Genomic DNA, 70,888 nt, shown 5'->3' with positions numbered 1-70,888 from the left:
TTAAAGTGATCCAGGTACTGATAAGGGATGCGAAAGTCATTTATGCATCTGCAGTGTGATAGCTGTATCAGGCATCTGTCCTGAAAAATAGGCAACGTTCCTTTTGGCTCTCCAAGAACAGGGAACATACATACAGCTGTGTTTTGCAGAAAGACCAAAATGGAGAAAAGAACCAAAAGCAGACCACAGTCGAGTGACATTTCCGTTGCTATACAATTTTGCGCGACGCTCAGTTGTTACTAAGTTGAACAATGCGTAAGCACTTGCAGATTCCAGGTAACCTTTCTACCTGCCAGCTTCCACACATCTCTCTGTTTGTCCGACAAAACTCTTCAAACCAGCAGTTTTCTTTAAATTCAAACCTCTGTGAAATGTAGTCTTAGCAGCTGATTGCTGTGCAGTAAAGAATCTTTCCAAGCTCTGCATTTCCATTTATGCAGATGATCCTTTATTATGTGGACATGGATCTCCTCCAAGACAAGTCTGGCATAGATTATGGCAAAGCCTTTACTTTTATTGTCGGGCATTGGCCTCAAACTCTTGCTTAACAGTAAGACAAAATTTCTCAAGTGCTATAAGATTTAAACTCAAGCAGTCAGGAGTGACTGACTCATCCTCTTTGCTCGAACTTTTATATAACTACAGATTAGATCGAGAAATGAATATGCACATTGGTATTGTAAAGTGGAAAATAGGCAGCCAAATTAGCCCGCGTGGCTTAATGATCCTGGAAAACAAAGACAAAAGTGAGTCAAGGACTGGGGTCGAGAGCAGGCCTCGCACAGTGTTGTGTAAAACAGAACTTATGGGTTATTCTATTTTTTAAGACGTATCTTTTGATTCTCAGTAAATGGACTGGTTCTTATAGAGCTCTACTCTATTATACATATTTAGACTTCATTAGCAACCAAGGAGACTTTAGCATGCAGGCTGGAGCAGCCAGGGATCAAACCATCAACCTTCTGATTAATAGAGGATGTGCACTAGCTCCATGCTCTTCTTTAGAAAAGTAACATTTCCAGCCTCTGTGGTAGACCACAACAACCCAACACATCTGTCAAACAACTGCTTTGACGGACACTACCTGAGACTAAATGCATATTGCATGAGCAATTAACAAGGAAGTGAGAAAGATGAGTGTTCCTGTGCACATACTCTCTCTTACAATTGAAACTTTACTCAGAACTGACTCAGTGAGGATTTTCTCAAGAAGGTATCCAAGTCTGGGAGGATATGTACTGTGTTACTCAGACACTAACTGTGGTGATTAATCAGTGGACAAGTATGTAATAAAAATACTACGCTTATTTCTGATAACTATCACAATATGAAATTGTATAACTGATGCTTATGATATGTTGCTGTTAATAAAACCACTTATCAAAATGAAAAGCTACATGCACTGACTTTCTGATTATCAATACTGTGTATTTGATAGTCTTTTCACTCAAAATGCCACGTCACACCTTACACTCGCTGAGCTTTGTTTTTCTAAGGTGTACAGTAGCAGGACTCCTGTACTGAGGCTGTGGCGCTGGCTGGGAAACATGAGAGCCCCTCAGGAGGAAAAGGGGATTCAAATAAATCCTTCAGCTGAGGGAGAGGGAGCTCTATAAAAACTGCCCTCCATTTAAAACACTCAGCTGTCACGGCTTGTCTTTGTGCTCGGCACTATGACTGATTGCACTCTCAGCCTCTATACTGTTGGTGCCATTCTGAGAGCAGAAACGAATGAGGGGATTTTAAATGTCTGTTTGTTTGGGCACTTTGCTTTGGCATAGAGGGCTGTTATATAATTCTGTGTGATAGAGTTTTGGAAATTGGGTTTACATTCTTCTCATATATAGTAAAACCTTTTTTACATGTTGGAATTTGCAGCCACAAAGAAGTTATATAAGCATTAATATTTGCATAGAAGCCCAGCAGAAAATAACCATTCTCAAACAGACGAGCAAAGTCTAATCATGCAAGAAGTCACACAGCAACAACTCGTTATGGAACGTACAAAAGCACAAATGCTCTGTCCAGCCCAGAAATCAGTAATCAGAAAAAGAATATCAATAAATTAAATGAAATAAACAAATATCATAAATAAATAAATAATATGAGAAGAAAACACAAAAATTAGGATAGATAAAATAAAGACATTAAAGATAATTGCTGACAGTTAGTAACTGAGACAATATCCAGGATAAATAAGGATGTTTATGCATGTTTTTGTGTATTAGAGCAGCGGTCCCCAACCTTTTTTGAGCCACGGACCGGTTTATATCCGACAATATTTTCACAGCCCGGCCTTTAAGGTGTCGCGGATAAATACACCCAGGGAAACCGAGTTAATGATAAAAACAATTTAAAAAATAACGATAAAACCCCTGAAAACCATCAATTTCACACCCAAACCTCAACTCTTGTGCCCCGGTATACCAAACGACTCACAGACCAGTACCACTGTATTAGAGCCCCGACTTCAGTTAAAGCTTTATGCAAGGAGGAAAAGGATGAAAATTTATTAAAATGTAGTTTTTTCCTTTATGTTTTCGCTTCTTTGGTAAAGGGAACCCCTTTTCTGATGATAAAACATAGCCACGAGTTTCTGAGGTGCAAATTTAAATGTCCCTCCATGACAAGCGAACGCCTATAACTATTATCTTCTCCTCGCCTTTGGTGTACTACGTATGTGGCTGGTCCCTAGCCATTAGTAGAAAGAGGGTCCTTCCTGAGCACTGTAGTCAAATATGGTGGGGGGGCATTAAGTGACCCAGACGACCCCTTGATTATTCAGCAGTAAGCTTTCTTCTGCTGGGGATCTGGAAGAAGGCTTTTCCTGTTAAAAGTAAGTTTTTCCTTCCCACTGTTGCCAGCTGCTTGCTCAGTTGTGTATTGTCTTTACCTTACAGTATGTGCAGCAGACAAATATGGGATGTGCATGTGCAACTATGTGATGCTTTCATGTCAATATGACCCAAAAATCGGAGGAACATTTCCAGAACTTTGTTGAATCTATGCCAAGACGAATTAAGCAGGATCTGAAAGCTCGAGGATCCAACCAAAGGTGTACTGAATAAAGTGGTCGCTGAGTGTGTTTCACTCAAATTGTCTGTTTATTTTGCTGAAACATCATCCAAGATAGCAAAATGAAGTAAAATATTCCGAGTAGGAATATCACGAGTGACTTATGGAAAACTCCTTTTGTTTTCATTATTAGAATTACTCTTCTTAAGGGGCTAATTTGTCATAATATGTCTACCCCTTGATATCTGCATTAACTTGGTCAGAGATGTTGTGATTCAGGCCCCAGAGGAGAGGCCTTTTGACTTGGCTGACTAATTAATTAACTTGCAGTTATTTTCAGCAGTTGCACGGCATCATTTTGCCTGTTTCCACTTATTACATTTACATCATTTTCATCAGGACAGAATCTCAGTCCTGTTTTGTGTCAGTTGTGTGTGTGACACTCACTGAGGGATTTAACATTTTAAAACATAATTACAGTCTTTAAAAGACAAGATTTTTCATGCTTTTTACACCTGGATACGACAGATAGTTATTTCAAAAAAAATCATGGAACACAAATAACAGCTTTTTTTCCTACAGTGAATCTTAGGCGTGCTAGCAGCTTTTCTTGGCCCTGTTTCTGCCTCCTAGTGAAGTCTGGAAAACATATATCACTGCAGGAGGCTCCAGTAGATGCTGCTGCACACTGGTTTGGCCCAGCAGGCAGCACACCACTGTATTATGTCTCCCAATGGGAGCACCACCGGAAAGTGTCAGTCACAAGTATTTGGCACGTGCAACCCGAGGGAAGCAAAACTCTAAGCTTCTGTTTCTCCACTTTTCCTGACACAGCATATTACCAAAGGCTCTTGCACAACTTCGCAAGACCTCCAATGGAGTGTCACACAAAATGCTGTAGGGAAGAGATGGGGGGGGGGAGCTAGACATGAATACCGGCAAGCTTGCGTCTGGCTCCTTTGGAGAAACTGCTCTGCTGTACGTCGTTTCATGTTTAAAGTCTCATCCATCAGCGGCCTCGGTTGGCTTGTGCTAAATCTCTTTTCAGCAGATGACAAAATATCCTAAAAGGGCCAACGCTCATAGACCCCACCATCTCCAAACACACATTGCATGATTGGATTGTCAGTTTAATCGACTTGTTGTGACACACAGAGCTTGGTACTGCATATCTCTTATCCTGGAGTCGCAATTTTGATGCTGGTGTGCACATTGGAAAGATCTTAGTGTAAATATCAAAATTAAACCAAAATGTTAGAGGAAACATCCTCAATAAATGACAGGAGGTGGAATGGAGGGGGTTAGATATTTCCTGGCGCGCTTGTCATCCAATCAGCAGTGTCTGAGGAAAGTTGTCAGGGAAAACAAAAGGACTTCAGTGCAGGGGTGCTTCTTGGTGCACTCTCTCTAATTGAACTGCCAGTTCGTCTTCATGAGCATTTCAAGTTTGTTGAAAGAGATTTTGACCTTTCTGTTGCTTTGGAACATTACTCATCCCTCGGCATGTCTTAAAGCTCTAGATGGAAGTTTTTCTTCCTCTCATATATCTGGAATAGTTAGTGAAAGAAATCCCGAGTTAGCTTTCAGAATTGGATTTGGTCAGTGAAGCTGCACTAATAACCTGTGCAACAGAGTAAAACTTGCTGACACAAAAACACATTATTCATGATTTCTTTATCTAGCAAATTAAAACCTTATACCTTATGTAAGCTGGTGTATACTGCAGCTTAAGAAACACAAATAAATGAAAGAAACCTCTTTTTAGAACCAGCTGGAAGCAATGGAGCAGATGCAGGAATGCATCTGAACATGTGTTTTTGTTTAGTAGCTTTATCTGTTACCTCTCCCCAGAGAGGATCACACCGATTCCTAATGTGTTACACATCTATGTCCACTGTCATCTTGCTTCAAGATCTAATAGCGTAAATGCAACTCTTTAGATCTGTTCACCGACTTTCAAGCAGATTCCCGTTTATACTGTCCAACTTGCCAACGCTCCCAAAGTGGAAAATGTTGCCTGCAGCTGTGTGGCGACATGGTTGCGAGTGTTCCTCGTGTGCAGAACAAATCACAAGGCGAAATAAAGTCCCTGACATTTGTTTCTGGCAGCTGATCAGACATTATGTGATTGCCTATATGAACTGCAGAAGTGCAACATGATATTGTTGCTGATAGTGTCATAAGGAACATGTGCGTATTTCCATTTCACGCTTGAAATACTTGGTTGCACACCGTAAAGAAGCTCTAACATTCAATGATCTGTATTTTACTCGTGGTGTGGTATGCAAAGTAATTATTTGCAGCTGAAACAACACTACATTCCTCCTAACTCGGTGAATAAACCTCCTTTTTTTTCATTGGGGGAAACCGTTTTGTCCAACCTGACATCCACCCTCACCTCTCTTCAGAAGTGCCGGCCAAAAAATGCAGCCTCTCCATTTGGTCCCCTGAGACATAACTTGAGCATAGTTCAGCTTTTACCGTGAATGCTCAGACATGACAGCAAGAGTTACAACTCCACCAGTGGAGGGAACCACCGATGTGGGGCATGGAAAGAAAATGTACAAAAGGAAGGGGGCAGGATGGGGTTCCCGTTACTCTCCAAGGGTGACGTCCCAATATTTTATGCCCTTTTCAGAGAAATCACCTCTTTTTGTGAGTTGGGGAGGTGGGGAAGTCCTAAAAACGTGTGGAAAATGTTGGAATCTTTGTTTGGCGATCAGCATGTTCTAATAATTTCTTCTCTTTTATATATGTTTGAAAAAAATGAAATAAAAACCCTCACCACGCAAATAAAATCGAATCTAAAAAACAAATATTTACTGACCGATATTTTGCGAAATAAACCTCACATGTGGCACACACATTGAGCAAGAATTGCTCACCTTTAAACCTGTACACACATAAAATTACTCTTGATGTTGTTGTTGTGTTTTTTTAATCAGCCAATACTCTTAATAAATAAATGTAGTTGTGATTATGGGAGAAAGTTTTGGCAACAATGAATCTGTGCTGACAGCGTTCCAGTCGGCCTGATGTGATGTACATGAGACACATAAATTTAAGCCCCGGGTCTTCGAGTGAACATCTGCGTGTTCTGGCGTGTCCCACATTGCGAGTGACTGGAAGTGATGCACGCTCCCTCTGAGACCTGCTAAAACTTTTTGGAATTAATCTTTTTTCACAACATGCGTGTTACCCAGAATTTAGCCAGTACACAAGTCATCGGTTTGGCTCGATAAAGCACAATAACATAGTAGTAATGCGCTTTTAAGGACATTGGCTCAGTGTTAGTCAGACAATAGCAATGTACCATGAAGTTTAATTGGGATATGTAACACAAAGTCCTGGTCAAAGGTAGCACCTGCTATTCCTGTTAGTGGTGTGAAATCCCCACTAACTTCCATTAATCCCAAAAAATGGAAAATAACAAACATTAGAAATAATTTTTTGCTAGTGCGAGTCGGGAATGGAAATGACTTCAAAGAAGGAAAATACATGTATTATATTCTCCACATGTCTGAAAGTGAAGCCAGGGCAGAAAACATGAAGAGGCTCATCATTCTATGTGTTATTTTCATCTTAACAGGACTGATTACCCAGCAGCCATGTTCAGCTCTGTACTTATCGCACGGCCGTATTTCAGACGCTGTTGTGGCGGTTCACTGATGTTGAACCGTGGGGAAAACAATCAGTCACGGTTTGTTTTAGCGCCCTCCAGAGCAACCAGGGCAACACAAAAGTAAGCTCAGACCCCAGGCTGCTGCTGCTGAATACAGCTCAAGTTTAGACAAGTTATTGTATGTGACCTCTTAAACCTGGCATTACAATAAATCACCTGTTATTGACTTCATAATAATGCTATATGTTTCATTGTAATGGAGGTGTATGAGGGCCTCCGTTTGAATCATATATTTAATCGTTTGCTTGCAAAGGATTCCTTTTTCATCACTGTTGTTCAGTAAAACAAGTTAAATCACATTGGGCTTACAATACCAGAACCCCTTGTTGTAAGTCACTGTTGCACATACTTGATGCCTACTGGTGGGAACTTCCAGTTCTCAGAGACCCTTTGCAAAAGTGGCTGAAGGAATAACACCAGTGAGGAATTGCATTGATGGCTTTTCAAGATGCAGGGACTCCAAACAGTAGTCCGCTATTCTTCCTTTAAGTGCTCTCCAAGCTGTAAAGAGGCGCTCGCAGGCCTCGTGGTAACAGATTCAGTTAGTGTTGAAAACAAAAAAATAAAAAAATCCAAGACGATAGCTGTATTTGGGTACATTCTTCGGCAGCATTCCCAGACACCGACAGTGGCTTCAGTGAAGTCAGAGACACTGGTGAGTTTGCCAAGTTTAGCTAAAATACAGGAACAACTGACAGATTGTCCACGTTGGTGAATGATGGAAAGATTGGAAAGTAAATGGAATGAGATGGTAAGCACGGTAACCGAATCAAGGGGGAAAAAAAGATAGCACGGATCTGTATACAGTATATTGAATACTTTTGCAAATGGTTTTTTTGGGTGTAAAGGTGTCTCAGTGGTACTTTGCCTGTTTGGCAGACGCAGTTTCTGCTGACTGGAAGAATCATCACAAGCAGTCATAAATTTAAAAGGGCCCTTGTCTCTATCAAGCACAAAGAACATAATAAACAGAAGCTGCTGTTATTAATTAGTTTCTTCACTGTGGACCTGACAGAAACCGTTCATCCGTTTCCAGGAGAAGAGCGGTGGAATGGCCTCAGATGGCATACGCCCCAGAACACGGTGGACACTTACCTTACTTAGCCAACCGTTTTGAATCAGCAGTAAATACTCCATGGTACATTTACAGACCCTAAAAGTGGCACCAAATGGAGAAAAAGAAAACTCTCAAAGGAAAGTGGGCAGAATTGTAAGAGTGCGTGCCATCAGTCTTCACATGCAAATCTCTGCATAAGGACAGCATGCAAATATGGAAGGGTAATATTTTTCCAACGTATCCCCAAAAACCCCCAAACATACATGAGGTGTCAAAGATTTGCATATAGATGTTAAGTCATGTGAGAGATAAACTTATCATGTTGAGTCTGAGCCAGAGATTCCTGAACAAATGGAGCACGAACTGATGATCTATAGCTTAAGGAGAATCTGTGCAATGAAGCGTTTTGAAAATATGAAAACTGCACCTGGTTCTTCTCAGCAAAAACATGTGTAAGAATGTAAGGAATAGGATGACTTTTGCCTGACACCCCAGGCTTTTACATCATTAAAAAACAGCAACAAAAAAATTTAATTTAAATCAGCGTACTTGCTAGCATAGCATGCTAGCAACATGCTAACATACATGGACAATGCACCCTGGAAATTTGGGAGGAGCAGCATTACACTTTCAGTTTATTTATTTTGATCAGTATCAAGAAGGTTACAGCATCTAGAACACCGTGCTGTAGTGGATTTGTTGTTGTCTTCAAAGTAGGTCGGCCAGGTGCCATGACTTGCTAAAGGATAATGAATGTCCCTGTGCACTGGTGGGTAAAGGGATTGATGCCTAGCTTCTCCCTCTTGGCTCAATCCTCTCTGATAGTCTCACCTACATAATAAAGAATGTTTATCCCACACATGACCCATGCTTTCCAAGTGTGCATACAACTTGGTTTCCACACCCTCTTATCTCAAAGCACACACGTGATTAAGTCTCCACATGGGTCTGCAACAGGTCTGTGTAAAGCAATTCCACAAACAGACACGTGATCCAGGGATGCATGCATGTGTAACTTTGTTTTCTTGAACTTTCTGCTAGTATATTGAATTTGGAAGTGATATTTTAACCCTTATAAATGAGAACTGGTCTTTTTTACCCAATAATGCATTACTTTTACAAACATATTTACTTTATTGGCGTCATATTATTTTGGTTTTACAGCCCACAATTTTTGAGTTAAGTGCTGGAAAAAAATTTAAAAATGCAAAATTCTAAATCTTTCTTGCACTGACACAATCCAAGTATACAAAAGGACAAGCAATTATACTGCATGTATTTTCAGTCTGGGTGGGTCAATAATGCTACTGCTTATCAAGTGGACAGAAAGGAAATTCTTCATTGTCAAAGCAAAGTTGAGTGCTTATCAGTTAACCCATCCGCCCATGGTTCGTTTAATTTTCAGGGTCATCGCAGTCTGGGACAGTAACAACAAGGCAGATATAAGCAGACACAACATCCCACGATATAAATGTTAAAAGGAATGAACTGCATTTAAAAACACCCTTTTTCCCTTTTTAAGACTTAAAACATTCAAAGTCAAAAAACTAACCACCGCCAATCTGGCTGCACATGCAAGTGCAGTGTAAAGGCCAGCAAGTATTTTGGCTAAACTTGGTGAAAATATATGGTGGGTGATAATTTACTTTATCTGTACAGCATGATTTAATTAGTCTGTCAAGATTGTATTGACTTAATGCCATGAGAAACTATTCATTCAATCTCTATTTTGGAGTTTAATGCTGTTTAGTTGAGAATTTGGAAGCCTATTTGGACTGACTTGCTGTTTGGGTCTTCCGAGTTGACTTTTTTCCAGATGTTGCAACTGACTGGTGTAACAGGACCGTCTGGGGTGCAAGGTAGCAGGAAGGAGTGAGGCAATGGTGACCAAAGTGTTGTGTATGATACTGTAGGATGTGTTGTAACCCAACACTTCCACAACTTTCCCAACACCTTTATACATGATATTTGGGAATGCAGTTGCTGTATTTTTCCACTCTTATTTACAACCAAATGTCTTAAAGGTCTAAAATTAGCTGGATAAAATCATGCAAAGAGCATTCTCTTTGTTTTGCTTTAAGCTGGACTTGTTATTAGGAAGTATAACTTCTGGTCAAACCATTTCGATACACTTTCCAAAAAGTCATTATCCATTTGTGTGGCCATCAGGAACTCCAGCCTGACGGGCCTCGGGGTCTCTCACAAACCAAACACTCTCTTGTTCTTCTTCCAAAACATCTTTAACATTCCTGGGTACAGTTCTTGCAGCTAAGGGGCTGATGATCTGTCAGCTCATCAGTCAAAGGTTTGCATTCAGCACCGCAGCAGAACAGTCATGGCACAGCAGCAAACATTCACCATCATCACTCACTGAAAGGGCCGCTTGGACAACTAGCGTGCCATGAGCAGCGTGACTGAGTCAATGTCCATCTGTAAACATTAAGAGGTTGTCAGAGCGCCTGTCCAACATAATCAGACTCTGACATCACTTGCCGGAATCATGCAGAGTCACTGAAACCAATTAATTATTTTCTTCCGTGCATACATCCAAGGACAATGTAGCTCAATGCCACAAAAAAGTGGCATCTAAATCTGCCAAAGGTTCTTTGCAGTTTTGGTGTTAAGCATATTAACAAAACTAGTGATCAGTGGTGTGTTGCAATTGATGCAGAAATGCTTAAACATGTAATATTTTCTACACAACAGACAGAACAGGTTCTTATAAATTTCTGTTTCACAGAATATCATTTTTGCCAAGCTCGAAAGCCACCGGTAATATCCACATTTCCTTCTTTCATCCCTCCAAGGCCAAGCATGGATTATGATCAATGATTTACAACAGCCAGCGCATCCAAGTCATTTTCGTCTCCTGTCTTGTTCCAAAGACAAAACAGCTGAAAGAATTAAAACAAATAGTTTAGTTTGGCAACATGCATTCTGTTCTTTTCATAAAGATACTATTGATTCCCAGATTTCCTTGGAAGAGCCTTTAACCACTGTTAGATAAGACTCCTTGTTAAAGCATGTGTCACGCAAAATTCAATATACACCTGACGAGGCAAGAGTTCAGGATGAGTGTTAGTACTGTGAAGATTAATTACACTTTTTATCACGAACTACATTTTCTGACTAGTTGGCACATTTCCTTCTTACTAACACTTTATATTTTATTTATCCAGATTGGACGGGGGGTGTTGAGCGATTTTCATAAGCTTGCACCACCCTGGGCATGTCTTGTGACAGATAAGATGATGACTGATACATCATCCTGCTAATAAATGAGTCTTTCATAAACATCTTTTTTTTCTCATTTAAATAATAGATTTTATTCTGTGTTTAAAAAAATAGCTGCAGGGAACACAGACTATGCCCAGGCTAAAGCTGGTATTTGACACTTGATGAATTAGTCATACAGAGTTTCTAGTGAAAGCCTCAACCTGTCAATACAATACCAGCGATGTGCTACGTCATACATTGCTTAATATCGGTCCCGTAAGCTGCCCGTTGTCAGATGTTAAGCACGCTGTTGCCAATGCGGTTGTAAACACACAGTGGATGGAAAAACCCCAGAGCGGCTTGGAGTTAATAAACAATGGAGGAGAGTTTGTATCCAACTACAAAATAGTTCAGATTTAACATTCAAGGCTTACAAGCATTCAAATTAGAAGTGAACGTCTCAGCGCTTATTTGTTATTTTTTTGTAGTAACTAAAATGGGATTTGCGCCTGTCTCTATTGTAGTGGCACCTCTGTAACACACTATCATGGACCTAGCAGCCAGGAACACACAGGCACAAATTTAATCTTTTATTATACCCCAAAGTCACAAAATGATTACAAAAATTCAAAAACAAACTTTTTTAAGAACCAAGTGAGCCCATAAAAGAGGTTAACTTAACAAAACTCAACTCAACAAACTGACTATATGCCAAAGGTGAAAAGTACAGAGATAACCAATAACCATCATTCAAGAAGAACCCCATTCGCCCCGACATTATCACAACAGATGGTTCAGTCCATTTTATTGGCTTCTGCATTTAAACCAGCTTCACCCTCAGCCTGCTCTTTCACCCAAACTAGGAAGGACTGGAGCGGCAGCCAGGTAACTCAAAAAGAACAGAAATCTAATTAACATAACATATACCCTTATAAAATAACAAACAAGGCAAAAAAGAGTCTATGCCAGCATTTGGACTATAGCTTAGTCATACATTACAGGTAAACTCAAAATATTAAATTGGCTAACTTGTGATCACAGAAGCTTTAGAGCACAATGAGAGAAAACGATAAAATGAATATTACCCAAGTATTTCAATTGTGGGGTTGCATGCAGCCATCACACACCCAAAGGTTCATTTAGCAATTCCATTCAATTCAATTCAGTTTTATTTATACAGCGCCAAATCACAACAACAGTTGCTTCAAGGTGCTTTATAATGTAAGACCCTACAATAATACATATAGAGAAAAACCCAACAATCATATGACCCCCTATGAACAAGCACTTTGGCGACAGTGGGAAGGAAAAACTCCCTTTTAACAGGAAGAAACCTCCAGCAGAACCAGGCTCAGGGAGGGGCGGGGCCATCTGCTGCGACCGGTTGGGGTGAGAGAAGGAAGACAGGATAAAGACATGCTGTGGAAGAGAGACAGAGGTTAATAACAAGTATTCATTCACTTTCTAAACCATGAATCAAACCTGTTGCAGCTGGGTGACAGACACAACTGCACCGCCACAATCTAGTTTTAGAATCACTCGTTAACTTAACATGCATACCTTTTGGATGTGTAAACCAGAACAGTGCTGTGGTTTTTGTACTTTTATAATAATACTTGCAGTTTTCCCCCAAGCTCCAAAGCTCAGCCAGGTAAGCTAGCTGAGAAGGCCTTTTATACAAGACAATGGACTGGAAGCAGGGGACGTCACACTGGGATATGGGGACTATCTGGAATTTGTTGACTGTAGTCCTGGTAGGGAATCAGGGTTTATGTATTATTGTTTGTGTAACACTACTATCTTGTATCTGGCAGGCTGCCCTATGTCTAGATATGCCCTTTTGTGTTAATTGCCAGGGAAGGCCAGTTATGTTCATGTAACTATAGTGTTTTTTGCTAATCTTTTAGTTGACCTCATTTTGAGTTTAGCTACTATTTGATCCTTTATATCATTTTGGATGTGAATACTGTTATTTAACTTTCTGCTTGTGCTTTCCAACTAAAACCACCTTTTGCAATAAAGCATATCTTATCTTTGTTTTATAATTTCTGTTACTTTTTCTTTAATTTTGTTACTCTTCACAAGGTGTGTTACTGTGCAGCGCGTGTGTCATCACTTCTCCTTTGTATATATAAAGCGCAGCTCTCGCTGTAGTTTTACAAGATTGACTGCGTTGCCATAGTGCTCTTCCTACCTTTGTATTCTGCTTTTCTGCGTCATTAGTTTTGATTTGTTTGACTGTTGGACTGACTGTTGCCAGTGCAAGGCCTACAGTAACTACAGAGTAAGAATTTTCTGTTACATGGGTCTCTCTGCCTCATGTCTTTTTGAAACTTTGATTCATGCACGTTATGGAAACAGTGCTTGATCATTGATCATGATGAATTGATCTGATCTGAACTGATCATCGGCCTCCATGATCAACATTTGACACTTATATTTGTGGCAATCTGAGCATGACATGATCAGAGCACTAGTGCTAAGGGAAATGATTTGTCCTTCCGTGGTATATCTATGAAATTCACACATGACAGGGTAACTGCTGCTGCTCATGCTAACTTTATTATAAACAAACCTGGAGTGTGTTAGGTGGTTTTCTCAGTGTTAAATATAAACTCATATCTGTAAAATAAAATAAAAACTTCCTAGTGTTTTAAACAATAAATGCAGAAGTTATTTGGAACTCAGCTTGATTTGGTGCACAAAAACAGATATATTTATCCAGTAAGGCAGAGATAAACTCAACAAAATGAGGTAGTTTTATCCATGTGGAAAAAGAGCAGATTAAACACAAACGAACACCCACCCACGGACACTGCTTCTTAGCACCCCCAGTTTATAGAAACTGGCTTGGGAATACACTCGGAGTAAACACTTGCTATCTATGGACCGTTTCCGTTTTGGCTCAGCTTACTGGGTATTCATCGGTACTTGCCCCGCGCTATGAGCTCACAGTGAAATGTGTCCAGTCACACCTACATACGATATCTCCCAAATTCTTTTCCATGAAACCAGAGTCTCTTGTCCCACCTTAATCCCATTTCACATCCCCGAAGCCTTTTTCCACTTCAATAACAGTTTGACCTTTTAAAATCCACTGCTGCCTCATCACCTCCTGCAGACTTATGTTTCACTAAGGTGAGTAGTACACGCTGTAAATCCTGTATGTCACAGAAATGCCAGGGGGTTATAAAACTGTTGCATTCCTGCGGTATGTACACACTGGCCACAGAACAGGTATCCAGATGCGTCTCATCTCAATTAGAACTCCATAACCTATTTCTAGTCATCTGCTCTATTTTAGAATCAAAGTCTTCGCAGCATGCAAGACGCCTCAGCTCCCTCGTTTTTCCAGAAGCCTTTAATCTCTGCCATACTCTCGCTCTCTCTCCTCAACTTTCCTGTCGGCAAGAGTCTGCAAGAGTTAGCAGACAGTCATTTTTAGTGAAAAACGCCAAATGCAGCAAACTTTGAACAAGTCTCTGTGAAGAGGACTGTCTTTACTTGGTGGTGGCGTGGGAAAGACAAGGGAGACACAGAACATGAGGCCACAGGCACAGAGCTTTAACCTTTAACATGGTGGACAGAGATGTTGTCTTAACAAACACTATTTTCATGATTTCACTTAATTTTTTTCTATTAGTATTAATCACATTGTTGACCCTACAATATTAGAAAGAAACCCTAACAATCACACACGCTCTATGAGCAAGCACTTGGTGACAGTAGGAAGGAAAAACTCCCTTTAAACAGGAAGAAACTTGCTGCAGAACCAGACTCAGGGACTGGCAGACATCTATGGTGACCGGCTGGAGGTGAGGAGAGGGAGGCAGGACAGAAGACACGATGTGGAAGAGAGCCAGAGATTAAATGCAAAATGGTGTACAAACGCATACATCATATTTTATATGAATGCACTGGTAAATGCACCTAAATAATGGACAAAGGCGTTCAGCCACTTCTATAGACTAAAATCTGTCCAAACAAACATAATACTAATGACACATGTCATAAAATACAGCATTTAAAACAAAATAAAATGTGTTTTAGGGATTTTCTTCATGTAACGTTAACAGATAGTTGCACATCCCTTTAAACCACAGTAAATATTTGCTTCTATTTTCTCCTAGAGAAAATATTCTGTCCTCGGTATCCTCAGCATTTACATTTTCCACTTTTTGTGCGTAGATCACAAATTTATTGTATATTTAGTAATAAACTCTTTCCAAAAGTAAAACCAAGCTTTTTCCTGGACACCCCTTTAAATATTTTGTTTTCCACACATCACTGGTACAAAGAAATTTAGACAAGATTCTTCCAACGTATCTCTCACTCCCCCAGACCAGTACACCGTGTTCGTTACTCAATGAGTCCCCTGGTGGCCACCAGAGTAATAACAAAAGAATAAGCAGGGAGACTTTTTTTTTTTTTTTTTTAGCAGTAATGATGCCCTGCGCGTGAGGAATAAGTATAGGCTCGCATTAATAGGTGAGTGCAGGGTATGAAATATAATTTAATGTTTTATATGGCTTTTAAATCCATTCATAGCTGGTTTTGTATTACCAGTCTAGAAAGATTATTGCCCTTTGAATCATATTCAGTCAAATTAATATATACTTTTCCCGCCCGAAATGGTATTTAAATGAAATTAAGACTATTTGATAATTACTTTTATTCGACCGGAAGCGGCCAAGTCTTGGCTTGAGCGCGTGGATGAAATACTTGTCCGATGATGGAAATTCTGCTCAGGAATGCATTTTTCCCTCCTCCGTGTGTGTGTGTGTGTGTGTCGGATATTCCTCTGACTGGCTGTGAGGTAACAAAATAAGTCCGTCCCTCTCTCTTCCGATTGGTCCAGAGTGGATTCAGGAATGTGCTTAAACTGGTTAAATAGCGCTTATATCCACTGGATAGGTCAGTAGAATAAGTGGAAGCATCAAAATAAACGGGAGCTCAAAGAGATTTTACTATCTGCTGAGCTTCTGTTAGAGCTGAACGAGGAGAACAGGATAAATAAAGGACTTTTTTTCTTCCTCTTTATCCAGCTTCCAGCGGTATTTTTTCTTTTTTAAGGTTTGTAAATCATTTTTAGACGATTATTTGATATTTTATTAATGCACAGGATCTTGTCCGGATGTGTTCAGTAACTGTTTGTTATTCTTTGGTTGCGATAGGGTTCACTTGAGGTTTCGAGATGATGCTGTGTGGCATCTCTTTGCTCTTGATGCTTTGGAGTTGTGAGGGCGCACGGCTGGCAGGTGAGAATGGAAAAACTTCCTGTTGTTAAGTTTTTAAACCTTTTGTTTCATATTAAAACTGCAGGGAAATTGAAAGTGGTTTTCAGCTAATTCATTAAAGATAAAATTGATGCATTTACGTGTTTTTTGGTTGTTGTTTTTACACGTAACGTTATCGTGTTATAGCCTGTTTCTTTTGTGGTTTTCTTTGTTTTCTGTGAGCTGTTATGAGACACAACGAGGAGAAAAAAAAAGTAAATGCTGCTTTTCTTTTCTTTGACCGCAGAGAGTCGGGATGATAACAGTGTGTATGACTTATTTGATTTGGCCCGGGTAAATAAGAGACACCATGGCGTGAGTACGGTCAAAGGCCAAGACCCAAACAGCCTAGCGTACAAGGTCCTGAACGCGAGCCTGATCCCCCCCGTCCCCGACAGCTCCTTCAGGGACCTCCTCGACTCCATCCAAACAGAGCGAGGCTTCCTTCTCCTGGTCAACCTGAAGCAGTTCAAAAAAACCAGAGGCAGCCTTTTAACTGTTGAAAAAACCGACGGATCCGGGCCCATCTTCGAGATTATTTCCAACGGGAAGGCGAACACGCTGGATTTGGTGTACTCCACCGTTGACCAGCAGCAGGTCGTATCTATCGATGAGGTCGATTTGGCCACCGGGCAATGGAAGAACATCACCCTGTTCGTTCAGGATGACCAGGCGCAACTTTTCGTCGGCTGTGAAGGGTTCAAACACTCAGAGTTGGAAGTGCCAATCCAGAAAGTGCTCTCCCAGGAGGTGGCAGACACAGCCAGACTCAGGATCGGGAAGGGAGCTCTAAAGGACAAATTTTACGTAAGATGTGCTTTATTTTGGAAGAACCCAGTAACAGTAATGATAAACCAAAATACCATTTAATGCACTATATTGTGTCTTTAAATATTTATGATTTCTTATTTCAGGGAGTACTCCAGAATGTGCGCTTTGTCTTTGGTACAACTCTGGATGCTATACTGAGAAATAAAGGATGCCAAACTGGAGGTAAGTCTTAAAACTGCATAAATAAAACATCAGTATAGTGTGCATACGATTAGACTTAGACTTCTCCCCTCTTCTCTCCTGAAGCTGCTATAACTGATGTCATGACCTTGGATATCCCAGTCAATGGCTCAAGCCCTGCCATTAGGACCGATTACACTGGTCACAAAGCCAAAGGTAACACCTGTCTTCTGTAATAAATCAAATCTTGTACATTTAAAAGTGGAGATAATTCAATGAACTCCTCCTTCCGACATCCAGATCTGCAGTCCGTCTGCGGCTTCTCCTGTGAAGACATTGCCAACATGTTTAACGAGCTCAATGGACTCAATAAGGTTGTTAGACAGCTGTCAAATAACCTCCAAAGACTGGTAAGTGCAAAAGGCAATTAGGATCTTCTCTTTGTCATAATTCACTCCCTCTTTTCCCTCTCCGCTCCCTCTCCTCCTCTGCTTCCACTTAATGCATTCCCAGTGCGTAACCACTTGTCGCTGTAATGGCTTGTCCCCAGCCAAGTCCTTAATGAGACCCATGTGAATACACAAATATGTTTGGCTGTCAGCGGCATTTGCACTGCTTCGCTAAATTCAAGCGATGTCTTAATCACGGCATTGGTCAGTGATTCATTTGTACTGGAACCTTGGCAAAGTGAAAGTTTTCCATCCTTAGTAATTAACCCCCTTTCTGTACCTCCTTCCCTCCAGGAAAGCGAATCCAGAAGAATTTATATGGATTTGCACAAAGGAGTTTGCATCCACAACGGCATCAAGTACCAGGACAGAGATGAATGGACCGTCGATAGCTGCACCGAGTGCACATGCCAGGTAGGCATCATCACACCTGCTGGAATGCAGGATTGGTCGGGGGAAAGCCATAGCCGAGCTTCCTCTGTCCCCGCTGCAGTAAAGTCATAATCCGGTTTACATTATCACCTGCCTTTATAATCACCGTGCTCCTGCCTGAAGGCTATCAACACTTTGTCTGAAAGCATCAAGAGAGCAGCATGGGGCAGCATTGTGCTCGTGTTGTGTAATGAGTTGGGTGTTCAGTGAGGATTATGTCTTGTAGCAACACAGTAGTAGTGTCATGTCGCTGATAAGTTCACTCCGTCGTGAAATATATCAATTAGGCTTGGAATAGCACCAGCAAAGCCTCGTTTTTTTCTCCCCTTCCTGCTAACTCATTATACTTGTACTAATTAATGTTTTCCTTTGTCCAGAAATCTGTGACCGTGTGTCGCAAAATCACCTGCCCTCTGATCCCATGCGCTAATGCCACCGTGCCCGACGGAGAGTGCTGCCCTCGCTGTGGAACACGTAGGTTTTTAATTTTTTCTGACTTTAATCAGATTTTCTTCCTCGATGACTTTCCAACAAAGAAACAAGCCCCCATGCCCAATCATTTATGCCTCCTCTCCCTTTACAGCAAGCGACTACGCAGAAGACGGCTGGTCCGCCTGGTCTGAGTGGACCCAGTGTTCTGTGACTTGCGGCCGTGGCATCCAGCAGCGCGGCCGCTCCTGCGACCGCATCAACAGCAAGTGTGAGGGCACCTCTGTGCAGACCCGTGACTGCTACCCACAAGAATGTGACAAACGCTGTAAGTCGCCAAACATTCTTAACGCTGACGTTGTTACAGTACGTTTTCCCAGAACATGATGAATTAATGGCGTACACGTCCATTCACAGTCAAGCAGGATGGAGCCTGGAGCCACTGGTCACCCTGGTCTTCCTGCTCTGTGACCTGCGGTGAGGGGGTCATGACTCAAATTCGCCTTTGTAACTCCCCCACGCCCCAGATGGGCGGCAAGGACTGCGAGGGAGAGGGACGTCACACCAAAGTCTGCAGGAAGTCGCCCTGTCCTAGTAAGTCAAATGCCACCATTGAATTCTAAAGTGCATAATTATACAGGGCACAAAAAAACTAATTTCTTTTGTACGCCTTAGTCAATGGAGGCTGGGGACCTTGGTCACCTTGGGACATCTGCTCTGTTACCTGCGGAGGAGGCGTTCAGACCCGTAAACGTCTCTGTTCCGACCCTGCCCCCAAATATGGTGGAAAGGACTGTATCGGCGATGCTTCTGAATCTCAAATTTGCAACAAACAGGAGTGTCCTATTGGTGAGCATCTGAGCCTATTAGCCTAACGTAAACTTGCAGCACAATTTATAGCCTCATTCTTAAGTTAGGAAATCTTTGTCTTTGCAGATGGCTGTCTCTCCAGCCCCTGCTTCCCAGGCACAAAGTGCACCAGCTTCCGAGACGGCTCATTCAAGTGTGGCAGGTGTCCATCCGGCTACACAGGGAACGGCATCACCTGCAAAGACATCGACGAATGCAAAGAGGTCCCCGATGCTTGCCATATTCATAACGGAGTCCACCGTTGCGAAAACACGGAGCCGGGTTACAACTGTCTTCCCTGTCCCCCGCGTTTCTCTGGTCCTCAGCCGTTTGGAAGAGGTGTGGCAGAGGCAACTGCTAAAAAACAGGTTTGGATTATTACTTAAATCTGTTTTGTTTCTGTTGTTGTTGTTGCCTGGTTCACTAGCAGCTTGCATGTTTTTTAATCATCTGTAATTTTCCTTAGGTTTGCGTTCCTCGCAACCCTTGCAAGGACGGAAGCCACAACTGCCATAAAAATGCAAACTGCATCTACTTGGGTGTCTTCTCCGAGTCTATGTTCCGCTGTGAGTGCAAGCCAGGATATGCCGGGAATGGACGCATTTGCGGAGAGGACAGCGACCTGGATGGATGGCCCAACACTGACCTGCCGTGTGTGGAAAATGCCACTTATCACTGCAAGAAGGTACGCCAGACCCCACATGGACAAAAATACACAAAGGCCGTTATTATCCATGTGCGCTCTATTATTGTGATGATTGCCTCCTGAACCTCTCCTTTTGTCTCTTTACAGGATAACTGCCCCAACCTTCCCAACTCCGGCCAAGAAGATCATGACAAAGACGGCCTGGGTGATGAATGTGACCACGATGATGACAATGATGGGATCCCCGATGATAGGGTGAGTAATCACGGCAGTTTCTTTTTTAGCCACGCTTTCCTCGGAGACCAGACATAGTAATCAGCTGTAGCCATCCTTCCTCTGGGCGGTAGAAATGCAAAGTGTTTATGTGCTTTCACCATAGAATCAAAGTGGAAAGTAAGTAAGCAGAGGAGTAGCGTAATATAATTTCTGCAAAAAAAAAACAGAATTGAGGACAACGTGGCTTGTTGCCCGTAATTCTTAGTGTGGATTCGGAAAGTTGGGCAAGAAATATGCAGTGGTAAAAAAAAAAATCACCAGTGGAATATCACATTCCAGCTTAAGCAAGAAAAAAGTCTGGAAGAGCAAAGTTTTATTCCTATAAATATGACTTCTCTGAGTCGTGACCCATTTTAGTAATTAAGCTGTGATCTCTCCATTAATTTAGGACAACTGCCCAAGAGTGTACAACCCCTCCCAGGATGATGCAGACAGGGATGAAGTTGGTGATAACTGTGACAACTGTGTATATGTAGCCAACACTGACCAAACAGACACTGACAACAACGGAGAGGGTGATGCCTGCGCTGTTGACATTGATGGTGATGGTAAGTTATTTCTCCATATTCTTGCTTTAATCTTGAAACAAAAAAAGCATTCAGTTTCTGAAGGCTAAAAATTAAATCAAAATTGCTCAACAGGCATCCTGAATGAGAATGACAACTGCCCATATGTCTACAACGTGGACCAGAGAGATACCGACAGGGACGGCGTTGGAGATCACTGCGATAACTGCCCTCTGGAGCACAATCCTGATCAGGTAACATCATCTTTCACTTCTACTTCACTGCTGTGGGGACTTACAAGGTTAAATCACATCTGCTTTAATCAAGAGAGGAATGTGACAGCTCTAAAGAGAACGAGCACAGTGCTCCCTCTTCTCTTTTCTCTTCCTTTGTCTGGAGGGACATTGCTTGCATACCTGAAAACAAGGGTCTCCTTTTTAAAATTGCAACCAGGGCAGCACCTCTCATACTGAGGCCGATGAAAAACAGAGGAGGGAATTATGTGAAGCGAGTGCGAGGGTCTCATCAAAAAGGAATTTTGCTCTTTTGCAGATCGACTCTGACTCGGATCGCGTGGGAGACAAGTGCGACAGCAACCAGGACATTGACGAGGACGGTCACCAGAACAACTTGGATAACTGCCCCTACATTCCGAATGCGAACCAGGCAGACCACGACAAGGATGGCAAGGGTGATGCCTGCGACCACGATGATGACAATGACGGCATTCCAGATGACAAAGACAACTGCAGACTGGCCTTTAACCCTGATCAGCTGGACTCTGATGGTAAGTCCATCTCTCGGTTAACAGTCCTGTAAAACGCTGGTGCCTTGATTTTCTAAATCTTTGTTGTAGAGCATTTTTTTTGATTTCCAATGTATTTACTTTCCTCTCAGGTGATGGACGTGGTGATGTGTGCAAAGATGATTTTGATCAAGATAATGTTTTGGACATCTATGATGTATGCCCGGAAAACTTTGCCATCAGTGAAACCGACTTCCGCAGATTCCAGATGGTTCCTCTGGACCCCAAAGGTACCTCCCAGATCGACCCCAACTGGGTTGTCCGGCATCAGGGCAAGGAGCTGGTCCAGACTGTCAACTGCGACCCTGGCATTGCTGTCGGTATGTAATATACGGACAGACGTTTTTTCTGCAATGAACACAAACTGGTAGCAAATTGATACTAACCCATCTTTTTTTAAAATTCAGGTTATGATGAGTTCAGCGCGGTGGACTTCAGTGGAACATTCTTCATCAACACGGACAGAGACGATGACTACGCTGGTTTCGTGTTTGGCTACCAATCCAGCTCGCGCTTCTACACAGTGATGTGGAAACAGATCACCCAGACGTACTGGTCCAACACACCCACAAGAGCTCAGGGCTACTCCGGCTTGTCAATCAAAGTGGTCAACTCCACCACAGGGCCCGGTGAGCACCTGAGGAACGCCCTGTGGCACACCGGAGACACCCCAGGACAGGTGAGCACAGCTGAACTGACTCAGAGTTTGAGGCGTAATTGAGGAAAACGTTTGAGACTTTTCTCATTGTAACTTTTGCTAATTGTAACTTTTAGGTGCGCACTTTGTGGCACGACCGCAAGAATATTGGCTGGAAAGACTTCACTGCCTACAGATGGCATCTGACCCACAGACCCAAGACTGGACTTATCAGGTGAGACCAAAACCCCAGAAGAAGAAGAAAAAAAGCTCTTTCATTCAGTTGCATAGTTTAAAACTTCTCCACTGCTCCACTGACTGTATTTTATTTTGTAGAGTGGTCATGTATGAAGGCAAGAGAATCATGGCTGACTCCGGAAACATCTACGACAAAACCTACGCCGGTGGGCGGCTAGGCTTGTATGTCTTCTCTCAGGAGATGGTTTACTTCTCAGACCTCAAATACGAATGCAGAGGTAAGTACACATTTGAAGGTTAGATGCATTTGAAACCACTTACCTGAAACTTTATTCCTAACATCTTTCTATCTGCGACTCCTTTCAGATACATAATCGGAGCACAGAGGCTTTTAGAAGAATGTATCAGTGTGAAACGAGACCTGGATCGACTTATTTAACTCCCTTCCTTTGAGAAATACGCGTTGGAAGTATGAAGAGCAAGCGAGCTAACGTGAGGTGACCTCAGGAGTCTAAGCCAAATGAAAGTAAATTCTGCACCACAGCACCAAACTCAAATTTTGAGCACGGCTCTGCTCAGAAGACGATTGGCTCTCTCACTCTGTTTGCTCTGATCTGCGTTGAAAGAGGGCCACATTTTCTTGCTTTGCACACCTGAACTGTTGTCGGTATTCCTCTGTGGATGAGGGACCAAAGGGAAGAGTGTTTCTGTTCGTTTTTGTTTTTTTAAGAAAAGATATTTTTGTGTATTAATATGCATCTGCTGTGGACTCAGATATACTTGTTTCAGTATGAAGAAAACAGTAGGAGAACTTTGTTAAGTTTGGAGGGTGAGATTACCCTTTGAAGGAACTCTTGAGGGACAATGGACAGTATGGACTGACTGTTACTATCAAAGAGAGTGAATGCTATGTGTGTTTGGGCATTTGTTCCACCTGATGAGCGCAATTATTGAGATAACCGAGTCGAAATTTGATTTTAATTCCCTGTGACAGCCCCCTTTTTAAAGGCACGTGCGTGTATCCAAGGCGCAGGGCTGGCCCGAAATATTCGTTTTCTCAGGAAAAGAGCACTAGAAGAAACAAGGAGAGCACAATATTAAGGACAGCACAGGGCCCCAAGGCAGGCACGCTGCTTTGGAACAGTAATTATGAGCAAATATAACGTGGATAACTAATATGTGAGGGGCCAGTCTGTTTCCTAAGATTATTGTAAGTGTAACTGTTTATAGCTTTAATTGTTGCTCATTTTTCCACCTTTAAATGTCAGCAGCAACCCGTGAAATCGGGATCCTCTAAAGATTAAGAGTTATTAACCTCAGACCAAAACCACAAAACAAAAAACATCAACAACACCATCTCTAAATATTCCACTTCTGCAGTGTGCGTGGCTGGTGTGCCTGAGCTTGTGTGTACAATTTCTGACAATGGAAAACAAAAAGGAAACCCTTTATGTACAAATATTACCTCATTAGTTCTTTTTGTGCTGAGACCAGCAATACACGAGAATCCCTTGTCTTATCAACAGAGTATAAATTGGTTGGCTTCTATTTTTTCTCTTTTTTTCTTTAAAGCAAGACTTTTACTATCATTTATATGCTGTATATAAGATATTTTTGTAGCAAAAGAAGCCCAAACGGGAACGTAAAGGATTAAAGAAATGTTGCCTTGACTGTGTTTTGCGATATGTATTTGTGGCGTCTTGATAAATTATTCTGTTTGTTTTATGTTGAGGGTATTTCATTTTGTGTAGATGTATGCTATTTAAATAATTTATCTAGAAGCGTAGCCTCATATGGAAGCGTTTCTGTCTGTATAAACTTATTTGCACACTGACACGAGGATGTCTTTGTCATTTTGGTTTTTGTATGTCTTTTTTTTAATATTAGTGAAGCTTTTCTATAAACATTTGTCCCATAGTTTTTACCCAAAGTGCTGTTTTTTACTCCTACTTGTTATTTTACTATGTAAAGTGAACATTAAACTCTCTAGAAAAAAGTTCCAAAGGTTCTTGGTGTCTTTTTGGGAAAACAAACAGTTAAATACTTGATAACCCAAGCGTCTGTCGCTGTGATTTTTGACATTCATATCTAATTCAACTAAGGTCTTCTTAGAAAAGCAAAGAGAGCCAAGTCACGCTGTGTCAAACAACTGGAATCCATTAGCTGGGTCTTGTGAATCCTCTGAGAAAGGGAGTATCCTTGGGAGTCAACAGCAGCAAAACTCAACATGAAATATAACCTTGTTAAGCAGCACATCGACACAGATATGGCCACACATCGCATTGCTTCACTACCACTGGACAGGTAGACATAAGGAATTTAGCCCTGCAGAGTAATAAAGGTGCTAACTTTAAGGAATATGGAGCTAAGTTATGGCTGTGTGCCACTTTTGCCATTAAGAACTTGCAATGAAATTCCATACTTTTCATAAAAAACATCTAAATATAACCTGTCAAAAGTCAAGATGACTTCCTATCCACAGACCAGCTCTATAGCTTGCTAGCTGCTGTGCTGTAAGACACCGCAGCAGTATATAACTGCAAACTGAAATATGACTGCTAATTTAAATCTTTCTTGGGGTCAGAAAGAGCTGGAATGTGCGCCAGTGAGGGTCCCGCCAGAAAACCCAGACTTTCTCAGTGTGCCGCAGGTCTCTTTACATTAGCACTGACCTCATTCTTGCCATAATGAGCTCAGTGTTTTTCCATTACCCTAAATGAGCAGTTTATCTTACTCTTCTGAAAATATACTGTTTCAGTTACGCACACATTATTTGTGTACAGGAGACAAATACGCTACATATGCTGTGATTAATGACATGAGTTGCACATGTATGACAAATAAAAGTTTAAAATAGACAGTTTTAATCTAGTCCCATCAGTTAGAAAAGAAAACAGTGACGCAGAGTTCACCGTGTTTGGAAAGTGTCCTTGGAGGTTCACCTGGCTGATTCCAGTGTAGAGGAATGTGAGATAATTCCTGCCGTTTAGACGAGGTCAGAATGCGGGGGTAAGGTGAAGAGTGAGATGAACAGGCCTATAGGTGTCCAGTGCAAGGGGAGTAAAAAGGCAGGGCCTCTGGGCTGAGGTTGAACCGGGTGTGGATTAGCTCCTAAGATTTTGCATGCACGGAGCAAAAAAGGAACAACGTCAAGGGCTTCCAGAGGTCTCTCAAACAAACCAAAACTCGTCATTCTTAAAGCTGCCAATCTTTTGTCAGGGTGAACCACTTATGTAAATGACAACTGAGCTCGAAAGAGGTCACACAGGGTCCCATTTCAGAGGATCTCGCTAACCCATCCGCTCTGGAGGAGATCACCTACAGAGCCAGGAATGAGCGGAATGCTTGGAGCTGAGCTACAGCCGACTATCACCACCGTAGAGCACACATCCTCCCTTCTCATTAGCAGCAACGCTGGATGTCTGACCACACATTACTAACACAGACGTTCTATATTTTGTCGGAAAAAGCTTTAATGCACGGCAGCGCTCAGAGTTCACCCCCACAGACACGCTGCTATAAGCTGATGTTTATGTGTGCATTAGAACATTCTGCGGCTACAGCACCCGGTTATTAGATTTAATGACAGCAATTTTCTGTTCTGATCTATGATACTTTGGTTAATAGAAAGCATGGCCCTGCTGCTCTGTTTCCTCATGCAGACATATAAACACAAACAGAAGCAGTGTTATAATCGAGCTACATGTTCAAAACATGCAGACCAATTAGGATTAAAAAAACCCAAACAAAAAAAACAAAACAGTTCCCATCCTAAAGTAACCAAATTTGATGACTATAATTTTTCCACTTTTAACACATTGAATATAAAATATCCATCAGTTTATGCTGCTATACACTGATCAGCTGCAATATTAAAACAATGGACAGGAGATGTGGATATCATTGAAGACTTCATTACAAGACAACATTTAAAATCTCTGGATTTTCCATGAAAGGTATCCCACTTTTCGTGGAAACTTGCACTGATGGTCGGCACCACCTTGCGCCAGCAGGACAGTGCACCCTGCAACAATGCAAAACAATGCTCGAGAACACATCAAGGAATATGACCAAGAGCCCAAGGCATTGACCCGATCTTCAAACTCCCTGCACTTAATCCCATCAAGCATCCATGTGTTCTGCTGCAACAAGCCCAAACCTTAGAAGTGTCATTTCAAGACACCCCAGAAGCCCAGCGTCCTCATCCTCACAGGCCAGGGATGTCTTAATATCACAAACAAGCGCACACGACTTCCCCTAGGTAGCTTTAATTTTGTAAGTCTATAAATGAAGAGACTGTTCTATCATCAGAGATCTAATGCCAAAGTCTAACCACATAAAATCATTAATAAGTCCCAGAAATGATCCCGTCTGGTAGCAGTCAAATCATTTTTTCAGGTCTTTATGTTGAGTCATTCATTTCAAGGTCCTGGCTCCAACTTTTTGCCAGCTCACATCCATCCATCAGGCAAAGTAACTGTTCGTCCGTCAGGTCCGGAGACTCATTCTGCAAAAAAAAAAAAAAAACCCACCAACTGATGTAAGATTTCAGTGATGCTTGTGTGAATTTAGAGTTTCAAAATCAATTAAACAGACACAACAATATGTGTGTATTTGCAGATTCGTTCCACATGCAGGCCTACGGTGCGGATGTGTAGATATGTAACTGTTTCCAGGTCACGTCTGCCGAATATTATAAAAAGTGACCAACTGCTGACATCATTCCTGCATTTCTTCCAAACAAATTTTACTGGGTCTAAAGCTTAGTTTCTGACAAGTCCAGACAAAGTGCTGTATTAATACATGACCTCACACAACAGTGGCACTTCATAATAATGTACTGCACCGCTCTGCTTTGTTGGAAGGTGTGTGGGAAAAACACTTCCACTTGGATGCTAGTTTTGTTTTTCTACGCATAAGCCAGACTCCTCACAGGCAGCCTGGGACAGCGAGTGAGTTCAAGGATGAAAGAAAACTAGGTTATGAGGAAAAGGGCTTGAAAGTTAAATAAACATCAAAATCTATTCCTGGGAATGACGCGTCATTTGGCGCTATATGCAAAGTCTGAATTCCTGGCGACCGTAACTAATTTACCTACGCACGTGTGCTCATAGACAAGCGCAAGTTCACGGTGTAAGGACTCTGCACTTTGTTTAAACAGCTGCAACTCAACAGTCAATTTGTTCCAATATTATCGACTCATTACCTTCCGTGACACGAGCACCGTGCCAAGAAAGTGTCAAGAAGAGACAACGTTAAATCTCTGAGTTGAACAGAAATCGCTGTCATCATTCTCTCTGCGCTCGTGTTTTTAGCTGTCAGCCCTAAGTGAAATGAATGTCCCTGGCCTTGAAGTAAGGATGCGATCCAGATATTCTGTCCCTAATCTCAATCACAGTCTTTAGTTAGTATTAACTGATCTTTCCCCCTCCTACTTTTGATCAGCAAAACAATACAACACTGACATTTTAGGGAGTAAGTGAACATGTTGTCCTCAAAGTTAGTGTGCTAGAAGCAGAAAAATGGGCAAGTGTGAGGATTTGAATGACTTTAACATGGACTAAATTGTGATGGTTAGACGGCATCTCCAAAACTGCAGCTCTTTGTAGGGTGGTCCGAGGAAGGAACCGTAGTGTCATGGGTGGCCAAGGCTCACTGATGAAGGCATAAGGTGCTCACATTGCCAAAAATGTAATACAGGCTCTGATAGAAAGAGTCCCAGACACATTACGACTGCCAAAACCCCCAATGCTTTGGACAAAGTCCATCTAGATGTTACTTTAACACGGACTACCTACCTAAGCAGACCATGTACACACTTTCATGGAAACCCTGATAGCTGTGGCCTCTTTCAGCAGGATCATACACCCTGCCACAGGGTGCACAACAATGAGTCTATGGTGTTGATTTGGCCTCCAAATTCCCCAAATCTCAATCCAATTGAGCATCCGTGTGATGGGCTGGTATAAGAAGCGCAATCAATGGAGACCCCACCTTGCAACTTACAGGACTTAAAGTGCTAACATCTTGGTGCCAGATACCACAGCACACCTTCAGGGGTCTAGTGCAGTCCATGCCTCGACAGGTCAGGGCTGTTTTGGCAGCAAAAGGGGGACAAGCACAACATTATACAGGTGGTCATAATGCCTGACTGACGTCCAAAACAATAGATTTTAGAAACCAAAAGCAACAACAGTGACCTAAGAAGATATTAAGCAATGCAATTCTTTTCACCTCTTCCTCACACCGCACAGAGTAATTCCCGTGTCTCATCTACCCCCTTTAGCTAGTACCATTCATATGCTGACCTGACCACCCACTGAAACGCTCCACCCCATTAGAGGTCTGCGCGGGAATGTTTTTTTAGTCCCGCTCCCGCCCGCTCCCGCAAGGTTTTGTACCGCACCCGACCGCTCCCGCTGTATATTCAGTCTTTGTTCACCCGCTGCCCGCTTAGAATAATTTTCTACCCGACCCGACCGTTCCCGCTAAATTTAGATCTGGTTTCCAAAATCTCACATTTAAATGGGGTACCACCAAAAAATAGAGATAACAGATAAAACTGCAGGTTGTGCAATGATTGTATTTATTTTTCTTAAACAAGATGCATTTATCTGTCAACATGCAACATTTATCTTTTAACATGGAAAACGTGTTGCAAAAATAAAATAAATAAAAACGAATACAGCATTGTGGCCTACTGCAAAAAGCACTGATCCATGCGCTCAGTGCGTGTAACAGGCGTGAGCACTGGCTGTACCAGTGCTCAATTAGAATGAGGAAATCACAGATATGCTGTTCCGAAAAAATGTCGGGCACGCTATATTTTCAGACCGCCCGCTCCCGTTCAAATTACACCAGAGTTACCGACCGCTACCGCATTTTATTTGGAAATTTATTCCCGCGCCGCAAGAAATCTGGTCGGGTCCCGCGGCTCCCGCGGGACAGCCGCGGGAATGCAGACCTCTACACCCCATTGTCAGTGGGCTGACAAGACATTACCACACAATCCCGTCCATGTTCAAAGTCCTCCAGAATGTAATCATACCCTTTAGGTCATTGCAGGTTGGGTGGTGTTATTCATCTTTACCCTCACAATTATCCAGACATGTCATCATTTACCAATAGACAGGAGCACACAGGCACCACAGACACAAACGCCCCACAGTGCCCCCCTGGAGCGGTTCATTATCTTGACCCTTCAACATTCATGTAGCTGTGGACTTGACCTCTGCTTCTACATGGCGCAAATGAAACAATAAAAGAGCAAGTTCGAAAAAAACAAACAAACAAAAAACGTAAATAAATATAGAGTATGCACAAAAACATAGAGTTTAAATAAATGTCTATCCATTCTACAGCCGCTTAGCTATTCTTTATAATAATAATAATAATAATGGATACTTTATTGATCCCCATGGGGAAATTACTTGTTTTTTCTCTGCATTTGACCCATTCACTCAGTGAAGCAGTGGGCAGCCCACTAAGCAGGCGCCCGGGGAGCAGTGTGTAGGGACGGTACCTTGCTCAGGGGTACCTCAGGGTAGCCGTTAGGTGGATTCGAACCGCCGACCTTCCGATCATGGGGCGACCACTTTACCTACTGAGCTATCCCTGCCCCACATATATATTATATATATTCTTATGTAACAACTGACACCTCGGCCACAGAAAAAGTTTGTTAAGGAAAGGAGACGTACATTTTTCTGAACGTAAGTGAGTAATTCCTGCAACTTGAGACAAATGGCAGAAGAAAAAAATTACAAGTCAATTAGAGGCTTGTCATTATTTTCTGTGTACATGAATGGGGCAATAAAAAGTGCCCCACTGGCTGGAGTCTTAATGGTCTGAAATGCCTCTAACTGATACCAGCCGTCTTGGAGATGGGAACAGGTTAGACTTTCCAACAGAGAGGAGAGGAAAGGAAAGAAGGAAGAAAGAATGTTCTTTCTACTGCTTTGACAAAATGCTACAACTCTTTAAAAGTGGTTGACCTCCGATGACCTCGGTACTTGAGGAGGCCAGGGGTGTCTGTGGGTGACTGATATGTGCTTTCGTGCTGCTACACAGCCATTTAAGGTCCTTCACACGGGTGTTCACTGTTCGTAGACTTAAATTACACCTTTCTTGGCTGCTAATTCAAAGCACATTGTGCGCTGTCGGTCCTGCGTGCTGCACAACAACATTGAATATTTAGTATTTACTGCTGTTTACACTTAGCTCGATTCTGTAAAGTTATTTATTTCATATTCTGTATAGTTTTTCATATTTATATCCTGTTCATATCCTGTACATAACTTGTACTCACTACAGCCTGTACATACTTATAGTTATAGAATATTCACAACATACTTCATACCGTGTACATTATAACATACCATAATAGACCCATTTCTGTAATATACTCACATATCTATATTATTGCTAATATATATTGTAATATATCTATATCACTAAAGCACTTCTGGATGGATGCAAACTGCATTTCGTTGCCCTGTACCTGTGCATGTGCAATGACAATAAAGTTGAATTCTATTCTATTCTATTCTATTCTATTAATGTGATGGTGTTGTGTTTAATATGTTGCTTTGGTTTTTTTTGCTTGTTTCTCTTCTTTTTCTCTCAACAGCTGATCCAGGAGATTCTCCCCCCCCCTTCTCACTGTCCCTCTCCCCTTCTGTTTTTCCTTTCCTTCCTCTTTCTTTCTCCCTTTCCTATCCCTCACTCATGTCTGTCCCGTCTGTAACATCTGAAAATAAAATAAAATAAATAATAAAAACAAAGGTCGATCAAATGGACCAATACGGCAATGCCACAATGATCCATTTGGCAAAATAAATCCATTGGGTATCCTTGTTGGTCTTCAGACAACAATTCTGACGGCTAATGAACCAAATGGGACAGGCAAAAAAAAAAAAAGGTCCTTCATTTCTTCTTGGTGGAAGGTTTCGGTTTCCTAGCAGCAGGGAACACATGAATTTTGGTAAACAGCACAGAAAACTGCTGGGATTACAGGAAAGCTTTCCAAAGAAAATGTTTGATAAAATTGATTAAGGTGCTTCCAGGGAGCATCTCCTTGTTCCACTGGGTTATCAGTGAGACAGGAACAACAATGCTGGGCTTACATGACAGCTCATGAACGCAGAATTCACTATCAGAGCGATTCTGAAGGGAAGTGAATGAGTAAGCAGGAATAGATAAAAACTTTGTTTCTGGGTGGCTTTGGGTCGCGTACATACAAGCATCTCACATACGCAATCTACAGTGAAGAGAAGAGCTGTGTATGCTGCAAAGCCTTAAGCTGGCAATCCCAACCATGATTCTCTGTAATAAACATGTGAAATCCAAGGTGGAAGTGGAAAATCTTGAGTTTGTCAAGTTACAGGCCTTTGACAGTTTCTGTTTTATTGTCACCGGGGTCATTAAATAGTTTTTATTTTAAAGTGAATCCAGTTCTTCCACCAGCAAACAATGGCAAGGCGAGTGAACTTCTTGACCTGAAAGATCAGAACTCTCCGCCACTCTCAGAGCATGATCAGCTTTCCACAGGGAGATAAATCTGGCAAAGACAGAGATGTGGAGCCCTCCAGCTACATTCTGCAGAGGACTACCACCTCTACCACAGCTCATCCTGCGCTTCGTACACACAGGATGCAAGACCAGGTTTGAGCACAAGTGTGGGCCGCTCAGCTTTCAGGGTCACCGACTTCAGTTGCATACCTGAGCTCTATAGTCCACAGACCCAGATGTTACTCCTCCGGGAGAAAGAAGAACTTAGAATGAATGGGAGTGCAATAACTTAATTATTGCACTCCCATTCTGCTATACAGTAGCATAGCACCAACATTATATGTCATGTCAAATAGCAGATAATATATATTTTAACATTTTTTTTAAATGCATAGTAACTCTCCTAAATACCCAAAGAGCCTCTGCTTCAACTCTAACAGCTATATCAACATAAAATAGTCTTTGGTTTTAACTCTAAGAGCCATGTGTCAATTGTTTTGTTCATCCTAGTCTCCTTTGCAGAGCCTGAACAGAAGCAGAAGAGGTTGCAGCAGCAAAAGGTTCAAATCTGACAGATTTAAAGTTGAGAGCTTTGGATTGCATACTTAACAATGACACTGTGTAATTGGGAAAAAAAGACTCTGGCTTTTCTTTACTGTATACTTCCATAGTTTGAATCACAGGTTAAAGTGCAGCGGTCAGGAGTGCTGACTGCCTGAGACGGCTAACGCTAGCTAGACAATGTTCCTATGTTTAATGTGGGACAAACATCTCTGTGCACATGAGAGCTGCTGCTAAAAGTATCTTTCAGTTTCTGAGCTTGCTAACATATTACATATCCTCCCAAATGACACATGTTGTAAAAGTTCAAAATTACTTAATCACCAATCATAACTTCAATATTTAGGAGGCTAGGCAGGCTCAGACGTGCCCCGTGTCATTAAACCTATATTGCATCCATATTTCAAACAGCGTCTGCCATGGTCTGTCCCGAGGCTTGAAGCTTAGGAGCTGTTTCCGCAAATATATCCAAAAGCGGTGTCACCTCCTAAATTTGAATTTGTATATTTGAAGTTGAGTTATAGAGCATGTACAGGAGATAGGAGAGATCATAGTGACACTGAAAAACCTGAGACCAGTGGGGAAGAGACTTTTCTCAAATTGAGCCCTTTCCAAAGATCATACGGTGACAAAGCAGAGCCGATGAGGGAGATAAGCTAGCAGCTAACAGCCATCAGCTGTGGATGCAGTGAAGCGAGGAAAGTGGTGAAGCATGCATAGAGACAGATAATTGATTTTGAGATTCAGATCCAGATAAGTCAATTTATAAATTTTTTTTTAACCTAGACTGCTGTTCCGATAAATGCTAGAAATAATGAGGTAATAACAAACTGCTGTAAGTGAGGAAGTATGACTGATAGTGTTGGCCTGATTAAAACAAGACCGTTGGGCTGGAACTATCCTGTTTTACAGTAAATGCTGAGATTGTCCTTCCTTTTGCTGTAGATTTAGGAAGGCAGCCAAAACAGGCTGCAGGAAAACGAGCACCAGATCAACTGTCGAGCATCACACAGTTTCTTCAGAAAAATAGGCTTGTTAACCTCGTCAAATCTGCTATTTTAAGATATCTTTGTTTTACCGTATTTCAAGCATGTTTAAATAAATAGCTACGAAAAACCTAATACTTCACCTTCCTAACTTCTCCTTTAATCACACACTTGAATTTGGTCAAACTCAATAACAGGAATGTCACGGTCTGCGGAGGCAGACCGTGCGGAAATGTGTGTGGTGGACCCAGGAGCGAACACAAGCGAGGATGCAGGAGTGGAGTTAAACAAAAGCGAGCCTTTTATTCTGGCTGATGAAAGGAACAAAACAGAGTGAGGGCAGCATAAGAGTAATAGTTAAACAGAAACCTAAACTGGACATAAACTAAGGAAAAGCTATGGCTGGAGATACGGAACACCGGGAGTGGTAACACAGACGACGCGACACAGACTACATGAAACACAGAGACTAAATACACAAGAGGGATGATCAGGGGAAGTGGCCACACATGGGAACACAGCTGACACATATAAACATAACAAGACAAGGCAGGAGTAAACAACACTGACGGGAGACTGTCAAAGTAAAACAGGAAGTACACAGAGGTGCAAACAGGAGGAGAGAGAGAGCACGGGCATAGTGGGCTGGGGAAACATGGAATGAAACACAAGGAGGGGAGATGAGGGCTCACAGATACATAGAGGGGCACACAGGGGATAAAAGTCACAAGGGGAAGTCAAATAAGGAACAACATAACAGGACAACTCAGGAAACATGACCTAAATAAGGAACGAAATACAAAAATACAAGAAACTAAGAATACTGGGCCCACATGGCCCAGGACCATGACAAGGAATTTTTTTTAAAAGTGCTCTTAAGCAGTGGTTCACCAGACTCTCTGAAGTTTTTCTTTTCTTCTCTCATTTTCAGTCCAGTCCTTGTACCATTTTACTTTTTTTACATACATGTTTTTTAAGCCACTTAACACTGACATATGAATCACTCAAGCATAAAAAAGGCACTCGACCCAAGGGATGAACCACTGTTGTGTTTACACATAACAGAGAAACCCATTTGTATCTTTAGGCACTTTGTTACTAGCAACCTGTTGCAAAAGCATATTATTTGTTCTCCTTTCCTTAGTCGAGTCTATGAAAAATGCCAAAGATAACACAGTTCGACAGGCATAAAATAATATTTTTGCACCAACAAGGTAAGAAGCGTAGTGGTTGCCTCACAGCAAGAAGGTCAAAGCCTTTCTGTTTGGATTGCATGCTCTCCCCGTGTCTGTGTGGGCTCTCCCCAGGTTAGAGGAAGAGGTTAGTTGAGGTTAGAGGGTTTAGGTTAACTGGTGATTCCTTTGCTATAAATGTAAATGGTTGTCTGTTTCTGTGCTGGCCCTGTGAGAAATTGGCCACCTGTCCAGGATGTATGGCTGCTGGTTTAGACTCCAGTCTCACCCACAACCCTGAATTGGATAAGCAGAAGAAAACAGATGGATGTATGGATGGATAAATTTCTTCTTATCACACTTTTAATCCAATAGAAAACTACACAGAAACACTGCATAGCTAGCAGACAGTCGGTGTAACTGGAAATACAGCCTTTGGTTCTATGGCTTCAGAATCAGAATCAGAATCAGAATGGGTTTATTGCCAGATGTTGAGGTTTACAACATTAGGAAATTGCTGCGGTGCTTCAGTGCAGACAATAAGAATTAAAGTGCTATGTAGAAAGAAAGATATGTGCATGAGATATACATGAGATATATACATGAGAATAAGAATTATGAGTGCTACGTAGAAAGATATATACATGAGTATACACACAGATCTATTGAAATCATTACAGTGCTCAAGTGAATATTTGTCCCGAAGGCATTCACGGCATTCTGTCTTCACAAGAATGGGATCTTGGGATATATGCATAACATTATCCCTCTGGGGACGGCTGTCACCCAACGTGGAGGCCCAAAAGTCTTGTGAGAGTCTCTGAGTTATGTATGTTATACAAATCAACTTTATGAGTATACTGCAGCTGTGTGAGACTGGTTAAGTATGCCCTCCCAGACAAAATCTGTACAAATAAATCTTTTTCTAGCCACAAAACAAGGCCCGTGGCACTAAAAATATATACACCGTGAGGCTGCTGTTTACATTGAAGTCACTCGCTGGGTTCACTCATTTAGTCACACTATATAAAAATGCAGTGACACATGGTCAAACGCAAAGAGTGTGTTGCAGCACCAGTAGTTAAGGGACTGGTGGATTTGATGTTTTGGAATCACGATGAAAGAACGGTTTTCCTCGAATGGAGCTCGGCTTAATTAGCAACAAAATTCCACTTGTCTCTCCTTAATTAGGCCAGGAATAGGCCTCAGTTGCATGGCGTGATGCCGTGTGATGTAAGGGTGTGGCTGCCGCTCGGTGGTTTTATTACCTCACTATTTGTCAGAGAAATGCCCATCTTTTATGTTTGAATTAGGCATACTGAATATACATCACGCTGTGATTCATCAGTGTGAGAACTGATGAAAAGAATTCCATAAACAGCAGCAGGAGCTTCCCTTTTAACACCAACAAAGTCTAACAAATAAATGTATTAACCCTGATGTTTTCCTTTTATCTAACAGAAAATTTAAAGTCATAAGAGCCAGAGAGAGCAGAAATCAGGCCCGTCCACCTTTGTTCTTGGAACATTCTTGCATTGTGCCTTTAGTGACAGTCCTCTGGTTGTAACTCTGCAGACTCCTAAGATCAGACGGTGCTCAATGGTTTCTAGGGAACACTGTGGAGCGAAGACACTGAATCTTGGCAAAGATCGCGAGAAAGCAATTAAACGTGGAGGAGGACAAAAAGGCTATCAGTGGAGAAAATGACCATCCTGGCCTTCTGATCAAAACCATGCATCAAGAGAAGCAGAGGGCGAACTTTAGCTCATCGGTATAAACCAGACATGAGACTGTAAACTGAAAAGAGAGAGAAGTGAAATGAGGGAAAAAGAGGAAAAATTATGGGTCTGCAGAGACACGAATGTTGCATGTGATTTCATCTTCTCACTCTAAGAATGACGGAGAATGAGCTGTATGCTTGTAATAATTTGTTACACACGTGTCTACAGATGAGCGCTGTGGAGCATTATAATGCACACAACACAGTCATATTGTGTGTATGCAAGTATTTGGGTGCGCATGAGCATGTGTTTTCTCGTGAGTGTGTAGCTGCTTTGAACTCACAGTCATCTCTTGGCTTTGACCCAGGAGCTCCAGCTGCCGTTGGATCTCTTGGAGCCGCCTCTCCTGCCCTCTCCTCTCCTTTATATCCTGCAGGACCTTCTCTCCTGGCTGCGGGTCCCCATCGCACTTCCAACTAACCTCCGAGCCAAGGCCCTGATACACAACAGACACGAGAGGTTCTCACGGGGGGAAGAAACACCTCATCTCCCGTGGGTGCTCTCCTAGAGTTGTGCTCGTGGCTTCTGGCTGTCACTTGGAAGCATTTAAATGGTGATAAAAGCACATAGCAGTTCACCACAATTAATTCCTGTGAAAGCTTTCCATACTCCTACAGACGAGGAGTAAAACCCGGAACTCATTACAAAGACCTGAAAAAGTCCAAACAGGGGTCAAACATAAATCACCCGTTTGTGGCATCCACGTGCACTGACACATGAACCCCACTCTCATCCAAAACAAACCCTGAAAATGGGTCAGGAGGAAATAGGAGTCACGCTTGGAGGATTATCAACAGATAGCTGATAAGTGGGAGGTCTGTCTTTCCCGACCAAAGCGTGCGCCATTCTCTTTGTATCGTGCACAGAGACCGAAAGAGAGCCTCTTTAAAGCCACTGAATATATGTCAGATTCTTTGTAAATCATAAGTCTGTCATCCTACATCAGCATCAGTATTTGAAAAACAGTTGGCACTTAAAAAAAGAAAAAGAAAAGAGACCCTGCCCGCTGGAGAAACTGATCAGGAAGGCTAGCTCTGTGGTCGGCATGAAGCTGGACACTCTGGTGACAGTGGCAGAGAAAAGGACATTAAAGAAACTGCTGGACATTATGAACAATGCTGGGCATCCTCTGCACACGGCCATTAACAACCAGAAGAGTCTGTTCAGTGACAGGTTGCTTCTCCCCAAGACAAGAACTAACAGACTTAAAAACTCCTTTGTCCCACACGCCATCAGACTGTTTAACTCCTCTCTGGAGGGGAGAGGGAGGGGAGACAGGGGGACAAAGGAGGGGAACAACTAAGCTGTAGTGCCTCTTCACCTCACTGTGCAATACCTTGTGCAATACTTTTGTAAATAGTCAACGGTGCAATAGACTCAATACTTGAAATGTGCAATTCACTTGTATTTTTATTTTTTATTCCTATTTATTCTATTTATCCCCTTCGTATATTTTATTTATATTTGTCTCTGTATTTATATATGTGTGTGTGTGTGTGTGTGTGTGTGTGTGTGTGTGTGTGTGTGTGTGTGTGTGTGTGTGTGTGTGTGTGTGTGTGTGTGTATATAACAATTCTGTAACTGTAACTTCGGTCGTTGCTGTGCTTTTTGGAAGTCGAATTTCCCAGAGGAACCCACCCCAGGGATTAATAAAGTTCTATCTTATCTTATCTTATCTTATCTTATCTTATCTTATCTTATCTTATCTTATCTTACGCCTTCATAAGTAATAATGCAAACATGAAAAATGCTGTAGACACTGTCCGGTACGTGACCTCCGCTAGAGTCGCGTTTTAACCTCTAAAAATAAACAGCTTCTCCATAAAAGCATGCAGCTAGGTTTAAAACAAAAATTGTTGGGTCTGTGTGGACGTTGCCAACCGCACGACTGTTTTGCAGTGTTCGTCCAGCGCCGTGTGGTTAAAATCTCTCGGTTAGTCCGGATGGCAGGCGGGCGTGTGTATGATCTAATAACGTTGAAATTGATGGACATTTCATAAAATTGTTGACATCTCAATAGGGACTCGCATACACCGAAATAGTAGGTTGGTGAAGACAGGGAGGCCCAGAAGAAATTATGAACTTAAACACTGAGCTACTAAATCTGTTATGACACATTTATGGTGGGATGTAATCTTAGTTTAAGCCGGGGTAGGAGGGGGTGCTCGCTAAAGCTGAATTAATGCCTCTTCCCTTGTCAATAAGCCAAACAGACATGCCTATTCAGCTAATATTGTGCATTGCATTTACACAGATTTTTTGGAAATTTGTGATATGACTGCACTTTAATACTCAAGACTTGGCAAAAGCGAATATCTCCTGAATGTTCCAAAGTGTGTGTGGCCTCACCTAGCCGTGCCCTCTGTGTCCTTATAAGGAAATAATGACAGCTTCTATCTGAAGTCTCTTTTAAGTGGTTGTCACTAGAGCCCTTCGGTTCAGACTCAGTCATCCTAGACTACAAAAGCGAGGACCACGATGGGATCAGACTCCTGTCACGCACCAGAGTGAGAGATACAGCATTCCAACCAGGAAAAATAAAAATTAAAGTCTAGCTTTACCCTCATCATCACACCACTAAATGCATGTTGCTAAAAAAGCCCAAATCTTTGGGAGAAACAGTTTATTTAATTTGGAAACGACAGCTGTCCTACTTTTTACTATAGGACTGCAAACATGCAGGGCACAGCTGCCATACAGGCTGCAAACTTCAAAACTGTCTGCGAAAGTTTAACAATAAAATAAGCCATTACTGGCCAGTTCAAGTGACTTGCTACAGATTTTCAAACTTAACCAACACCCTCTGACTAAATTAACATCCTATAAAATACTTACTTTGTATTCAAGGCACAGCACAAAGGTTCTGTTTTGTGGAACCTCCTGATCTGCTGTGTCCTTTATGAGAGAAGCTTGCTTGTTCTCCCGCAGTCCAAAGACATGTTTAAGACAGCTGGTAATCTAAAATGGCTATAGGTGTGAATGTGACGTGAATGACGAGTGTCTCATTGTCTTGTGTTGTCCCTGTGATGAGCTGGTTACCTGTCTAGGGTGTACTTTACCTCTCACCTTCTGACAGATAGGATGGGCATCTCCACACAAAAGATTATCTTTTAAACTCTTCTAATCTGTCCATTGGTCAAGGATCTTCTCTCATGGTAACAGCTAACAGAAAACAGATGATAGAAGATAATTTAGGATGTTTACGTAGTTTGTTTCACACTGTGAGTATTAATAATACTAAGTGTTAATAAAAACTCCAGTTCCTTGATATCAAAACAGCTCTAGGACCTGTAGCTTATTTCCCCCTCGTGTTAACTGTATGTTCTGTTCATAATACATATGCTGAAATTACAGTAAGGGTTCATTATATTGATTAATATGAGCGTGAGTTGGTCGCGCATGGTCCATCTGGACATACAGCATCAGTTGTAATTCTAAAAAATGAAGTGCCAAGTAAAATAGTTTTTATATTGCTGGAAACTTTAAAGTTCCAGTGTGTAAAATCTCACCACTAGATGTCAGTAGGTTGCAGATTGCAGTCAACTGAATTCTGTTTTCTTTCCCATCCTGTTTCCCCCTAAGTGCATGAACCTAACTATAGTGACCACTATAGGACAAACAACTCTGTCCACCATTTATTTGTAGTGAGTACAACCCATCACTGAGCCGTGTACCTCAGCTGTCAATATGCTGGGTGTCCACCTGTATTTCCTCTGGAAGAGACTGTAAATATTCAAGCTCACTTCTGTCCAATGGCAGCAATAATGAGATGAGTTGTTGAAGATATCCTAAACTTTTTTGCAACTGTTACCTGCTGTTAGTTGGCGTTAGGTAACTTCTTTAAACTTTCATATGATGTGCGAAGTGGGAAGTGGGATTTTTAGGATACTTGAGCCTAACATTAGTTGGCACGATATTAGCTTATAACCAGCTGCTGTTGTTTAGCTGTCTGGAGGCGAACAGCTGACAATAATTAACTGCAACAATATCAGGAATAAATAAGCATGTTTATCCCCGACTCTGTGTGTCACAGCCCTGATTTCAGTTCAGAAGATGACGCTGAATGTGAGGAGGACGAGGATGAGATGGAAACGAGGGAGTAGAGCACTGGTGGAGGAGAAAGACATAATGAGAAAGAGATGACAATATCTTACGTGTACAAATGTTAAATGGACAGATATATTTTAAAAGAGCCATTTGTGATTTTGATTACAAAGCGTACAATATATGTAACCACATACATAAAACACGATTAGGCGCAGAGGCAATGACCATCTCGTCCGCTCTTAGTTGGAAAATGTAATCACACACTAATGAATGGATATTTCTGAGTATTTGATACCTTTTTTCTATTAAACAACCTCAAAAAATTCCTTACAGTACCTTTACTGACCTCTGTATATTGTTGCTTTGATGAGGAACATGTGAAAAATGTGTGCAATAAGCTGACATGTGGTTCATGTGTGTTCCATCAAAGAGTCAGTGGATTACAGTCTATTAATTGCCTTACTTTTCCAGCAATGTTTCTAAAAATATAATAGATTAGGCACTTATGATAAATGAGCACAACAAGTTTAGTTCATTTTGCAGGACATTGGCAAGCATTAACAGTAAATTACCATTTGCTCTTGTGCCAGTTAAACGGTAGTAATCACCTCTTGGAAAAGAATGAAGGATTTGTGCATTGACCTTAGCATACTCCAGCTATTGCTCTACTGTTTTGTGCCGCATTTGTGCGTCTTCTTCTTAAATGCTTGATAGCTTTAACTCAGTATGTGACTGAGAGTGACTTCCAAAAAGAACAGGGAAGAGCGAGTGAGGTAGTGTTTATCTGAACAACACAAAGAAATGTGGTAATTGTCCTTTTTGAGAGATAGAGAGAGAGATAACTCTTTATTGTCATTGCACAGTCATACATAGTACAGTAGTACAATGAAATTGGAAAAACTGTCCTACGTCGGCACTACATATAACACAACACGACACGATATGACACATCACAACGTAACAAACAACACAACACAGTATATTAACTTAGTATAAAAAAGAAGAATAAGTGTATGTGTATTGCACACTGTTATTATTGCACATTAATTATTATTGCACCTTGTTATAAATATAAATATTATTGTTATCGTTTTAAACATTGTTACCTCCCCCTAAAAAGTCCAGGGAGGTATCCAGTCAGGTCAGCTATTTACATTGATCAGGGCTATTGCCCTGTTGTAAAAGCTGTCCTTGAGTCTATTTGTTCGGGACCTCAGCAGCCTGAACCTCCTGCCAGACGGCAGCAGCTTAAACACCCGGTGTCCTGGGTGTGTGCAGTCCCGGAGGATGCTGCGTGCCCTCTTGAGACAGCGAGTGCTGTACAGGTCCTTCAGGGAGGGAAGAGGATGTCCAATGATTTTTTGGGCCGTGTTGATGACCCTCTGGAGTGCCTTTCTGTGTGCTGTGGTGCAGCTGGAGAACCACACACCGATGCAATATGTCAGCACACTTTCAATGGAGCAGCGGTAGAAGACGGTCAGCAGCTCCTTCTTCAGGTCCATTTTTCTGAGGATTCTCAGAAAGTGGAGACGCTGTTGGGCCTTCTTTAAGACCGCAGAGGTGTTAGAGCTCCATTGGAGGTCTGTGTCTATGTGCACACCCAGAAACTTGAAACTGGAAACTTTGGAGTAACTACTTGACAGGATGTACTAGATCTCCAATAATCACATCACCTATCTGGGTCACAGAATTGCTGGGAGGCCTCAAAAACCTGGATATGTCTCGTTTGAGCATGAAAAACATGTCAAACATAATTAGCTTTATACAGAAAAGTAGGTCTGCCAATCGCTGAAATGTGAATTGACTGCTTCGAACTTTGCTCTGGTGTCACAAACTGAAACATCTTGAATTCAAAATAAATGTTATTAAAAAGAAAAGAAAAACAGTCATTCATGCATGATATCGTGTCGACTGAGAAGCTGCCCTTGTTTTACCTAACAGTTCACATACTTTTTTTCTTGCCAGAGTATAAAATAAGAAGCGTAACCACGGTTATTACGGTTATGCTGCTTGTATGACTTTCAGATAACTCAAACCAGGCGTGCTTTTCACGTTCACTAATTGATTTTTAATATCCCGTGATCAGCTTTATGATCTCTATTAGAAGCATTACATTCCATCCAGACGTTGTCACGGTGTTTGAGTGTGAACCAGCTGCAGCGTTTGATGGATGTTGTCCAAAGTGACAAAACAAGAAAAATAGCGGGGGGCTTTTTGTGCCAAAAGCTTCGCTTCAAATTAATTCAAAAAAAATCTTGGATGCCCAACACTCAGAAATACTGAATGTGCTACATACTGATGTTCCCATTAAAGCAGCATTTTATTAAATAACGTCAATCATATTAGCTTTAATAGCAAAGGGAGCCAGTAAGATTGGCAGACCGGTCTCATTCTCAGATGCATCTCATGAAAACAAAACAAATATTTCGGTCGTCATCACGCATCAGTGCTCTGCTGCAGCCTACAGTGACGAGCATATGTTATTACGTAGTAATAGCACATACCAGCCCAGCGGTTACTTCAGCTTCCTTCGTAGTACGTTATAGATATTAAGGAGGAGAGTCTTAAGCCTGACCAAAACCAATGCGACAGCTTGATGACCTTGTTCACACTTTCAAGACAAGCTAAACAGTGACACATGCTCCGAGGCAGGAAATCCAAGGAAGTGTCAAAAGTAAAATCATAAAAGCTACCACACATGCCAAATAAACTAATTGGTACGATGTGTGGTCTCTCGAGCAAAGTTCACAGGAAAATGACGACTTCTGGATATTTTTCTACATATACTGCAAAGAGTTACGCAAACAGAAGAAAAATACGTTTTTTCTTTGGAAAACAATTATGTGATGTGAACACAGGCCAGCGTTTCTAACAGCAGTTTGTTCAAGCATGCAGTGGTTCACTGGGCTTGATTCTCTGGGTCTTTGTTATATTAAAAGTGCCTGTTGGTCACATTAAGTCACTCGGTCATTAAAGAAAACAGGCTGCATATATAATGGAAACAGCCTGCTTTTGTTATACTTTGAGCTACCAGTTTATTAAACAATCGATTGCAGTTAATTGCAATAGCCCTGCAATAATCGGTGTCCTTTCCAGCCTTAAAACTTGAGTTATTTGTTTCAAATCTACAATATGCTGCGGGGCTTTTTTCAGACTGTGCTTAGTGGTTGACTTCAGTACTCTGAAAGAATGTTATTCGCATCCAAATCCAAGAAACACTTTTCATTATAATAAAACACAGTTTGACAGAAGCCCCATACAAAACTCCAATATATTTTCCACTATGACTTGGGATTCTGTTGGAAGGTTGATTACTGACCGCTCAGTTTGACTCCTGGTAACGCTGTAGAAACTGATTCCTGTTGATTGGAAAATATTCTCCCCCTTGTGTTTGACTTGTTAATGCCCTGTGGCTATGCACTGCACAGGGGCCGTGCTGTGATGATAAAAGAAGGCCAGCCGTGCTGACTCACGCAAAGATGTCTGGTGTTGTTAAGGACAGCACACTTCTCTTTCCTCTGCGTTTCTCTGTTTTCACTCACACTGAATCTTTTTTTTTTAAAATCTGAAGCATAGAAGGAGCTCAAGCTGTGCCACGTGGACCCAGGCTACCTGCCAAGGCCTGTCCGCATGCCTTGCCACGAGCACTCCCTGTGAGAGCTCAGGAGCAAGCTGTTCAGTAGCTATAGAAGAGCGTTTTCACTTTTCCCTGTTTCTTTCTCGTTCTTACCCAGCTATGACCTGCAGTCATGTGTCAATTTCTCAATCAGAGATTCTGCAACACAGCTGTATGGTATACACAGCCTGTATATAATACCCATTAGGAGCTGACACTCAGGGAAGCAAACAAATGTGCATGTTTTTGCACCACTCGCCACGCACAGAGGCGTATTTTTACCTCTTGAAACCACTCCTCCCTCCTCTGTAAAGTTATGCCACAAATCTGCACCCTAAGAAACAGTGTCAGGGTTTGTATATCACAATCTTAAAAATGTCCCAGATACAAAATTTGTTTGTATCCAAGCTGTCATTTTTCCCCTCCTGAGGTCATGTTTTCCCATCAGTACTTTGGATCCCTGTAGATAACTCGGTGATTGGTGAGCATTCCTAAAGTATTAGAAGATTCACTTGTGGGTCATCTGGATTTTATAGTTGCTTTCTCTTTTAGTATTGAGGGTGGTCCGTAGCAATCACTGCTGCATAGATCATAACCTCCTGGCAGTCCAAAAAGGATGTTAAATGTGAAACGGGTTTAAAGAAAACACACACACACGCCACCTGTGTGTTCACAACAACTCAGCATTATCCAGAGAATAATCAGAGAACAATAACCTGTGTGAAAATTTCACTGCCTCAGGTCACTAAAGAAACATTTGCATTCACAATCCCTTTAAACCATTGAAAATGCTTCACAGTCTGATTCTACTATTAAGAGACACTGCTCATAAAAGTGTCTCCACTCAGCCCCACTTTGCTAACAAAAGGTAGTTTAACTCTCTTCCAAATAATGACACAGTTGAGATCGATGTGAACACAGAGCTTAAGAAGCAGGCCACTTTCAATATTTATCAGAAGCATCTGGAGAAGAAACGCATCCAAGCATCTTTTTGCACTTCTTGTCCATCAATGCTGTGCACTGTCAGGCAATATCTGGCCTATAGTTCAGCTGCTAACATTACACATTGAGTGGACTTTCTTTATATCAATAATAAAAATGAAAGACTGTGAGAATTGACAAGGCAATACAACCCTGTGAAGTTTATGATATCAATTTAAGTATATTTTTTCCAAAATGTGGAATTATTCCGTAAAATACGGTTAGCTCTACCCCGCGTATTAAAATGCAAAGGATAGCAGGTTGTGATTTGGATCATAAAGACAGGAGATCAGCAGATATTTAAAGCTTTGCTAATTGTTAACAGATGTCTGTGCGACTAAGTTACCCACCATCGAGGGCCATAATGAGTGGAACAGTCAGATCTGAACCATGACAAGGAAAAACCTCTCTACACCACTTAACACAACTGCTGGTGTGGAGAACACCAGCGGGAGAGGCGTTTATAAGAAGACAATAAACTGGGTCTCGCGGGAATTATAGGGTGGGGAAGGGTGTGGAGTCTGTGCTTTTTAGCCAAGTTAACCTTGTGAAAAACACCCGGCGTGCCACACGACAACACTGACACCTCAGCTCTGACCAGCTGTCCAGCCAAAACTCGTATTAGATGTTTCATAAACCTATTCAAAAAAAAGGAAAGAAAGGTTACCAGTGTGATGAATACCAAAGTTCAACTGCTGTTAATGATTAAAAAGGAAACACTGTCACATTGTTTTCTGTTGCGAGTTAGCATATCTTCCATATTTCAGCGGGGACATGACATCGTATTCCAGGGAGGACCGTTTCTTCCTGACTTCTGAGGATACATCGTCCTTTTTGTTTTCCAACTGTCATCACTATTAACAAGAAACATATTTTTTATTATTATTTTACACAATATTTTTCACCTAATAGTTATGTTTTTGTTTTAAAAGTGTACTACATGATGCTTAAATCTCTGTGAAGATTCAAACTATGAGTCGACAGATAGGCGGAAATGTGCATATGTCTTCTTTTTTTGGATTTAAAAAGCAGTGTGAAAGTATGTTTATTTTTATTATTGATTTCCACTCTATTTAGCTATGAAAAGACGCTCCCCATTTTCATTATTTACATATGAAATTGCTAGGGTAGGGAGCAGGTAGGAAGAGAGCCTGGGGAGGTGAAGGTATGCTCTGGAGAGAAGAGGAATGATATGCGTGTGAATGAGGGGTGCACCAGCGAAGATTCAAGCAGTAAAGGTAGTGAAGGTGGATGAGATTAAATATCTGGGATCAACCATTCAAAGCAACAGAGGGTGCAAAAGAGAGGTGAAGAAGAGAGTGCGTGCAGGTGGAGTCTCAGGGGTGATTGTGGCTCAAGAGTTGGGAGTTTGCCTTGTAATCGGAAGGTTGCCGGTTTGAGACCCTGCTTGGACAGTCTCGGTCGTTATGTCCTTGGGCAAGACACTTCACCCGTTGCCTACTGGTGGTGGGCAGCCTCGCCTCTGTCAGTGCGCCCCAGGGTGGCTGTGGCTACAATGTAGCTGCCATCACCAGTGTGTGAATGTGTGTGTGAATGGGTGGATGACTGGATATGTAAAGCGCTTTGGGGTCCTTAGGGACTAGTAAAGCGCTATATAAATACAGGCCATTTACCAGGCCATTTGTGACAGAAGAATAGCAGCAGGAGCAAAAGGAAAGGTTTCCAACATGGCACTGAGACCTGCTATGGTATATAATTTATAGACACTAACAAAAAGACAGGTGGGAGTGCTGGAGATGGCAGTTAAAGGATTTCATCCTGTTTTAATGGCAGTCTGGCATTAAAACAGGGGGAAAAATCCACACACATCCTCAGCACCCTGTGGGGTGAGCGAAGAGCTGAAAAAAAAACATTAAAAAGAATAATTCCGGGTGCCGTTGCCTAGCCTGTAGAGATCTGTGCATCCCTGCATGGATATCCCAGACGATCACTAACTCACCACCAAATCGGCCGTACTAAACGATGTTACAGGCAGCGTAATGTTCTCCATGACTTTTCCAGACTCTTTCACATCTGTCACATGTGGTCAGGGTGAACCTGCTCTCATCTATAAAAATCCCAAACGTGGTATTCTACTTCATATTCCAATCAGGCTTTACAGTACTGATCAGCGAGCACGGGCCCCATTAGAAGCAGTACTCAGTACTGGCAGTACTCATCCTTTTCCTCCTTGCACAAAGGATCAGATACCGGTCCTCCTGATGGATTAAAGACCTTCTACAGCCCTGTCCAGCTCTCCTAAAGTGACTGTCTTTAATCTCGTCCATGCTCTTGAGACGGCGCTGGAAGACACAGCAAACCTTCTGCCAATGGCACATACTGATGTGACATTCTGCAGGAGCTAAGCTACCTGTGTAACCTCTGTAGGATCCAGACATCACCTCATGCTACCAGTAGTGACACTGACCCTAGCCCAAAACACAACTAGTGAAAAAACAATCAGAAAAGATGAGGAAGTAAAAAAATTCAGTGGTCTGTAAAACAATCCCTGTTTTGGGGGGTTTCATTAACACAAAAGCAGCTTAAACTAATTAACAACAATGCCTTGTTTATTAACTGACCACATCAATATCTCAGAAGTTGAACAAACGTGAGTCTATACTCTGAAAAGTGTTTCTCTATCTATTTTTGAGCAGTATATATATTTATATATATATATATAAACGAATCTTTACCACAGCTTTAATTATATGAATGAACTGAATAAGATACGTTTGCAAACTGTTAGTCAAAAGGGCGTTTTCTGCCCAGCACTCTGGTCTCCCACTTAACATTTGTTGCAGTTAGAATTATGGGCACTCATCAGCAACCACACAGTGTGACTAAGTGACCTCATGCTCTTACATCAAAATATAGCTGACCGGTGCACAACAAAAACACAGCTGGACTTGCACTTCAAATACAGAAGAAGCTTTTGGGGCTTTCAGAGCACATAAACTGTGACACTGATTGAAAACCAAGACTGAAAACCATGACAGCATAAAATGTTAATTTTTATTGCAACCAGACATTCAAAAAAAAAGCCAGATTTGAAAGGATGACATATGTAATTCTGATGTAAAGAACTCATACACACCCATGTCACCGAACACCCAATAGCAGCTACTTCTCATGACAGAATCGTCTCTGCTGGCTTCGAGCTGTGGGTGGTGCAGGCATTACCACACAGTGATACAGTAGGAGGGTGTATTGTACATTAATTCTGCAACCCAACAGATGTTTTTAATGACAGCGAGGCTATTTCATCTGAAGCCTGAGAAAAGGGGAGCAGAGTGAAGAATGCAAAGGGATCGGTGCTGTCATAAGCCCAAAACTGACAGTGTCCAAGGGAAACAGTGATTAAAGTTGTGTTTTATTTCCTTTCACTCCAGGTCTTCAGTGGTTTGTAGCTACCTGAACTTTTTCCTATCATCATAAATGACCAGAGGCAAAGAAAACACTGCTTTTTCCACTAAAGCCTCACCATGACTCACCATGTAGCAATGCAATGATGAATGCAGTGCATTGAAAAAACAATCTTCCTATGCTTTATGGACCGATACATGGACATGTGCTTGGATATCTTAATAGCGTACCATTCAGTCATTACAGTCTAATGACTGACACAGAAAAGGTTCGGTGATATCAAATCTCAAAGCATTGATATTAAAATCTCGTGTGCAAATATTGTACAAGTAGATAATTTGCGATATATGAGGTAGTTTACTCTCGCAGTAGGCTTTATACAGTATGCAGTAAAGATTGCTGGATGTGTTAATATGAAAAGGAAATGCCTAATGAAAGAGGAAAGCAACGTTGGCACTCCTCTACCTCCACCAGGTCTGAAATTACATTCTAATGGGGAGCAACTCTCCTCTGTGGCAGCATCCCAGCTGGTGTCGGGCCTCCCAGACTCCATCAGCCCTCATAGCCTCAACAGAGAGGCTGTGTCGCCAGGGAGAATTTACTATTAAGGTGGCTAGGAATGAAAGAGGGATTATCAATCGCAACTCACTGGGAAAGAACACCGCAGAGTTCGGAACACGCAGATTTAAGACTTCGGATTCTTTATTAGGGAGTGCACGCTCGAGAGAGAATGACTCCCTCTTCTATGTAAAACGTGACAATCTGACACAGCCAGAAAAGAAGAGACAGTGGAAAACATGGAAATCTAGGTCATGACTTAATACGAATGGGGAAAAAACACTTTCGGTGTTGTTGAAACTAATATATCAACGTCGTGTGCATTACAGTCGGCTCTGGAATGAGTCGGCAAACAAGCAGGTCCACGCTACACGAATGGTTTCGGTTAGAAGCTCAGGAGCTGCTGCCTAAGAAGAAAGGTAAGTTGAAAACAAAGGCGTATTTCCTTTTATGAGCACCTTAAGGATTTACAGCCACTGGTGCGATTTATTGTTGCGGATGGCTGTTTTTTAATCTGCGCCACAACAGCAAGACGGGAGCGAGCTGAGGTTAGAAAACACTTGATTTTTCACACCTGTGGGCTGCATTTTGAAGTTTATCATTTGCTCAACTGGTTATTTGCTTTTCATAATCTGAGTGTCATTGTTCAATTCACATTTTACATCAATTGAAAAGAAATGCCTGAATTAGCCATTTCAACACTAATGGAGAGCAGATGATGGATGGATGATGGGGGGGGGGTTACTTTTCCAGGATCTCTTTTGAGCAGGCGAGATGATTAAAGGGGTGGGAAGGGAGGGAAAGTAGGCTGCACAAAGTGACACATCCAGCTGTCTACTATTATCACGATTTCATACTACTGGCCAGAAGTCCAGTTCACATCATGTGGGGAGAATCTTGCTGAAGAGAGGATCGTCTTATTTTGAATGGTATTACTTATAGTACCAGATTACTGAGTAGTGACAGTAATGAGTAATGATAATATGGTTCAACCTAAGTATCAGTTTAGCCATTTAAAACAGTGGTGTTTGAAGAGGCAGTGTGTCACCTTTGCCAAAGACTTCACCTTTTTTGATGGTATGCATCTGGCACTCTACTCAGCCAGGTTATAGATCCGTTTATCATCCGGACAGATGCTGTGCATAGATGAACCGACGTGGAATAATTACTGCATCCAACTCAACTTTAAATGCTACACTTGGTTAAACTGCCATTTCCACATATGATTGACTACACTTACAGTGTGAGAGTGAAATAATTAGATCGACGCCATAAACATTCTGGACATCATATCATACGTACTTCGCATGTTGTTCCAGCACCGAGATTCAAGGTTTGCAGTTTTTCCTAGACTAGATCCAGTAGTGATAGTAGAAAATGGCACCCTGGGTTCTCAACATTGACTTCAAAAAAACATCATTTTCCACCGACAGGTTACACACATGCCATCTGGCTTTGAAAACACAGTGATATAAAGTCCTGAGATAACTCACTGAGCTCACGTCTAGGATTGGGCCAGGATAGAGGACTGAGGCCTGGAAAATTCTTTTTACAGTTATAAATATCGGTAAAAATGGAATATTTGATGTTGTAGTGATGTACAGGTCAGAGTCAAAACTTAGAAAATGTACAGCATTTAAGAGGTAAAGGTTAGCAGGTAGCATTTGATTCTAACTGTATAAATACCATATTTAGCACATACAAGTCCCCCTTACTCACATGGGAAGAACATACACTACCAGTCAAAAGTCTGGACACACCTTCTCATTTAATTGTTTTTCTTTATTTTTACTACTCTCTACATTGTAGATACTCACTGAAGACATCAAATATATGAAGCAAGAGTGTGCAAAGCAGTAATCAAAGCAAAGGGTGGCTATTAAGAAGAATCTAAAATATAAAACATGCTTTGAGTTAGTTCATAGTTCATAGTTTTTGCATTCATAGTTTTGATCCCTTCATTGAGAATCTACAATGTAAATAGTCATAAAAATAAAGAAAAACCTTTAAATGAGAAGCTGTGTCCAAACTTTTGACTGGTAGTGTTTGTAAGGCAGGGATAGCTCAGTAGGTAGAGTGGTGGCCCCATGATCGGAAGGTCGGGGGTTCGATTCCCCTGAACAGCTACCCTGAGGTACCCCTGAGCAAGGTACCGTCCCTACACACTGCTCCCCGGGCGCCCAATGGCTGCCCACTGCTTCACTGAGTGAATGGGTTAAATGCAGAGAGGGATTTTCCCCACGGGGACCAATAAAGTACACTACTTTCTTTCTACTACTTTCTAAGAAAACTTTTTGCATTAAAATCTGCCAGCAGCTAATACTGCATGAAAAGCATTGTAATATGCTCCTTACATGGAAATGTGGAAAATTGGATGGAAACATGAGACAAAGCCTCTGCACTTGCACAATAATATTTCCCACCACTGGTGAACGGGGGTGAGATCTCCGAGGTCTAGTATAGAGTATAAACCCAATTGCCCTTACAACTCTACTACACTGGCTTACCTGTGACATGGTTACGTTGGTGTATGAGCTGTGCACAGAGTGAAATTCTTCCACAGGAAGGAGAAGGCCAATTTTGGAGTCAATGTCAATCAGCTGCTCCAGGTCAGAGGGCTCCGGGGTGTAACCCTGGACTGTGGGGACAGACACGGCCCACATGGTCTCCTGAAAGAAACACAAGGTCCAATGCGTGTTAGCCTGCTTTATTATGTGGCAACCTAAATGAGAGACTGATGAACATTATCTGCCAACTTAGTTATTTAGCAACTTTGTAATATTAAAGTACAAAAAAAAAGGAAAAACATGAGAGCGATACAACTTTAGGTCCTGGTATTTTTGTCTGGATGGCTCGATTGCCAAACTCTGACAAATTCATCTTCCTCAGAGTAACTGTCTATCCCAGTGGGGCTCACGTGGGAAACAATGTGTGGATGATGAGCTCATCACAGTGCGGCGGTGAGATAAGATCTCGCAATAAGACTATCATGCCAAAGAGGATCGTAACTCTCCAAAGAACGCAGCTGTAACCTCTGAACACTAGGTTCGGAGGAAAACTGGCAAAAGAAAACAGCAAACATTGGGGTCTATTAAGTAGGTGGAACACATCACAACGCAAAAATGTAAAAGCTGAGACCCGTAATTTTTTTATGACACAAATTAGTGCTTCATATGTCGATCCATTCTATTGTTTCAGTCGCTGCAATTATTTCCTTGGATATGGCAGAATATCTCGCTGCCAGACTTCAGACAGGGTCCGTATGTCCTTTTGGTTCACATGCATGCATTTTGTTCCATTGCATGACAGAATGCGAGGTTTTGACAGACATCGCATAAAAACATCAAGCATAGAGTGATTTAATCCTGCTGCTGCTCACCATGGAAGAGAGGAATTCACAGATAAAGAAGAAAAACAAGCTCTTGGACCAGAATTTTACTTTTACCCTAAACTGAGCAGCACTGATATACAGATATAACACTGACAGATATATAACTCACATTAATAACTTGATAGAGAGGTCAGATTTAAAGGTCTGAACCCAGACCAGTGGGCACAGCTCTGTCTGATCATGAAGCCTCTAATTGATATTAAATAAATCTTCATCTGTGGTCACAAAAAAAAAGAGATAATGCTGGAGGAGGGAATCTACAAAGCCTTTAAAGGGAGCAGTATGGAAAAGCCCAAATCCATCCAAGCAACTCAAAGCTCACCAGTTTCAACAATTAAAGCACTCAAAAACTCAAAAATTTCCTGTGTTGGATGTGTGCAAGAATACGGGACATTATTACCCCATGTATTCTTCGTTAATGATTTCCTCATTGACCCGCCACGTGCATAAATGCGCATGTGAAAGTAGTTACCATTTCAGCTGCATTGTGATACTGTAGGTATTTATCAAAGTCAAGGAAAAATTTGTACAAACAGCCAGCCGTGGCCAACAAACAGCACTGATGTTTCCAACAAAATAAAAAATACCAGAGTAAAACTCACATCATGACAGATATTTTAATGTGTTCTGTCAAATTTGCGATACAAGATGGAAGGAGCCTAAAAGAGGCACAATGGAGAGCTTTTCGTCTTTTTCCTCTGACAAGTAAAGGTGGGCAAACTGAACTCTCTGAAGCTTCCAGTTTGGACCAGTTTCTGTGTAGGAATGTGAACAGAGACCTGAAAATGGATAAATAAAGACCGAGTTAATCTGCGTGTTGACAGAGCTTTGGTGCTTCCTATAGCCAGATATAGAATTTCCCAGAGGAACCCACCCGAGGGATTAATAAAGTTCTATCTTATCTTATATAGTGAAAGGATCTCGCACAAGGCCTTCCCTAAGGGATAAACGCGTTCTGCGATTACTGACTGCTCCTGATTTATCGGGTTACACAAAACTGTAGAGCTTGTGAGAACAGGAGTCAGTAACATCCAAATCAATGTGTGAGGCAAACAGTAAGCAGCAGATTTGGGTTGATGTGTCCCAAAGGACTCTACCAAGAACTTGGTGAAGTCCTCAGAACTAAGAACACTTCGCTGCCAGAGTCATGGTGACATAAATAATATGCTTGCTACGTTATTGCTATTCATAATAGCATGTCTTGCAATAACAGGAAGTCTTCTTGCGGCCAATGAAAAGACTCAGAGCATCTGTGCTTCCCCCAGTTTGGTATCTGCCACCAAAATGATTTCAGTACTGTTTTAAAAGTCAAGAGAAGCATCACGAATAGAGCACCGAGACATTACAAAACCTTGGCAAGCTGTGCCATGGATGCAGAGCTGTCAGTGTTGAACTAAATGGAACCGCATGTTAAAGGTAAGCCGGGTGTTTTTTCTTGCATTCCAGAGGGTTTCATCTCATCGGACTTCAAACTGGTCGCACAGCTGCCAAAAGAGTTATTAAGGCAAATTAAAAGTGAAAACAAAATCATTTGAAGTTAGAATGGAGTGGGTGGGTTCACAGAGAAATCCAGGTGGCAGGGTCTCAGATAAATCCTCAAAGGAAAACAAAAGGTCCATTCTCTTAGCTTTAAGCTCTATCAGCACAGTGTGTGCAGCTGTAGGGATCCTGGCTTCTGAATTGTGCTGAAACACGGCAGAGGGAATAGTTTTGAAAACATAATTATAAAACTAATGGATAACATGGAGCATTCCGTGTGAACCACATGTGGCACTTGACATCTGGCTCATAATGTGAAGCGCTTTCAGAAGTCAGAATCTTCTGCCCGTCGGCTGCCAAGCAGTCTTTAAAACATGGATATCTGACCCATATGCTCTTCTGAGAGGCAAAGTGTGGCTGAGTTATTTAACAATTTTAACAACGATAATATATTTCCACCTACAGTTATGTGAAAAAGAATGTTTCAAACTCAGTACACCACTACTGCTTTCATAGGAATTAAGGGCTAAGTAACAGCCAGGTGCTGCTAATCAAATTCACTTAACTGATCATCACCAAATCTGAGTACCTCTATAAAAAATGAGGTTTTTACTGTTTGCTGGTCGGTAGTATTCATGTGTGTGTTATCATAGTGCCACAATCTTTATAGTGGACATTACAGCAAACCCACCCCACCCCCAAAGCTACATCTCAGACTCTACAGGACTCAGTTAGCATGTGAAACATTAAAGGTTGCGCCAGTACTCTGAGAAAAAGCATGAGTTGTTTGCCAGGGTTGCGAGGAAAGCCTCTGTTCGCTAAAAAAAAACCCACGACAGCACGGCTTAGGTTTGCAAAACTGCATCTGAACAGTCCCCAGTAGTTCTGGAGCAATGTCTGTCCTCAATGCACGGTGCCACAAACCAAAAACAGCATAACAGCGCAAACCTCCTCATACCCACTGTCAAGCATGGTGGTGGAGGAGTGCTGATTTCGGCTTGTTTTGTGGACATGGGCACCTTGGTGTTATTGAGTCAACCACAGAGTCAAATATGAGGCCATCTGTCCAACAGATTAAACTAGGCCCAAACTGGATCATGCAACAGGACAATGACCCCAAACACAGCAGCAAATCTACAACAGCATGGCTGAAAAAGAAAAAGATTCAAGGTGTTGCAAAGGCCCGGTCAAAGTCAGAACCTCAAGCCAACTAAAATGCTGTAAAAGAGCTGAGAATAAACAACTGCATGGAAACTTTAATGAACTGAAGCAACAGTTTAAAGAAAAGTGGAACAAAATTCCTCCACAATGATGTGACAGACTGATAGTGTCACACAGAAAAAAATACTTCAAATTCTTGCTGCTACCCATATGGAAAAGATATATATAAATCTTATAAAAGTTTGTATCTGTCTTGTGTGAAACTTGTATGAAAAGCATACAAGAGTGAAAACAGATATAAGATCCCTTGGAAAATTATATAATGAAACTTGTATGTTTTGGATACTTACTAAAACAATATATAAAAGTAATGAGAAAGTGGCCACTTTCATGAGTAAATCATATAAGTTTTTACTATTTCTTTTCCATATGGGTAAAGACGATTCTCCAAACTCATGGATTATAGTACTGTATGTACAGGGCTGCATACAGTCCTGTGAAAGCTCCTTTTTACAGCACTGTATAATATCACAAAAGAAACTATTTATTGAAAAAATGAAGGGATTGTATTAAAAGGTCATTATAAAAATTATAAGTTTTATTATATGTAGAAAGCAGAAAGGATCAACGTGTTGGTAGAGGAGGCAGCTGATGAGATCATCTCCTCCGACTGTGCTATTGCACAAGGCCTCTGAGACACAAAGGGTAAGTACAAAGAAACTTGAAAAAGAGAGACTCATTCTACAGCATATGTTGCCTGTTAGGGCTTCTTGTCAGCCTACCTTGCTGTCTGCGCCTCTGGCAAGGTCGTCTTCCTCTTCATCTATTTCTCGGAGGAGCTCAGCCAGACGCCTTTTCTCTGCCTGGGTCAAAAGCACTTCACCTCCTCCGCCATTTACAAGCTATTGCATAACACAACATTTGTGATAGAAACTAAAAATCATTATTTGCCCGGCATTTCTTTTCTTTTTAGTGGTGTCCTATTATGTATAAATTATTGGGGGGGGTGGGGTTGTTGTTTTTTTTAACAAGAGACCAAATATTTTCCTCAGTGGAAAAACCAACAGTGGAGAGACTCACTTTAAGTCATGCGATATATCCAAGTACTCCATTTGGCCCAGTCTGAACTTTGACATACCTCAATGTTTTTCTTGACAAAGTCCTTCTGTTTATTCATGCCTTTGGAATCTCCAGAGTGGCTGCGTTCAAATTGGTCTTCCCTAGTGTCTTCATAATCTTCTTCAAATGATCTGATCAAGCTGTCTGGCCTCTGGTTACCTGTCAAGGAAAGTATGCAATGCATTTATGAAGATAAATATTGAAATAGTAAGTCAAGACTCTAATAACCAGTTAAATCTGATAATGTTATTTTACAAATGTGGTTCTGTGATCCTATTGACATGATGAGTTTGCAGCTGCTCAAATCAGAGTGATCAGAGTAAAATATACAAATATAAGTAGTTTGTAAAGAAGTAGACTAAAAATATTCTTACAAGGTGGCATAGCAGGCAGGAGGACAATCTACTAACTACATCTTAGGCCTCTATGATAACAAGCAGCTAATCTGCCTAAGAATCTTTGAATGGAGCAATTAGCATTGAATTGACTGCTGTTTTGGGAAGAGATTTATTTCTTAGGGAATCAATATCATAAAAAAGGCAGATGATCCTGAAGAGAAAAACGTTTATGAGTCACACAGGGCCAGTTGCTATACATTCATTTCTTGGAAATATTTCCTTTAGCACATTAATGCCTGCAGCAGGCTGAAGTGATGCAAGAATCAAATGCTAAAGTTCCCTGACCCTGTGGCGCCATCGTGTGCACAATTTTGGAAGCACAAACAAGAACGTATTTTCTGTTGCAGTCTTTCCACAAGCTCACTTGGCTCCGAGTGCTGGTTGTTTCCATTCTGCTCATGTTCAGGAATCTGAGTGTCAAACACAGGTATAACGTTGTTGTCCTCATCTGTTCCTAGAGGGCGATAAGAAAGTCTTCATCAGTGACTCAGTGATGATATGAACTGCATGTTCCCCACACACTTGTTGCTGTTCTGAATATTACCTTCGGGTACTTCCAAAGCCAAAAACAACCTTGTGTTCAAAGCTTCCTGAGCACATCCAGAGTGACCTCCAGGTTTATTCTGCTGCAGATCAACACACAGTATAACATCACATATAGGTGATTTTTTTTTTATCTTTTAGATTGTTTTAATTTAACACTGGGAGTATTGCAATTTCAAATTCCTGCGTATGAGCTGTACATATGGTTTTTAAAAATCAAGCTGACTTCGACTTCTGACTTTGAGGTGATAAGAATGAAAATATTTTAGTTTTAAAACAGTCTAATAAACTGATCAAGGAAGGAGATTGGATACAAAGGTGTGTCTACCTTGAACTCTTGCCAGAGTTTTGCTTGAAACTCCTTTCTTTGTCGCCGGACTTCTTTTAGTTTGAAGATTTTTGCAGACAGTATCTCATCGAGTCTTTTAATTTCTTCAATAGCTCTCTGCAGTTTAAAATGTTCATTCTGTCCCTCGGAAGCATCAGCGTGAGACTGATCTGCAGTCCAATATTTTTGTAAGTGAGTGACCGTCAATAAAAGTCAACGACACAGCACACTGTGTGGAATTATTACCTTTGCCAGGACATGTGACTGATGAGTGGCCTGTAGACTCTTCAGAGCTGTTCGGAATCTACAGGAAATTGTAGTCTAAAGTTACGAGATGCACACCAATGACATATACAATGCTAATATGTCGTGTTTAGTTAATTACCTGAGCATCAGGAGCATCGCTGGGCAAAACAACAAGGGAAAATGGAGCTGTAGGACAAATTCTGTCACTTTGAGGTAATGATACGCTGGACACGCGGCTAGCTTTTTGCTCGCTCGACGCAGGTCGGGAAATGTCATCTAAAGTGCCTCTGGTGATTTCCATAATGTGTGTTTTTAGCAGCGCTTCAATGCTAAAGTTACAAGGATGTATTTGTAACCATTAAATAACTAACTACAGTCAAAGACTTTTCCGCTAAATGTTTGGTAACTAAGGACGCAATCACCTCTGATGGGGTAGCTATGGACATTTGTTACTATGGCTACTGAACGAAATCTAGGCGGCTCAGCTGACGCTTCAATCAATGCGGCTAGCTAGCGTAGCGGGTCAAGCTTGGAGCTAGCTGGCGCTTAGCTGGGGCGGTAACGCTCGGCGCGTTAAATCATATATTTTGTTGTTTCTGTTGTAGAATTAAATTCTTTCGGCGTAGCTGGAATATTGCTTATTCATGTCTGCTCTGTGAGGGTGCGACGTTGGAGGTTTCGAGGCCGTGTTTTAGTGGTGAGTAACGTTTAAAAGTGAGCAGTTTCTGTCTATTTAGCATTAGCAAGCTAAAACGGTAAATGTTGAACTACAGTAACAATGAAATCAGATGATATACTTTGTCGGATAATACTTTTTCATTGGCTATAGCACAAGCGGTACCCACTTATCAACATTTTATACTATTTGTGTAAAAATGACATCTTTTGTCCGGGCCTTGTGTCCTGTAACGTTATTAAAGGGAGCTGCGAATGCTAAAAACGAAACAGTGAAAATGGGTGTGTAATCGCTGAGACGGAACCACCGTAGTTATATTTTATCTGTCGTATGTATTTAGATAAAGCAATTGCTTCTTAAATAGTGTATATTTAACGCATGAAAGCGAGTGTTTGGTTTTGCTCTCTGTTTAATGCTCTTCTGCCAGATGCTAATACCAATATCTTTACAGTGCTGTCATTGTAGCACTTCCCCATAATCACACCCATTTCGCTGGCAGCTGCCCAAGCTCTGCAGTGTACCTGCACCAAGCAGGTGTCAGTATATAGAGGCTGTGGAGGATAACCTTTAAAGCATTGTGTATCGACAGTTTTGTAATAATGTTATTTTCTGATTCTGCCAGGTTGAATTGACTCTGAAGGGGAAGATGTGCAATGGAATGATAGAGTCAATATCAAAAGCCTTTTGGGCCCACACCTCAGCCACTAAACGGTCCTTCCTGTTGCTGCTGTTTCTGATTGTAGTGTCCACTGGGCAGGGGTCAGGTATGGAACAGAATTTGCTATGTTGACATCTTTTTCTCACAATAGACTTATTAAATTAGGTTTATCAAGACACAGATTGAATGGGTGAATATTAGAAGTCAGTAGCCCTACTCCATCTACTACACAGTAGATGTCATCAGATGTATTATGTTGTAGCCCTAATAAAGCAGCTCTGTGTAGCATACCTATTAACTTTATAGCTCAACTACATAATTATTATACTTAAATTTCTAGTTCAACTCTTGAGTTGTTAGGCAATTTGAAGAATTTGCATTGGAAACATTAAAAAGGCTCTGTATACGCTTCTTAAATCAAAGAGGCTATGGCTACCGTTCAGCCATGTCTGAGACCGGGAGGGAAAAGATACAAAGCTGTGTTTTTGTTGTTGTTTTTTTTTGTTGTCTTTTTAAAAAAAGAGGAGAAAATCAATTATACCTCAGATGAAAGTGTTATCAAGCCATGATGGCAATAAATAAAATAATAATTTGGTTTCATATGTATCAACACTGAAGAGGATCACCACAAGTTTCACCTGGATAACACCAGGGATGCAATCAATTAATTACCTCTAACGTCTGCCCGTACATGGCTAATTAAAAGGCAGCCATGACGTCTCTATACCTTTCAGTTTCATGGTGAGGTTTATAAATAAAAATGGATCGTATAGACTGATGTTATCATATATCAAATATTGATACTTGTTAATTAATAAATATGTTAATTAAATTGTGAATGTCTTGAAAAGCTTAAACAGATTTTGGTGATCCACTGACCTTTCCTAATTTGCCTCTGTTGTTGTGGTATCTTCCATAGTAGAGTGATTGTAATGACACGTTGATTTTCTGGAAAGCTGAGATTAGTCAGTCTCTTGGAACAAAAGCCTTTCTGCTCTACATTTATAAGGTCCTTTATATTTGTTAAAAAGTCTTTATCATTATGAGGTACTTTTTAATAGTGTTCAGGATTACCAGTGAGTCCTGCAGGAATAATTCAGTTTGTTTTGTAACATTTGGCTCCCTCTTTTGTAATATGTCCAGCTGTTTCTTTTGTTAATCCAGAGAAAATAGTTTTCATGTGATAATAATAATAATAATAATACATTTTATTTAAATAGTGATCATCTTGAATTAGATTTGTAAGATTGCAAAAAGGTGTGAAAAAGTGTGTCTGGAAGCGGCCTTACCTCATACAGTAGTTTACTTTTAGATTTGAGATTATTATAATAATAATAATGGATTGCATTTATATAGCACTTTTCGACACCCTCAAAGCGCTTTACAATGCCACTATTCATTCACTCTCACATTCACTCACTGGTGGAGGCAGCTACAGTTGTAGCCACAGCTGCCCTGGGGCAGACTGACAGAAGCGAGGCTGCCATATCGCGCCATCGGCCCCTCTGGCCATCACCAGTAGGTGGTAGGTGAAGTATCTTGCCCAAGGACACAACGACCGAGACAGTCCGAGCCGGGGCTCAAACCGGCAACCTTCCGATTACAAGACAAACTGCCAACACTTGAGTCACGATCGCCTCAGATTAGCTGAAATAACAATCTGAACTCTTTGTTGCCTTGAAAAAGCAGTTTTAAAGAAATTCTTCTGAGTTCTTCCTCTCTTCCCAGGATGTGTGAGGCCGTACATGGTTCAGAACAGCTGGGTAAATCTCACAGAAACCAACAGGGGCTCATTCCCTGTGGGCACAGTATTGCAGTACAGCTGTGACCCCGGGTACCTCCCAGATGGACCCAACATCCTCACCTGCACCGCAGTGGGACGATGGTCCTCTGAACCTCCACGCTGTATACGCAGTGGTGGTAAGATATTCTCTCCACTGTTGTCTTTCTTTATGATCTGTAAAATAGTGAGTGGCTAATGTGTTTTGAGCAGTTTACCTAACATCTTTATCTCATGATTTAAACCCTTTTTTTAAAAACCATCAGTTCTTTTCAAGTTTTATGTATGTTGCACTTTGCTGTCTAATATTTTTTTCAGCCAGATTTTTTTACACAAGTACTTTTCTGCACAAGTACTTTTAAAGATAAGTTGTTTTGTTCTTCTTTTTTTTCTCCTCTCTTTAGCATGCCTCCCCCTCTCTAAACCGGATAACGGGGGCTACACCTGCCACCCATCCCCTTGTCGACTGTTCGCCCATGGCACTGTGATTGAGTTCTTCTGTAATGAGGGCTTCATGCTCAGCGGAGACTATAACTACCTGACATGTCAAGATGGAGAATGGGACGGCCCCATGGAAATCAGCTGTGTAAGCCAAGGTTGGTCAGTCCTTAGATTGATCCCATCTCTTCAAAGTTTAACACATCGGCTAAACATGAGCGTGCAGCAAATTAATGCCAGGGAGATTTGGATTTGTGGAGATGTTCTGGTTATCATATGCACATTTTGCCCTGCAATTAAAAAAAGTCTTCGAAAGACATAATTTCAAATTAATTGTGTTTATTCAAATATATTTATTTTCTCTTTATCTGTTACAATTTCTTGTAAAGCATTTTGTGTTTGTATTTAATAATAAAAATGTAATGAATAACATAAATTACCCCTGCCGCCACCACCTTCTTTAGGGTGTATAAGACCTTCCATGGTGCAGCATGGCTCAGCTAATCTGACAGACAGCAACAGGAGCTTGTTCCCTGTGGGCACAGTACTACATTATGGCTGTGATCCTGGTTACCTGCCAGCTGGACCCACCAGCCTCACCTGCACCAAACTGGGAGACTGGTCCTCTGAACCTCCTCGCTGCATACGCAGTGATGGTAAAGACAAACCTCCTAGCAATTCTTAATTTGCCTAATTCTTAGGTGCATTGTATCCTTAAAAGAAAATGATTTTTTTTATTTTTATTATTCCAGATAAAATAAGATAAGACATAACACATCTTACTGTTTCTATACATTTATCGTATTTCTTTCTTTTTCATGGACAGTATGCCAGCCTCCATATCAGCCAAAAAATGGTAGCTACACGTGCCACCCCTCTCCATGCAAAAGATTTTCTCATGGCACTGTGATTCAGTATTTCTGTGATGATGGCTATATTCTGAAGGGAGACTATAAATTCATCACTTGTCAGTATGGGAAATGGGACACTGTAATGCCAGTCAGCTGCGTCATTGAGCAAGGTAAAATGGGATTCGCTGATACATCAGTTCATACTGTATCAAAAGGCTTTTCTTATCTGTTATAACTATTTTATTCTTTCATCTATTTTTATAGCTTAGAAAATGTTTTATGAACAAAGCCTGTAGTTATTGCTGGAGTTGAGCTGTTTACAGCTATCAACTATATTTTCCTTATCATCTCCTTTTTAAGGTTGTAGAAGACCCTCGATGGTGCAGCATGGCTCAGCCAATCTGACAGACACCAGTAGGAGCTTCTTCCCAGTTGGCACAGCACTACAGTATACCTGCAATCCCGGTTACCTCCTGGATGGACCCAGAACTGTCACCTGCACCACACTGGGACACTGGTCCTCTGAGTCTCCTCGCTGCATACACAGTGATGGTAATTTTCTTGTTACATACAACACCAGTGACATGTTAATGCTAGGTGTAAGGTAAGAATTGTTGTCAAGATCATTTGTTCACCACCTTCAACAACAAGGCATTTATGAATAATGGGAATAAAGTTTCTCTGTCCTGCTAGGTCTTAACTCTTTTCAGTGTTTATAGTGATGGTTTGCCCATTTTATCTCAGTATAACAGTTATTTCAGAATTCCGTTTGATTTTGCTGTTCTGTCATCCTATCACTCATTTATTATTTCTACCCTTAACAGTATGCCAGCGTCCATATCAGCCAGAGAACGGAGGCTTCACCTGCCACCCCTTCCCATGCCAAAGACTTTCTCATGGCACTGTGATTGAGTATTTCTGCAATGAAGGATACATTCTCAAGGGAGACTATAAATATCTTACCTGTCAGTATGGGGAGTGGGACAGCCAAATGAAGCTAAGCTGCATTATGAAGCAAGGTGACGATAAGAAAATGGATTTCAGCTAATAATTAAAAAAATCTGCACAGATAACCATATAACTGCTTGTCTGTCCCACAGACCACAGTCCGACTTTGCCACTGGGGATGCCAACTTTATCCATAGTGGCATCCACAGCTTGTTCGGTGGCTTTTATCCTGCTTCTGGTTGTGCTGTTTGTGCTTCTTCAGCCAAAACTTAAGTCTCTCCATCGGTAAGTCTGCCCAAAGATTCCCCTGAATTTGACCACGAACAAAGGGTGCAGAGTATGGAAACTAGATAAACATGTGACTGTGTTCTTGTCCTCTACACCTAGACGCGATCAGGGTGTGTCAGGACAGCCTGTGTCAATCATGGTGGAGGGAGTACAGGTGACTCTACCTTCATATGAGGAAGCCGTGAGCAGCAGTGGAGCTTCTGCTCTCAGTTCAGAATCTCGAGTTCAGATAGTGCTGTCGGAGGGTCAGCATGCTACAGCGCCAGAGGCTGGCCCCTCTAGGCCTTCTTCCCTCAAGCAGCAGCAGCAGCAGTCTGAGATGGCTGTGGTCCATCCCGTCCCACCGTCTTCATCCTCTTCATCTCCTTCTTCCTCTACCTGGGCTTTGGAGCACGCAGGTGCTGCAGCAGGCACCTCTTCATCACAAAGAAGGCCGTCTAGAGGAAGCGACCACCATAGCCTGTCTCTGGACTCTGAGATGGATTACTCTGATGGTGAAGCTAAATTTATTTAGATGTCTTTGTATTTATTTAAAACACTTCTTAAATTTTGTAATAATCAAACTTTTGTCTTTCCTTCACAGATATTCCATTGCTGAAGGAGGCTTGAAACATGCTGCAGCCTTTGGACTTACCCAAAACAACCAGCTTTGCGACTAACCTGTAATGATGAGCAGGAGTTTCTCACCACAGCTGTCAACATAGATAAACTCAACTACAGAGGCCCCGAGGGAAGCTGTGGGTCAGTCAGAAGAGTTCATCTGGCCATTGCAAAGGAGAAGACAGAAAGGATTCACATGTACATACATGCTTACAGTTTCATGACATTTCACACACTATGTATGTATGTCTAATATCTAAAACTCAGTTTGAAAATGTTGAACAAAGCAGAAAGGAGCAGGCACTTCTGAGGGAGTTTATATTCAGTTCTGTTGGGGTAAATTGTCTATTGTGTTTCAGTTGACTGGGCAAAGCCGCAAACTCATCTTAGGAGCTATAAAGTAATTTGTCTTATTTGCTTTTCTTTTCTTTAACCACTCGTCACACCAGTCATGAAACATGGTCGCAATGATACACAAAGGCTAGTCAAATAAATTGCTGTCCATGTTATGTAAGCTCACAGCATCATCTTGAAAGATTTTCTGATTAATCATAACTTACATTTTTCGAGTCTCACTGTATATTATAAAATTCTTTGTCCCCCCTCCTTCCCCAAGAGTTCACACTGCTGAATTCAGGGTGTACATTCAACATACTTCATTCCTCCAAATATATTCTCCTCTTAATACTCATACCCCTCCCCCCAATGCCTTAGCTTTCCACTTCTATGCACAGGTATCTATAATTTGTGAAATTTTAAAAATGAATGTCAGTAAAATGCCTCCACTGCTTAGTGACATATGTGGCTTTGCCAGACACATTACTTGTACACAGGTAAATATTTTGTTATTAATTTATTCAGGCTGCTTGGGAATTCCTGTTTTCGTTCTAAATGGGAAGTTAAAAGGTGTATTTAATTTATTTGTGCCCAAAATGCTGTTGATCAGCCATGGCTTCTTTTGCTTTTTTGTTGTTTTTTTTCCTCTGCGGCTCATGGAAACCTTAAAAAGTAGGTATTTTCACTTTGCAGCTTCACTTTGAAATCTACTGCAGGCACGTTATATGTGACACTGTAAATGTGGTTGGGAAGATCAACACAAAAAAATAAGTGTACAGATTGTGTAATGTTAAGTGTTCACTTTGTTTGATGGTCCATTGAGTTTACCTTGGGATTGATGAATGGATTTTATTTTTTTTGTGAAAATGGTATTTTAATATATGTAAAAACCAAAAGATTTAAGTTTCCTCTGTATATATCCCACAGTCATTTTAATTAAATATAATTTAAGGTGTTACAGTTGGCTGTTGGACAGTTTTTTCATTGTCGCATCTGAGAGATAGAGAGAGAGATAATAATGAAGAGACCCCCCCCACCACCACCACACACACACACACACACACAGAGTCCTTCAGTGTCGCAGCCCTGATCTTTGAACGGGCAGATGACATTTATAAAGTAAGGGCATTGGGTGGCTTTATTCTCTGATGTACGAATCTGTTCCTTGTACCCTTCGCCAGCGCTGGAATATCATCAGTGATGCTCTCATGGTCGCTTCGCCTCTTTGTCTTGAGGATCAACAACCTGGTCTTCCTCTTTTTCTGTATCTGTGTATTAAAGGGGTAACACAATATTTAGTTTGACCTCATTTTCAACAGATCAGAACATCACAGTGTGGAGTGAGTGCATCTGCTCTGACCCCTTGGAGCTTTGCTGCAGAAAAACATGCAGGCAGCTGTCACACTTACCGTCAGCTGGTGGCTTGACTCTTTGATAACATCTGAAGCCCAGAGCGAAGAGAAAGACCTCAGCGCACTGGAATGTGATGTATAACAGAGGGAAGAGAAACATGGCCCCAATAACCTCAAGAGGAAAGGCCACCTTTAGGATTGTAACGCACAGCTGGATGTTTTGACATCCAGTCTCCATGGAGATGGTCCTGCTGCATCTAAAAATAGGTGAAGCAGTTTTCTTTATTAACTTTTGAGACTACATATTTTAAATTTGAGAGCTGAATCCTCCTCTGCTGTAAAATATATGTTCTACTGAACATCTCATTCATATGTAAATTATTTATGTGAGTGAACACAAATCTGGGCAGAAATTGGTTAGTAATTAGAACACAAGTAGTTTTGGCAAAGTGTAAAAAATGTGGTTATGATTGTTTTTTGCAGTTGTGTGAAGTAGTTTTTTATTGATATGTTTAGATGAGGTGAAGCTAATGTTAATTTATCTATGTGCTGTTGGTTAGTTAAAGATTTCTAAAAATATAATTAAATATTCCCTAAACAGTCATTTTTTGCATCTATACACATTTTTCTTTTGAATAGACTCAAGAAGACTCAACAAGTTTATTGTCATTTCGTATGGTGTTACCCAGCCTGAAACGAAATACTGTTTCTCACCAGCCTCTACAGTGAAATAAGCAACATGGTTTAAAAAGAATCTGTTTAAATAGAGCAGTAAAAAGGCAGCAATGAATTGCAACAATAGTTATGGATAAATAAATAGCATAAAATCTAAGTTCTAAAACAAACTCAAGACACATAGCAGCACTATTTTCACAGAAGGGGATGGTTAAATTAGGTAGTGTATCTGGGAAATGTATTGTAATGTGTGTGTGCGTGTGTGTGCGTGTGTAGAATAGAAACATAACATACTTTTATTAATACATGGAGGCCATATTATTAGGTACGCATGTTCAATGCAAATGACATTGAATGTCGACATGGTCATAAGAACCTGCTGAAGATCAAGCTGAGCATTAAATGTGGTGTGGTTGCTGGTGCCAGTTAGGCTGGTCTGAGTATTTCTAAAACTGCTGATCTACTGGTTTCAATACACCCATCTGCAGGGTTTACAGAGAATGGTCTAACAGAGAAAATATCCAGGCAGTAAAATGCCTTCGTTGATGCTCCAAGCCGATAGGAAGACAACAGTGACCCTCCGGCCCCACAACACATTGAAGCTTGAAGCAGATGGGCTACAGCAACAAAAAACTACAACGGATGCTTCTCCAGCCTGCTACGAACAGGACACTGAGACTACATTTTGCACAGGTGCATGAACTGAACAATATAAGATTGGTAAAGCGACACCTGGTCTGATAAGTCTTGACTTCTGCTGTGGCAGTGGGATGGCAGTATCACAATTCCATCCTGCCTTGTATCAATGTTTCAGACTGCTCGTGATGGTGTAATGGTGTGAGTGACATTTTCTTGGCACTCTTTGGGCCTCATGGTGTCAACTGAGCATCATTTAAATGCCACAGCCTTCCTAAGCATTGGTGCTGGCCATGTCCATCCATTTATGGCCACTGTGTATCCATCTTTTGCTGGCTGCTATCAAGCAGGACGAAACATCATGAGAACCTTTCAGTTTAGTAGCAGGCGTACACTTGTGGTGCCATTTCCCCACCAAAAATATTATTTTAAATTGCAAAAATAAAACCTGCTTACAGTAGCAATTCATGAAAGACAATATTTAAAAAAACGTTCTGCTTTCTCTTTGAAACTGCATCACAGCAGTAGTTCCAGTAAGAGTTTACACATCAACTGCCTTATTTCCTCTTGCATAAACAGTGCAAGAACACTGACTATTGTTCAAGAGCAGTGCAGTATGAGAAACAGAATATACTGCAGAGAGCCTCTGTTTAGATTTAACATGAAGCATAAAGTTTAGGCACAACCTGCTTGTTTCAGAGTCAAGGAGAACACTTAGTGTGTATTCACTTACTGTGGACTGAGTCTGCATAAGACAGACATGACATATCCCAGTGTAAAGCCAATCAGGGGCATCAGTGAAGCTGCAATAAGAGCATCGGGCATGAGGATCATCCATATTACATTTCTGACAATATAGAAGGACAGGATGCAAATAATGATGCTGGAGATGATCAAAATACTGAGACCAACCTGTTGAAAAAGAGAAAACAGATTACAGTAGTCAAGAACTGGTTTTGATTAGGAGTGAAACACTAAAGCCTTCTTGTTTTACAAACTCTGCCGGTAACGTAAGCCGCAAATTACCCAAACTGCGTGCAATAAATCAGTTCTGGTAAACACAACTTGAAGATATTTCATGCCACAGTGTAAAAACCACAGGTGAAAATAATAAACTGACTTTTTTTTTTTTTTGGCTGGGTCATTTTCAAAGTCCTGAAACCGGAAACGATTTTTTAGCAATTTATAAGAACAACTGCTCTTATAAATCTGAACATCTGCTGTGAAACCTGCTTAAATCTAGTCATGCGATGGCATGTGTCTGAGTGTGGGAGTCTCACTTTTTTGACCGTCACTGCGGTGTTTGGTTTGAAGTGATTAATAGCGATGCCAAAAGCACAAGGCACCAGGGTGAAAGCAAGAGCGGTGAGGATGCCGGCGTACGGCACGGCATTTTCCAATCCAGTGAAGCCTTGAGAGAAGATATACAGCAGCAAAGGCATCAGACCCAGGGCTGCAATGTTGGAGCAAGTGGTCATCACAATGCTGGGAGGGCAATAAAGTGAAGAAGGAAAATCATCGCACTGTAAGTATCTCACTGCATTATTTACTTTAAAAGCAGTGCAATTACTGCAAACAGGAGCATCAGCTTACCTGAGGTTCATGTCGCCTTTCACAACAAGAGAAAAAATGTTTGATAAGGTTCCCCCGGGACAGCACCCACAGATAAGCACGGTCACTGCCTTTATGGGCTCCATCTGCAGGATTTTGGCAAGACTGAAAGCGGTAATGGGCATGATGCAGAACTGGGACAGCAGGGCAATGGCTACTCCTTTTGGCTTGAAGAGATAGGCCTTAATTTTGAAAATCTCCATCGTGCAGCCCAGGGATATCATGGTGATAAAAAGGTTGAGGACAGTCAGTATATTGACGGTCTTGTTTATTGGTCCCTGTATGTTCAGGGTGGCCAGGGTGACATTGTCAGATGCATTTGCTTCATTAAAAAGGCTCCCGCCATGAACTTCTGTCAGGTTCATCATAGCACTTGCACCAGTGTTGCGATTTTACTGAGATTTGGCTTTCACCTGTCACATGAAAGAAGAGGAAATGCAAACAAGTTAAAGACATTAACATTTCAGAATTAAAGGTCAACAATATGTCTGTAAGCACAATAGCTCAAGAAGTTTTAAATGAATTCTGATAAAACTTTGTAGGGGTGCAGAGTGGGGTCATGTTAGGGACGCATTAAAATTTGGCTTACATCCACCAAGGTCTTCAAGGTCAACTGAACGATTTACTGGTTAAAAATTGACAGCAGGTCTTATAACTTAAAAATTTTGATTCTTACAAGTGAACTGTGTATCGTCAGCATATGGAAAGTACCATATAAAGATTTAAAGTATCATGTCACATTTGATCTCTGACCTCTCCTTCAAGGTCAATAGATTGATCTGAAGGTCAAAGTGCTACATAAAACTGTTTGAAACTTTGTTTCTTCTTCTTCTTTTTTATTTTTTGGAAAACTAACTTTTATCACTTGATACTGATTAGTAACCATTTGATGAATTGTAGTAAACAATGCTATGCGTGTATATCTACACCCACATAGATTTTGAAAAAGTATTATACTCAGAATTAGGTGATGTATATCAAAAATTGGTTTTATTAGGGCAAATAACAAAAGCCTGCTCTCTGCACCAATCTGTCGAAATGTGCTAATCCGTTTGAAGTGCATGGTTGCAAGTTCCAAGTTCCAGCTAGATTACGAACATTAACAACTTTAGTGGTTAAAGCACTGTCAAAGATAAATCCTTGAGACTAGAGCTTCTCTCCAAAGGTTTGCTTGGTGTGCACAAAGAGGATCTTTTGGGGGAAATTAAACCTCTTTGTTGTCATCTGCCATGTGAAGTATCTTATGTTGTCTAGTATCTAGTAGTAACTGATACTTAATATTCATGGCATGCTCTCTGCAGGGAGAAAAACAAGCCATTTTTTTTTAAAAAATGTGGACAGTGTGTGGTGTTAAACTAGAAGTTTTCAGTTCTGTGAAAAAAGAAAGCACATGTTGCAGTGCTAGCTTTACTCTAGATCCTGTTTTTATTTGTTTGCATTGTGTTTTTAGTGCACTCCTTAAATTTTTTAACTGGAGTTGCCAGAATGTGCATAACACGATAAGAAAGCCTCTTTATCCCTTTTTATTTATTGAAGGTTCTGCAAAATTCAAGATTTTTAGCAGTGTACGTTGCTCTCATTCGAAACAAACTCCAGTTCCAAGCAGAGTAAACTTTTACAAGTCTTATACACAACACAACACAGTCCAACACTAAAACACTGGAATCGGTGCCAGTCTTTCCCTTTTCAAATAAATGACAGGTGAATAAAAACAACACCTTCTTACCTTAATTTCAGGCCACTGGCAGCAGCGTTTACTCACTCACACACTTGTGTCCAGCTAGCCTTGTGTGGTCCAAGTGCTTTTCTCAGTCCCCAACCTTGTCCTCCCTTATTTATCACATGATCTCAGGAAAAACATGATGGTAGGTGGCTGACACTGCAATCCAGAAATCTGTGATTCATGCAAAGATTTCCCCTCAGTCAGGCTTTTATGTGAAGTTATCCTCTTTTGTGGGGCACAATGATGTGAAAGGAATGCAACGATCTGTTTATAAAGGCAAAGGGGCACTTTTATTCATTCATCCTTGCTTTCATTTAAACAGACGTGCAATTAATATTGTGCAACGAGGCAGAACACTGAGGCAGAACACTGAGGTTACTTGGCAAAGTTAACGGTCTTTGTGTCAGCACATGTTATCAGTGTGCTTTTTAGACAGAACACAAATGTTGTCAAGATAAGATAAGATAAGATAAGATAAGATAAGATAAGATAAGATAAGATACCTTTAAATCTGTAGAATATGACCCAGACTGTCCATGGTAGCCCACCTGCAGCTATTTCACTGCATTCCTTACCAGGACCTGTCTGTGTAGGTTCTCAGTCATGCGGGACACAGTAACCTAAGGAACTTGGAAAGAAAAAGCGACTA

General features: G+C 41.3%; 4 protein-coding genes across 8 annotated transcripts; 2 read left to right on the top strand and 2 right to left on the bottom strand.

Annotated features, from left to right (window-relative positions):
* Window positions 1-15,889: 15,889 nt before the first annotated feature.
* Window positions 15,890-24,094, top strand: thbs1a (thrombospondin 1a). Its single transcript, XM_004540761.4, has 22 exons — window positions 15,890-16,043; window positions 16,145-16,228; window positions 16,494-17,053; window positions 17,161-17,239; window positions 17,324-17,413; window positions 17,498-17,607; window positions 17,941-18,060; window positions 18,456-18,552; window positions 18,662-18,835; window positions 18,925-19,101; window positions 19,183-19,356; window positions 19,444-19,724; window positions 19,823-20,041; window positions 20,150-20,257; window positions 20,667-20,826; window positions 20,920-21,038; window positions 21,337-21,571; window positions 21,682-21,909; window positions 21,997-22,268; window positions 22,364-22,461; window positions 22,563-22,702; window positions 22,791-24,094. The coding sequence occupies exons 2-22, from the start codon at window positions 16,165-16,167 to the stop codon at window positions 22,796-22,798; spliced, it is 3,513 nt and encodes a 1,170-aa protein (XP_004540818.2). The 5' UTR covers window positions 15,890-16,043; window positions 16,145-16,164; the 3' UTR covers window positions 22,799-24,094.
* A 1,207-nt stretch (window positions 24,095-25,301) lies between these two features.
* On the bottom strand, window positions 25,302-58,129 carry fsip1 (fibrous sheath interacting protein 1). Of its 5 annotated transcripts, none has more exons than XM_004540756.3 (10): window positions 57,807-58,124; window positions 57,668-57,725; window positions 57,422-57,591; window positions 57,095-57,173; window positions 56,915-57,004; window positions 56,172-56,311; window positions 55,816-55,935; window positions 51,510-51,671; window positions 36,718-36,870; window positions 25,302-26,931 (listed from the first exon to the last, which is right to left on the bottom strand). In XM_004540756.3, the coding sequence occupies exons 1-10, from the start codon at window positions 57,966-57,968 to the stop codon at window positions 26,827-26,829; spliced, it is 1,239 nt and encodes a 412-aa protein (XP_004540813.2). In that variant the 5' UTR covers window positions 57,969-58,124; the 3' UTR covers window positions 25,302-26,826. The 5 variants fall into 5 exon arrangements, 4 of the variants coding, with proteins under 4 accessions (XP_004540813.2, XP_004540812.2, XP_004540814.2 ...); XM_004540755.3 differs by having other exon boundaries at window positions 57,095-57,176; window positions 57,807-58,122; XR_190926.3 differs by lacking the exon at window positions 25,302-26,931 and adding an exon at window positions 39,501-39,596 and having other exon boundaries at window positions 36,745-36,870; window positions 57,095-57,176; window positions 57,807-58,127.
* Window positions 58,130-58,181: 52 nt separating this feature from the next.
* LOC101486451 (sushi domain-containing protein 4) lies at window positions 58,182-65,200 on the top strand. Its single transcript, XM_004540758.4, has 11 exons — window positions 58,182-58,364; window positions 58,966-59,107; window positions 60,730-60,921; window positions 61,186-61,377; window positions 61,684-61,875; window positions 62,046-62,240; window positions 62,431-62,622; window positions 62,895-63,089; window positions 63,171-63,303; window positions 63,406-63,800; window positions 63,890-65,200. The coding sequence occupies exons 2-11, from the start codon at window positions 58,990-58,992 to the stop codon at window positions 63,913-63,915; spliced, it is 1,830 nt and encodes a 609-aa protein (XP_004540815.1). The 5' UTR covers window positions 58,182-58,364; window positions 58,966-58,989; the 3' UTR covers window positions 63,916-65,200.
* On the bottom strand, window positions 65,154-70,450 carry LOC101486733 (hepatic sodium/bile acid cotransporter). Its single transcript, XM_004540759.4, has 6 exons — window positions 70,243-70,450; window positions 68,499-68,929; window positions 68,186-68,390; window positions 67,639-67,817; window positions 65,652-65,851; window positions 65,154-65,510 (listed from the first exon to the last, which is right to left on the bottom strand). Exons 2-6 carry the CDS (start codon window positions 68,882-68,884, stop codon window positions 65,449-65,451), a joined length of 1,032 nt encoding a protein of 343 aa, XP_004540816.2. The 5' UTR covers window positions 68,885-68,929; window positions 70,243-70,450; the 3' UTR covers window positions 65,154-65,448.
* Between the last annotated feature and the right edge of the window lie 438 nt (window positions 70,451-70,888).

The sequence above is a fragment of the Maylandia zebra genome, linkage group LG19, assembly GCF_041146795.1.
Source record: "Maylandia zebra isolate NMK-2024a linkage group LG19, Mzebra_GT3a, whole genome shotgun sequence".
NCBI classification, from domain to species: Eukaryota; Metazoa; Chordata; class Actinopteri; order Cichliformes; family Cichlidae; genus Maylandia; species Maylandia zebra.
This window is presented reverse-complemented; position numbering and strand designations above follow the sequence as displayed.

What these genes read in the sequence shown, in the direction of transcription:
- LOC101486733 (XM_004540759.4), bottom strand. Translation starts at nt 68,884, where the DNA reads ATGATGAACCTGACAGAAGTTCATGGCGGGAGCCTTTTTAATGAAGCA. An exon ending in AAAGGCGACATGAACCTCAG is followed by an intron (nt 68,391 to 68,498) that starts GTAAGCTGATGC and finishes TTGCCCTCCCAG; the next exon opens with CATTGTGATGACCACTTGCT. An exon ending in AGTCAAGCCACCAGCTGACG is followed by an intron (nt 65,511 to 65,651) that starts GTAAGTGTGACA and finishes TTTAATACACAG; the next exon opens with ATACAGAAAAAGAGGAAGAC.
- thbs1a (XM_004540761.4), top strand. Translation starts at nt 16,165, where the DNA reads ATGATGCTGTGTGGCATCTCTTTGCTCTTGATGCTTTGGAGTTGTGAG. An exon ending in TAAAGGATGCCAAACTGGAG is followed by an intron (nt 17,240 to 17,323) that starts GTAAGTCTTAAA and finishes TCTCTCCTGAAG; the next exon opens with CTGCTATAACTGATGTCATG. An exon ending in ATGGGATCCCCGATGATAGG is followed by an intron (nt 20,258 to 20,666) that starts GTGAGTAATCAC and finishes CCATTAATTTAG; the next exon opens with GACAACTGCCCAAGAGTGTA.
- LOC101486451 (XM_004540758.4), top strand. Translation starts at nt 58,990, where the DNA reads ATGTGCAATGGAATGATAGAGTCAATATCAAAAGCCTTTTGGGCCCAC. An exon ending in TCGCTGCATACGCAGTGATG is followed by an intron (nt 61,876 to 62,045) that starts GTAAAGACAAAC and finishes TTTCATGGACAG; the next exon opens with TATGCCAGCCTCCATATCAG. An exon ending in AAGCTGCATTATGAAGCAAG is followed by an intron (nt 63,090 to 63,170) that starts GTGACGATAAGA and finishes TCTGTCCCACAG; the next exon opens with ACCACAGTCCGACTTTGCCA.
- fsip1 (XM_004540755.3), bottom strand. Translation starts at nt 57,968, where the DNA reads ATGGAAATCACCAGAGGCACTTTAGATGACATTTCCCGACCTGCGTCG. An exon ending in GGCTTTGGAAGTACCCGAAG is followed by an intron (nt 57,005 to 57,094) that starts GTAATATTCAGA and finishes ATCGCCCTCTAG; the next exon opens with GAACAGATGAGGACAACAAC. An exon ending in TTGTCAAGAAAAACATTGAG is followed by an intron (nt 55,936 to 56,171) that starts GTATGTCAAAGT and finishes GTTATGCAATAG; the next exon opens with CTTGTAAATGGCGGAGGAGG.